This window comes from Alosa alosa, chromosome 3, assembly GCF_017589495.1.
Source record: "Alosa alosa isolate M-15738 ecotype Scorff River chromosome 3, AALO_Geno_1.1, whole genome shotgun sequence".
NCBI lineage: Eukaryota > Metazoa > Chordata > Actinopteri > Clupeiformes > Clupeidae > Alosa > Alosa alosa.
Genome location: NC_063191.1, coordinates 1306510 through 1368079, shown reverse-complemented (window position 1 = coordinate 1368079; position 61570 = coordinate 1306510). Strand labels below are relative to the sequence as shown.

The following is a 61570-nucleotide window of genomic DNA, read 5'->3' as shown; positions in this document are numbered from 1 at the left end:
TAGCAGCTAACAGGGGTGAGTGTAACTGGCTCCTTTGATTTTTGCCGATTCAATCATGTCAGCCATGGTAAGTTCTGTTCAAAAATCACTGCTAACAATGATAGCTATACATAGCCCCCAGCTTTTATAAGCTCAATCCTAGAGACACGCCAAGCAAAACACACCCACTAAGCAAAAGGGTTTATAGATAACCAGATGTCTGCATACAGACGCCACTACCATAAACAGGTCTTTACAATCTTATTAGCACTAGTGTACGTGAGGGTAGTAGGCAGACCCCCCACACGAAAGGGTCTCAAACAACACTCAGAGACATGCCCGACAAAACACCACCCCTACAAAGTAGGGATGCATTGCATACCATTGAAGCCCCTGCAGCCGAAATAGCTCAGTTGGGAGAGCTGCTAGATTGAAAATCTAAAGATCCCTTGGTTCAATCCGGGTTCCGCAACTCCATTTTTCTTTTTTTTTTGTATTTAGCCCATTTACCACTAAACATATACAACTCTTACAAAGTTTATCTGATACCCCCATTATCCACAAACACACACGGGGTTTGGGCCACATGGCCGCCCAGGGGTTTGACACCCAGTCACATGACTGTCACATGACACTACATCCAATATGGATGCCCAGGTTTGATTACCGTCACATGACTGTCACATGACTTTACATCCAATATGGCTGCCCAGGGGTTTGACACCAGTCACATGACTGTCACATGACTCACAAAAACAATAACAATAACAAACAACACGGGTGACAAACTAATGGCTAATTTGCATAAAAAGGAGGCGCATTATGACGTGATTTTATGACGTTTCAGGGGGCGGGGCTTATTTTGACAGAAAGTTCAGGATAAGGACTACTATCTTATCACAGCCGGTGGTTTTAGGTCTTCACCTTGTAAACACCCTTTGTAAAACCCTTGTGACATCAATATCATTAGCATATGCTTTTACTGAAATCAATTACGTGAATCAAGCTGTATTTTTAAAATATATATTTACAATATTTTATAGGCCTAACCTATTAGCCTGGGTTTTCCCATGCTGCCTTACGCGTGCGATTTTATTCACGCTGCTAGGCAACCTGGATTCCATGGACTTTGTTTTCACTTCAACGAAGGAACCAATCACAGAATGGAGGGGGGACGATCAAGACGATGACGACACAATCAAGCTGTTATGAGCTATGTAAGACGATTTGATAGACATTCAGAGTCTCTAATAAACGGCTCTGGGAATTCGTAAACCATGTTTCAAATACGAAAAAATGAATGTGTAGTTTCCAGACCCCAGACCTGGTTAGTTGGCCAGGCTACTAACCTATGCTATGTGGTGTACAATTTAGCATTCACAGCGCAAAAAAAGAAAGTGCGTCCAAATTCACCCATTCTTCTCAGCTGAACTACTTGGGAAGTAGCCTACTCATCACACAGACATCATATGTATCACATCACATGAAAGAGTTTTTTCTCAGCTTTTAAATGATGTTAGCCGCTAGTTGCTGTTGTAAACAGTTCACAAAAAAGCAACTTTAATTGAATCATATTATTCTACATTCTGCGCCCATCTCCCTACCGATTCATCTCGGTGGAATACTTTACGAACTCTTCCCTCAACACAAGACAAACCATATATCAGAATAAACAGCAGACTGAACACAAAAGCATTCCCCTTATGCATGTATATTGATAACCCAATGTAACTGCCATGTTAAGTTGGTGCATCTTCATTATGTAGTGAGCTACTTTTGCAGTGTTTGTGTAACTTACAGTAGCTTGCTACATTTAACTGGGTGGTAGCTTCTCCGTAGTGAAGCTTCATTTATGGCAGAGTAACTGGTAGCTTAGCTCATTACATTTTCCAAGTAGCTTGCCTAACACTGGCAGCTTCCAAAACTAGTACATCGTGCTTGCAGTGGGTGTGTGTGGGGGGTTAATAAGATGATGCCGGTGAACGTATGCAGCCTCGGCCTGTCAGGACCGCCCCGTCTGATGCACCACTTGATTCAAGACAAAACAACAGTTTTAGAGAAATGTATTTTATAAGGAAAATATGAAATCCAATTAAAAAACAGCATTTTTTGGTTTAGTGTCTTATTCCTGATCGACACAATAAATAGAACAATTGAACAGGTGTAAAACGATGTCTTCCCTGCTAAAAAAACCCCCGCTAGAAACCAGCTAGTGGTTTTTGCTGGTGTGGCTGGTTGGGACACCAGCTGGATATGCTGGCGTGAACATCTGAGGAAGCTGGTCGTGCAGCAGTGAGGGGTTGGGTGCCTTGCTTGAGGGCACTTCAGCCGTGCCTACTGGTCGGGGTTCGAATCAAATTTATTTTCTTAAATATATATACACAATATATACATATACACATTCTTTAAAAATATATACATCTACATATACACATTCTTTAAAAATATATACATATACACATTCTTTTAAAACAAGAACTTGGGGGAATCCACAGGGGATTCTTTGATGGCTGAATCTATGAAGTCTTCATAGGCCGTTGGTTCCATTGTTTGTCTGTTCATGATCTGAAGAAATAAACGAGCAGAACAGTTACATTTTTGCTACTGACAGAAATTAGAGGAAAATGTGAAATATGCAACAGGTGGAGTTCAGAAATGACCAAAATACCAATAAAATGTTTTATGTCAAAGAATAAAATGAAAGAAAGAATTTCATTAATATCAAACAAAATGGCAACACTACAATTCTCACATCTGTGACATCACCTCAGAAACCTCAATAAGATCACCTGTTTGATTCTTGAAATGTATTTTGTATTATTCTTCAAATTACAGGCTACTACACTAGGAACTGTATGCAGTTACCCAATCAAAATTAGCATTCTGTTTGTTGCTACATTTTAACACAAGGTGAATCATTTTACCTCGAGCAGTACCATACTTCCTGCATCACTGACACAAGCTGAGGGTTCAGATCATGATTTTTTACTGCATTAAAATAAAATATAAGTATAAGTATGTATACTCTTTTGATCCCGTGAGGGAAATTTGGTCTCTGCATTTATCCCAATCCGTGAATTAGTGAAACACACTCAGCACACAGTGAACACACAGTGAGGTGAAGCACACACACTAATCCGCGGCGCAGTGAGCTGCCTGCAACAACAGCAGCTCGGGGGAGCAGTGAAGGGTTAGGTGCCTTGCTCAAGGGCACTTCAGCCGTGCCTACTGGTCGGGGTTCGAACCGGCAACCCTCCGGTCACAAGTCCAAAGCGCTAACCAGTAGGCCACGGCTGCCCCCAAAGGCTGATGTGGTTGATGGGACTTGTTTGAAGAAGCATCCAGAATTTGAGAGCTCTCTTTTGCACGTTGATGGCCGACATGCATTGGTTGGTGTTTTCTTTTGATTTTTAAGATGAGTCGGCAGAATTTTACATGCAGGGTCTCTAAGTCTGACGTCACAGGTGTTTACTAGCACAATTAGCCAGTTTGCGCCACTTGTAAACCTTTAGATCAGATTCAACTTCTGTCATTGTTATTAACATGATGCTTGGATTGCTGCTGTCAAGTCAGATGGTTGGATACCAACAAGCAACTCAACAATTTGCAGCACCCATTTGTAATAGGGTTGTCATTACCTACACAGTAAAGCTTATTTTTATACAGTCCTCATATTGTAATCAAATAAAACTCGCCGATGCAGTCATAATCAAGCCAAGGTAAGGGTACTAAATCACATGCTCTAGGGCGGTGCTGCCTGTATTTCTGACACCTGAGGGGTATTTCACAAAGGCAGAATTAAGACATCCAAGATAAGTGATAAAGCGAGGTTTGACATAGCGTTGTCTGGTCATCCTAGCTCAACTCGTTTGACTAATGCCAATCCAGGATGAGTAGGAGCGACTATGTCAAGCCAGGTGTAAGTAATTCAGGATGTGTACGCGTTCTCGTTTCTGCTCCAAAGTGCCCACGGTTGGAATAAAAAAGACGCGGAAAATAGCGTCATTCACACAAAGTGAACAACGGCTTTTGACATAGACTAACAATTAAGTAAAGTTGTCCTTTTGAATGGGGAATCATGGCTATTTCTGTAAAACAGCAGGAGTAGGCGTAGACCAACTGAATGCAATTTACGATGCACCGCGAAAGTGCTTCCTTTGTCTCGAACGCAACGTCAATAAGAAAGCTTTGCCACTGCAAAGATGCACATATATGACATACCAATATTAATATTGTAGTTGAAAATACCTTCGAAAACTTGCCCCTCCACTTCCAATCAACTACAGTAGGCCCTATAGGCTGTTCATCAAACGTCTATCAATAAAATAAGCAAACAATGAGTACCTATAACCTATGTTAATAATTATAAGGCTATCACAATTAAAATAATAACCATATGGTAGTAGGCAGACAATCGGTTTTGTTTTGCGAGCAAATACATTTAGCAAATAGTTTATAAATGGAATAAAGCTCCTTAAAAAATAGCATGGAGGTCTGATGTGAATGACAGCTAGCTGAACCAATAAGACGACATAATTACCATTAGAATCAACTTGCTAATTAACCAGCTTGGCTGTTAGCCTGGTCGGGACCAGGCTAGGTGCAGAGAATAAATCCCCATGGTAACTTATGTGCCATCTCTTTGGTGAAACCAAGTCAAGGCTAAATTCATCCAGGATAACCTAAAAATCCCAGCTTAATCCCTTATCTAGGTTTTGTGAAATACCCCTCTGGGCTTATTTTGGAATATCATAATATTTGTCTTTTTTAGATCTACTTTCAGGATTCAGTATTGCTCTAGGTGCTGCTGTAGCCCCTATGCAGTGGGAGACATCAGCACCAGGGGCCTCATGTACAAAATTGTTGCGCAACAACTTTATCTACAACACAGTATTAGATTAGGTGACCGGAATTGGCTGATCTTCACGTATATAAGTATACGTATATTGATCCTGTGAGGGAAATTTGGACTCTGCATTTATCCCAATCCGTGAATTAGTGAAACACACTCAGCACACAGTGAACACAGTGAGGTGAACCACACACTAATCCCGACGCAGTGAGCTGCCTGCATCAACAGTGGCGCTCGGGGAGCAGTGAGGGGTTAGGTGCCTTGCTCAAGGGCACTTCAGCCGTGCCTACTGGTCGGGGTTCGAACCGGCAACCCTCCGGTTAGAAGTCCGAAGTGCTTAAACTTATACTTAGAACTTATACATGTATACTTTATATACACACCAATTCTGCATGGAAATATATTTGTATTAATGTATTTTGGCAAGTATATTTTAAACTACTACAACACAATTCCCTGATATCCCATGCCCCAAATATGATAAAATTCCCTGACTTTCCATATCTGGAATAGACTTAATCAAAATTATATGATATTCCTGAAATGCCATGACCCGTGGGAATCCTGTACAAATCTAGGCATGCACCCATCAACAAACCATAGTAAAAATTATTTTGAACTTGACACGTATAAGGTATTGATGAAACTTAGAGAATATTTAAAATCATGCCCCCAGAGTGCAGCACTGTAGCTGCCCCATGAACATGCCCCCAGAGTGTAGCACTGTAGCTGCCTGGCTGCTATACAGTAGCTGTTGGCTGCAGCAGCTCAAGCTAGGTGGCACAAAGAGTTTTAATGTTTTATTTCGTACAACAGTACTTGGTGGCACAAAGAGTTTTAATGTTTTATTTCGTACAACAGTACTTGGTGGTTTAACAAAAAAGAAAACCCACTTACTGCCCACTTCTGCCATGACGTTGCGTCTCAGTCTCACAGAGATTTCTCCCTCCTGCAGATCACTCACTGTGCCGCTCCTCTCGATCACATGACCATTCTTATACAGGTAGACGCGGGCTTCTTCATTGTTCCACTTGATCTTCATGTTATCAGCGCTCGTTTCAGGAAAGGGCTGAGAGAGTAGCTCTGTGAAAGTGATTATATATTTAGAGAGTATTTACTTTGCTGGAACTTAGATTTACCCACATATCCTGCATCATTCATAATGTGATTTCTGATGGACTCTGCATTGTTGTAGGTGATAAATGCCTTGTTAAGGCAATATTAACAGGTACAGTTAACTGCTGAAAACGTTTGGTTGAAAATGACCAATACCAGAGTCAGCAGGGTGAACCAGATAGATAGATACTGTATTGATCCCCAAGGGGAAATTGAAGGTCAACCAACGTCCCCTTGAGCACTCTTACAATCATCATTATAAAACTGAATAACACGCCATCACCCTCACTGACTGGGAATTTAAACAGTTTCTGTGGGTTCTCTTAGCTTCATCCCTTTCTGAAGATTCAGCCTAAAGTCAGTCAGCTACTCCATCTCCAGCTTACCTTGGGACATGCCAGATATCACACGGCTTTGACATCCTGTAAGAAAAGAGAATAAAGGGTTAACCCAAATGTAGAGATCATTTATAGATTGATGATGATATACACTCCACACTGTGCTGCCTTGTTTAGCTAATAATCATTTAGAGATTGATGATGATATACACTCCACACTGTGCTGCCTTGTTTAGCTAATAATCATTTAGAGATTGATGATGATATACACTCCACACTGTGCTGCCTTGTTTAGCTAATAATCATTTAGAGATTGATGATATACACTCCACACTGTGCTGCCTTGTTTAGCTAATAATCATTTAGAGATTGATGATGATATACACTCCACACTGTTCTGCCTTGTTTAGCTAATAATCATTTATAGATTGATGATGATATACACTCCACACTGTGCTGCCTTGTTTAGCTAATAATCATTTAGAGATTGATGATGATATACACTCCACACTGTGCTGCCTTGTTTAGCTAATAATCATTTAGAGATTGATGATGATATACACTCCACACTGTGCTGCCTTGTTTAGCTAATAATCATTTAGAGATTGATGATGATACACTCCACACTGTTCTGCCTTGTTTAGCTAATAATCATTTCACTTCTATGATGCCTGTGGAACTTGCAGCATATTGATCAATATTTTGAGGACATTCAGTTGCGCTGCGACATTAGCAGCTAAATCTCATCAAAGTTCCTTTATTAGCTCTCTCAAGGGAGAAATAAGTATCCTGTGAGGGAAATTAGGTCTCTGCATTTATCCCAATCTGTGAATTAGTGAAACACACTCAGCACACAGTGAACACACAGTGAGGTGAAGCACACACTAATCCCGGCGCAGTGAGCTACAACAGCGGCGCTCGGGGAGCAGTGAGGGGTTAGGTGCCTTGCTCAAGGGCACTTCAGCTGCGGCCCACTGGTCGGGGTTCAAACCGGCAACCCTCTGGTTACAAGTCCGAAGTCCTAACCAGTGGGCCACGGTGTGCACTCACACACTTCTTACATGCACAATAAATAGCACCCAGTCCCAGTCTGCAGTCAATAGTAGCTTTACATGCACAGTTCATCTATAATACTGAAAAAAAATGTAGGCATGTCAGAATTACAGTTATGTCGCTTACATAATGTAGCCTATAGTGATTTTTTGTCCCGCAGCTGACATCTTTGAATTTCCCCCAGGGATCTATCTATCTATCTATCTATCTATCTATCTATCTATCTATCTATCTGGAGCGTTATTAACCGGTTCGGGAACTTTATTGTTATGTTCTAACCGGTTTAGGAACGTCAATTTTAGGGTTGAACCGATAACCAGAAACGTTAATATACTGTTTCTGTTCAGAACGAACCAATTGGGAAATAAGTTCAAAGCCCTGTTCATTTTAAATGAATGGCAAATATTATGGATGAGTGTAGGAAACCGAAAGAAAATGGCGCAAATACAAACTTCAGATCCACTATGAAATCCATAAAGAGATGCTCCACATGTCTAATTCTAAAACATGCAAAGCAAGACAGTCTTTCTTCTCAAATATCATCAGTAGAAGTACAAATCACTTTTGTGTGCTATTTTCAACTGTGGAGAAGTTAACAAACCTCAGGCATGTTTTGTCTTAAAGTTTGAAATATATTTTTGAATTGCTCATCTTACCAACCCTTATCTGTCACTGACCCATACGGCTGTTCAATTGCAATAACAGCAGAATTCACCACCCCTCTTATTACGATTAAAATTCTAATCGGATCAGCAGTTTTATTCCGTTCAAGGTGTTTATATGTGTCATTTTTATTCCAATTCTAATGGGATTAAAAGTGGCCATGTTCCCACCTTGTGATTCTCACTACTTACCAATTATAATTAGTAGAATGAGTATTAACAGCCCAAATGGAGCCATTATCCAATAATAGTGCCTCGTATGATCAAACTGGGGTCCTGAAAAAACAAACACAAAATATGGCTTTTACCATTTGTTTCATTTTAAAAAGGTCAACCTGGGACTACGTACATTTACATTTACTTATTTGGCAGACACGTTTATCCAAAGCAACTTACAGCAATATTGGCCCGAATATAAGACAACCCTGAATATAAGACGACCCACCTTTTCAGCACAATTTTTTGTGAGGAAATTGGAGGAAATGGATAAAATAGCCTAAACAGAAACAGCTTTTTGTAGACCAAATGTTGTTTGATTTTTTAATGCTGGTGATGAAACAATGAATTCATTTATAGGCCGTTTAACACCATTTAAATTAAATCATGAGATCAATTTCATTCATGCATTGGTCAAATTTAAATGAAATAAACACATAACTACATTAATGAATGACTTGGTATTTTTATAATGCCATAAAGGTGCAATTGGTAGCATTTCTACCAATTATGAATGAAAAGAACCATAGCCTCAATAACTTTCAATAACTGCATCAACAAAAGGCCTAGACGTCTAACTGTACAGTCTTGAAACAAACGGTTTCAACAACACTGACAGATGTTGGTATCGCAAAAAAAAACGTTTGATCAGCATTGCCCATCAGACCCAGGGGGTGTGAATGAGTTTTACTTAAATTGATCACATAGCCAACCGCTGAAAAGCCAATTAGCTTCTCCAAGTCTGATGGGCACGACTTCTCCGACGCAATTACAGTCCACTAAACCAATGCCCTGTGAGGTAGGATTCAAAGCTGGAATGTGCTTTGCCTGAAATTGCCCATGTTTGAGAGTATGGATAGTAGGATTACATTACATTACATTACATTTGGCTGATGCTTTTTTAACCAAAGCGACTAACAACATGGTAAACAGTAAGTTTTAGAACAATTCTCACAATTTTAGGACAGTTTAAAAAAAACACATTAGAGTACAGTAAGAATAAGTGCGTCGGTGAGTGCTGTATTTTAACAGTTACTTTAACGGCTGGTGAGTGCTAGGATCAGTAAGACTTGTTGTAAGTGTTGCTATGAGAGTAGATGTTCTCTAAAGAGCTGGGTCTTCAGGAGTTTTTTGAAAGTGGAAAAGGATGTCCTCGCCCTTGTAGGAACTGGCAGTGTGTTCCACCAACGAGGAACAACAGATGAAAAAGTTTGGATTGGCTTGAGCGCATTACTGGTGGTAGAGCCTAGGCGTCGTTAGTCAGAGGGGCGCCAGCGGTCTGGAGGTAGTGTAAGTCTGTATGAGGGGCATTCAAGTAGGTGGGGAGCAGAACCGGAGACTACTTTGTGGGCAAGCGTTAGAGACTTGAATTTGATCTTGGGCAGCCATAGGTAGCCAGTGTAGCTGGATGAGCAGCGGGGTAACATGTGCCCCTTTTGGGTTGGTTGTAGACCAGGCGCCAGCTGGCGTTCTGGATCATCTGAAGTGGTTTCACTATGCGCAGGCTGGGGAGACCCGTCAGGGAGGGCATTACAGTAGTCAGTGTCGTGAGATGACTATTGCCTGAACCAGAAGTTGGGTAGCATCTTGAGTCAAGTAAGTCCTGATTTTCCGTATGTTGTAGAGTGCGAAACGGCATGACCGGGCAACTGAGGCAACATGATCTGAGAAGTTTAGTTGGTTGTCGAGAACAACTCCTAGATTTCTTACAGTCCTGAATAAGTTGAAACAGACAGGGAGTCAAATTTGATGTTGATGTCGTGGTGTATGGTAGGTTTAGCTGGGATGACCAGCAGTTCAGTCTTTGAGAGGTTCAGCTGGAGGTGGTGTGCCTTCATCCATGTAGCTATGTCTGAAAAGGCAATCTGAGATCCGTGCTGAAACCAGGGGTCGTCAGGTGGAAAGGACAGATAGAGCTGGGTGTCGTCTGCATAGCAGTGGTATGAGAAGCCGTGCGAACAGGATAATCTGTCCCAAGGAGGTGGTGTAGATAGCAAAGAGAAGGGGGCCCAGCACTGAGCCCTGGGGGACCCCTGTGGTGAGATGGTGAGGTGCAGATAGCTGACCAAGCCATGATACGTTAAACGAGCGTCCTGTGAGGTAGGATTCAAACCAGGAGAGAGCAGAACCGGAGATTCCCATGTCATCGAGTATAGAGAGAAGGATACGGTGATTAACCGTGTCAAAGGCAGCCGATAAGTCAAGCAGAATGAGTACTGATGACCGAGCGGTCGCCCTGGCTTCTTTTAAGGCTTCTGTTACAGACAGCAGAGCCGTTTCGGTAGAGTGGCCGCTTTTGAACCCAGACTGATTTGGATCCAGAAGGTTGTTCTGTGAAAGGAAGTCAGAGACCTGTTTGGAGACTGCTCGTTCAATGCCTTTGGATAGGAAAGGCAGTAGTGAGACAGGGCGGTAGTTCTCGACGAGCAGGGGTTGAGAGAAGTTTTCTTAAATAACGGTTGTTACCCGCCATTTGAACGCTGTTGGAAATGTGCCAGAGGTTAGCGAGGCATTGATCACATGTGTGATAGCTGGAGCGATGGTCGGGCTGATGGACTGAAGTAGGCTCGTAGGTATAGGGTCCAGTGAGCATGTGGTAGGACGGCTGCATGTCAGGAGTCTGGACACTTCACTCTCGGAGAGAGGCGTGAATGCTGAAAAAGATGTTCCAGCAGTCCCTAGAGGTTGTAGGAGTGCGGTATCTGAGTTAGATGTGTTGAGTGGGCATGCTGAGAATTGACTGCTGATTGCCGCCACTTTGTTTGTAAAAAAATGAGGCGAGGGTATCTGCAGTAAGGCTGGATGGAGGAGGAGAGGCAGCTGAGGTTGAAAAGTTTTCGAGTGTCTGTAGCATGTTGATTTTGTCATTGTAGAAAGCAGTCTTAGCAGCAGTGATGCTGGCTGAGAAGGAGGTCAGGAGTGTCTGGTAGTTTTTGGAGGTCGTCAGCTAGTTTGGATTTGTGCCATTTCCGAGTCAGTGGCTTCATTAACCTCCAGAGAGGAGAAGGTGTTGAGTGGAGGTAGACGGGAGGCAACCACAGAGGAGAAGTGCGTTGGAGACAGGTTCGGGATGCTGCGGCAGAAGCGTGACCATCGGCTGAGGAGCGGAGGCTGTTCTGTCAGGCTGATGTTGAACTGGATGAAGAAGTGGTCAGAAAGATGGAGAAGGCGTCCACCATGAGGGTGTCTGTGCTGCAGTTCAGTGAAAGATCAAGTCAAAATCTTTGCCAGCTTTGTGAGTCGGTGGGCTTTGAACCAGTTCGAGGTCAAAAGAGTGGACCAGGGCCAAAAGTCCGCTGAGCCTGGGGCATCTAAGTGGATGTTCATATCACCGAGAACAAGAAGCGGACAGTCATGCTCAGGGATGGAGGATAGCAGAGTGTCAAGTTCGTCAATAAAGTCGCCCTAGTTGGCCTGGAGGCGGTAGATGACCAGCACATAGAGTTTTGCTGGGGGCGTCACTGTGATGGCATGGAATTGAATGAGACATATTTGTTTGAAGGCAGTAGCGGGGTGAATTTCCATTTGTTGGAGATCAGCAGGCCCGTCCGCCTCCTCGTCCAGATAAGGCGAGGGGTGTGGGATAGTGTAAGGTTAGTGGAGAGTGCAGCCGGGGTGGCAGTGTTCTCTGGTTTGATCAAGTCTCAGTGTGAGCAAGGAGTTCAATGAAGGTGGTTGGCATAGCCAGCTATGAAGTCCGTTTTGTTGACTGCGGACAGTTCCACAAGCCATGGAGAAGGAGGTTTCTGTAGGTAAGGACAGTTTTAAGTTGCTGGAGGTGAAGGGGATTTCTGCCCCTTTGGCATGATGCGTTTTTCTGCGATGGCGGTGATAACAGATATGGTGGAGCGGCACATTTTGCCTTTAATGTCGGTGCCTGTGCTCGGTGAACTTGCACAGGTAAACTTGCTGTCTTGACCGCGTCCGTCTTAACTGAGGCTGGCTGAACCGAGGGGCACGCTTATGCTGGCAACTTCAGCAGCCGCCACTAATTTTATGCTGCTAGGAATTGCATGCAGCTGTCCTCCTGTCTCACTAATGATGCATCAGCGTAGGCCGCCCTCTGGCGTTCATACAGCTTAGATTGTTCAAAGGGTGTTAATTACTGTCAACTGAAAGTCCGCTCGCTCACACCGACCGAAACTCACAGTTTCAAGTAGCCTCCTCCCTCAGCTGTTCCCAAACGCCAAAAGGATGCAGTGAACTAAAATGGAACTTACGATCAGGCCAAAGGCAACTGCCACTGCTGCAATCAGCACAATAGCCCCATCTTGAGGTACCTTGAACTACGAAAAAAAACAAAAACAAATTTAGGCTATGTCCACTCTATAGTGTTTTTGTTTGAATCCTAACTTCTGTTACGATTCACCTGTCCACATTAGACCATTGTATCCGAGCTCCTGAAACAGAATGATTGTTCATTTTAAGCCGGAGCCAAGCGGTTTCGTATTAGTGTTGACGATTGAATCACGGAACCATCTGAAACCGATGACCCACAAGTCTGTGTTCGTTGATTTGTTGTGCTTATATCACGTGACAATGGCCATATGTTTCATAAGTAAACCTTCCTCTCCATGACTACAGTCACAGTCAGTGAATGGTAAGGAAACTTGCAACTTACTTCAAAGACATACTGTACCTGTATGTGACAAATAAATCCCTCTTGATCATTAGAAGCACTGTTCTAAAATGTCCACCAGTGTTTGTTCACTTAGCAGACAAAGCCTGCTAAAATGCTAATGGCAATTCCTATAGGTTAGGAGCTGTCTATTGCACCCAGGCAGTAACTTGGCAGACATTTCCCATTTTCTCCCAGTTTGCAGATTTTGTTTATATATATCCCGTGTTGTGATTTTCAAGAGAATTCTGAACTTTAATTTTGAAGATTTTATTATTTATCTTTAGCTGGAAAAGTTAACTGTGTTGATGAATGAATGTGTTGCCTCGATTTTTATACTTATTTTAAAGTCTTCCAGTTCCACTTCCACTTCCAGGCTCTCTTCCAAGGAACAGATAAGTTTCAAGTTTTTTATGGGGAGGTAAAACTTCAAAGCTATGTAAACATTTAATTGAAAAACCAAGACAGAGGGCCTTCCAAAATGTAATTATTTGTTATTGGGCTGCAAATTGTTTGCTAGTTTCAATCTCCTGAAACAGACTGTTGCTGTGCAGAGGCGTCACTTGCTGCACTGATTCAAAACTCCCCATCATGTATCTTCTCCAGCCCAGTAGTAAGTGCAACGCTTAGGATTTGGATACAATTTAGGCAAACGTTCCATTTCTCTGATCTTTCCAGTCAGTCCTGTTTGTACTAATCAACGTTTTCCGGCTGCTAAAAGAGATGACACTTTCAAACAGTGGGACATTACTACATGTTCACATTTTTTCATAAATAACGTCTTTCCCTGTTTCATCTTCAGGTTCATCATTTTATTCAAACACACGCATGGCTTTCTGATATTATGTTTCTAAAATACTCTTTTTAATTTTTTTTTTCTTGTTTGCCCCCCCCTCCCCTTTTTGTTTTGTTTCTTTGTTTCCTTTCCTTAGCACAAGGGTTTGAATAGTGGAATGGTGACACAAGACACCAATAGAATGGTGTCTTGTTATAAATCGACAATGTAATGCTGCATTGTATATTGTACATTCTTTAAAACAATACAAATATATATATATTTTTTAAAACTTGAATTTAGTTTATTGAATTAAATTTTAACTATACATCTACTGCAATGCTTAATATTATTCTAAATGTTGTAAATCACTTAAAAGAATTTGCTGAGTACCAGCATAACAGATACTCACGTGGGACTTCTACCCGCGTTTCTCTGGTCTGTCCTGGGCTTGTCACTCTGCAGAGGAAGTTGCTGCCGTCACTCTGCTCCACAGTGACTGAGCTCTTCACTCTGAGCCCCTCAGGGAACCTTTGGATACATGGGGGATCAACTGGGAGACTCCGGCCCTCACTGTCCACCCACTCCACCTGGGGCTCAGAAGACCAGCCTGAGGATTCACACTGCAGACGCGCACTGCCGTTCCCCAGACCCTCAGCAGAGATGACCGGAGTGGAGCCCACAGCTGGAGAAGAAACCATCAAATGAGTTGCAGTGAGTATAGAGGCCAAAATGAGTAGAAGGGACAGAGTGATTGATATGACTTTAAGACTCTTGTTGGGTTACGTCACTGATCAACATTTTTTAACCATTCTTTTTCATTTTATAGAAATTTAGTTTAGTTGCAAAAGTGCTAAATTTGTATGTAAACTAGAAATCTAGACGCACCCTAGCGGCAGCAAATGTAATTGGCTAGTCTAGCAACACTCCTTGTTGGCTTGCGAGCTGGAAAAATGAAACTTCGATTGGGCCAATCACATTGTGTATAGAGACGTTAGGTGGGCTTAACATAATGGTTGATGGCAGAGTTGCAACTGTTTGGCTTGAATTCCCTGCTACTTGAAAACAAGGAAGATGGATGTTGCTGTTGGCGAACAGCGTGGCACGAGTTAAGCTTTATTTTAAGTTGGCAAAAGTTTGAACTAGCCAACTAGCTCCGCTGGTGGTAAAACGCATGGGACTCATGAGTTGTTCTGCAAAGAAAATCATTGTATGGGAAAACTTGATTAAAAAAAAAGTGGAGATGATATTAACGCCTCAGTAAAATCGATCAAGCTCAGTGGAGATCATATCTTTGCTCTTCTGGAGGCAACAGTTCTAGAAACAAATTTGGTTTTGGGCATTTTCAGGGTTTTGTGTGATTTTACAAAGGGGGGAAACAATTTTGATCTTAACAATAAAAGTACTTTCAATGACCTATGTACATTTATGTCTATTTTCAAAAACTTTCTAGAAATTATTTTTTATTTTTTTTATCTTTTCCTTGAAATTATTTTTTCAAATTCACAAATTGTCAAGGATTTCAAAGACCTGTAGGAACCTAAAGAAACCATATTTACATGTGATCTGGCCCCAAGCTCATTTAAGATGGACCAAGCCAAAGTGGAAAACTGTCCCATTGGACCAATCAAAATTGTATTTCTGTTAGGAAATCATGGACTCATGGGCCGTACAATGTTGCCACTGGTCATAAAAATACTCTCTCTCACACTGGTGACCAAGCTGGTACCCCACACCCTGATGCATACTCTCTTCAGAAGAAATGAAGTCCTTAGGGCATTGCATGCCATTGACCCTAGGAGCACCACTTGAGCGGACAAGTTAGACCCTTTTCTCCTGAAGTTATCTGTTCCTCTCATAACAGAGCAACTAACCCATATTTTTAACCTTGCTATCACTTCTGGCACGATCCCTCAAGTCTGGAAAATGGCCTATGTAACCCCTTTACACAAAAGTGGTGACAAGGATAATTTAAATAATTAAATCGCCCAATTTACAAATTACCCTGGTTAGCAAAATAACTGGAATCCTTAGTAAACAGCCAACTGAAATCATTTCTTAGAAGACATTCACTATTAAATCCCTGCCAATCTGGCAAAGCAAAACACAACACAATCTCAACTGCTACCTTGGTCACAAATAATATAATATCTGCCCTTGACAGTAGTACAGTTTGTAGATTTGTCAAAAGCATTCAATACCGTCGGTCATACTTTATTTAGCATCTGGTTTCAAAACTATTTCTCAGATTTCAATGTGTTAAATCAGTGATGTAAAGTCTGACTTTCTATAAGAAAGGGTGTCCCTCAAGGCTCTGTTTTAGGTCCGGTCCTTTTTACCATTTACATTAATGAAATAGCTTCCTCTCTGAAAAGTTGTCATGTCCATCTCTATGCCGATGATACCATAATATACTGTATTGCTGACTCCATCTGTAAGGGTCCGGTGCCATGTGCTCCTTTGTTTGTTCCCCATGTGCTTTATGTTACCTACCTGTCACCTGTCTTTGTCTCCGCCCCATCTCCTTATTTGGTCTGTGCTTCCTGTCTTGTTAGTTTTCCCTCCGTTTCTGTTCCCACACCTGTTCCCCGTTATTGTCTTGTTGGTCTCGTCCAGTCCTCTGTCTTTCTGCTAATTAGTCGGTTAGTTTAATATTGGTTTCCACCGGTCTCTTGTTTTACCTTGATCATTGTCCACCTGTGCCCTGTTACCCATGTGTATGTAAACCCTCTGTCTCCTCTCCGTCTTTGTCGGTTATTAGTCTTATTGTGATGTTGTTTCGTGGTTTGCTGTAGTGTGCCTTCGTATTAAAGATTCCTGTTTTCACTAAGTGTACCTCGATCTCAACTTTCCCTGCGCCTCGTCCAGTTCTCCATACTGCAAACGTGACACCATCAAACTTGCCATGAAAAATCTGCAACAATCCTTTACTGCTCTACAGGAAGCCCTGACTGATTTTAAATTAGTTTTAAATGACAAAAATTGTTTTATGTTGTTCTCCAGAGCCAGAAGAACTGACCCAAATGACTTGCGTCTTTTTACTCTTAATGGTCATGATATTGAACAGGTCTCTGAATATAAGTATCTGGGAAGTTGTCTTTCCATATTAACTATCTCACTAAACAGCTGAGGCTAAAGATTGGTCTTCTGTACAGAAACAAATCAAGCCTCTCCATGTCTTGCAGAAAAAGGATTGTTGAAGCCGTTTTTATGCCCGTGCTGGATTATGGGGATGTAATCTATAGGAACGCTGCCCCATCCTCCCTTAAAGCTCTAGACACAGTCTATCACTCTGCTATCAGGTTTGTGGCGGGGGCCAAATTTAATACACACCACTGTATCTTTTATGACAGTATTGGTTGGGCATCTGTGGCCTACTGGTTAGCGCTTCGGACTTGTAACCGGAGAGTTGCCAGTTCGAACCCCCACTAGTAGGCACGGCTGAAGTGCCCTTGAGCAAGGCACCTAACCCTTCACTGCTCCCCGAGTGCCGCTGTTGTAGCAGGCAGCTCACTGCGCCAAATTTCCCTTACGGGATCAAAAGAGTATACTTATATCTATACTTAACAGAAAGACGGTCCAGACACTGGATACTGTTCATTTACAAATCCCTTATTGGGGAACTTTTACATATCTTCTCTGTTAAACTGGCACTCAGGTCCTCATCTGACTCGGTCCAATAACTATCTTCAGCTTAAAGTTCCCAGTGTTCATTCTGAGTTGGGAAAGTCAGCTTTTTGTTTTGATGCCCCCACCACTTGGAACTCAATTCAACACACATTTAAACTAAATCATTTAGCTTCTTATGGTCAATTCAAATAATTAGTAACAAGCCTCCCTGTCCCAGTCTGTAGCTGTTTTACCTGATTGTCTGTATTTTATTTGATCTATTCTTATTTTATTTGATCCATTTTAAGGCTGTGATCTCAGTGGTTGCTGTTATTATATTATTGTTTCATGTTGTATCTCGGCTACACTGAAAATGAGGGCTGCCCTCAATTGTAGACCCGAGAAGGAAAAAAAAGGCTTAAATGAATGAATAGCAGACAAAAATGGTTTATTTCACTTTCTATGGGAAAAGACGAACGACTGTGGGACCAGTTGATATAAAGAAAGAATTATCTGCACATTATAATAGGTTATTACACGGCTCATTATAATGCTGCATAATGTTCCATTTACTTAAATGGGCCTTCTTAGCCTGGAAAATCCAGACCCTGGTAATAAAGAAAGATTAAGGGTCTGGCCACGAATAATGAAAATGGCCCAACTTGAGGGACGGCACCAAGCATGCATTTGAAAATCTCACTGCATGCAATTGGATAACACTATGACCAATGTTTACTGACTGATTCGTTGCAGCGCTGTCATCATATGCTTAGCTCGCCTCATAGCCCGCCTATATCAGATACACCGATGTGATTGGTTCCTCGCGATGCAAGGGGTAAAAGTAACATGCATCATTACTCATTGCCAGAGTGTCTCGCAGAGACAATTCAAATTGTGCTTTTCGCGAGAACTCCAGGGTAGGGCCTCAGCCTCAACGTTCAGTGATCTGATATTTCTCGACAACAGACCATTGCTAAATATAACAGACCGCTGTCAAGGAAAACAGGTTTTGTGTTTCTTATTTACGTCCTTCATATCACTCCGCAAGTAGTCCGGTCACTTCTTGCGATGGAACTAAAAAGTGAAAGCTAGCGCTTCTTCTCTAATGTGTTCACCTGCCAGGCCTCACTTCCTGTCTCCATATATAGGAGTTCCTGGTGGTGTCATAAAGCCAGTAAAAGTGCCAGCAGGGGGAGATAAATTTCAATAAATTAAACTTAAGCTTAAATTGGCCCTAACATACCGGCCCCTAATTGTGAGCCAACATGGAGAACAATTATCAAAAGGAAGGAGCCAATTAAAGTTCAAAGTCTAATATCCAGATACATTAGTCTAAATTTAAGTAAAGTTATTTTGGTGCAAGTCTCAATAGACTCATTTTATTTGTGATCTTCTGCTTCCATAAGTAGGCATAGTTTGCTCACTGGCCTTTCAAGGATGTTCGCTTTGGTCTTCACTAAAACACTTCGCACTAGACCTTTTGATCCAGGTAGAGATTTGACCACTCTGCCCAGCTGCCAGGAGTTCCTAGGGGCAGTTTCATCCACAATCACAACCAGGTCTCCGGTGGTTTAGTTTCTCCTGGGTCTGTTCCATTTGATTCTCTCCTGCATGAGAGGTCAGTATTCCTTTACCCATCTCTGCCAGAAAAGGTCTGATATGTATTGAACTTGTCTCCATCTTCGCTGGGAGTACAAATCTCCTTTCTGGAAGAGTCCTGGTGGCATGACTGGTTTTGATTTCAACTGGAGAAGATGGTTCAGGGTAAGAGGTTCCAGATCGTTTGGGTCACTAGTCACTGTGGTGATGGGTCGGTCATTCATGATGGCCTCGACTTCACACAGTGCTGTTTGGAGAGCCTCGTCATCCAAGCGCTGCTCTTTCAGAATAGAATAAAGAATCTTTTTGACGAGACGAATCAACCTTTCCCATACTCCTCCATGATGTGCTCCTGAGGGGGGATTGAAAGTCCACTTCACTCCTTCCTTGAGTAGTGCATGTTGGATTTTGGAGTGATCAATTTCCTTCAAGGCCTCTTGTAACTCTCTGTTTGCACCAATGAAGTTATTGCCGCAATCGGATCTGATGCTTGACACAGGTCCTCTGCGGCAAATGAATCTGCGTAAAGCATTGATGCACGAGTCAGTGTTCAGGTAACTTGCCACTTCAAGGTGCACTGCACGGCAAACAAGACAGGTAAAGATCACCCCATAGCGTTTTACCTGCGACCGGCCCCGCTTTACCTCAATAGGCCCGAAGTAATCTACCCCCACATGGGTGAATGGTGGTTCATCTGGGGTTATGCGGTCCTGTGGCAAATCTGCCATCTTCTGCTGTTCCACCTTGGCTTGATATCTTCGGCAGAAGATGCACCCTTTTATGGTTTTCCTAGCCATGGCATGAGCCAAAATCTTTCTCGCAGTTTGGCTAGCATGCGACTTCGTCCTGAGTGGCCTACTTGCAGATGGATTTGCTGTAGGATCAGTCTCGAGATGTGAGTTCTTTGGAAGAATTACTGGGTTCTTCATTTCACTAGGTAAGGCTGTTTTTGTTGAGCCTACCTCAAGATACCCTGGTCCAGAGTTGGGTCCAGCTTGCGGAGAGTGCTTGTTTTGGCACATGGCTGCCCTCGCTTGAGTGAGTTAATCTCCTGCTGGAAAGCTTTTCTTTGTTCAAAGTGGATAATACAATCTTCCGCCTCCTGCAGGTCTTCTACAGTAAGTCCTACTTTTGCTTTGGACTTTAGGTCAGTCTGAGCGGTTCTAGTGACTATGTAGTTTCTGTTCTTGCAGAAGTGCCCAAAACTTCAGCATCCATGCTACAGCTCTTTTGAGTCTGTTCCAGTGCGAGTAGTACTCAATTAGCTTGCTTAGTGGGCTCTTCATTTCTACAAGCAGACTATTAACTATCATTTCTTTTTTCACCTCGGGATCAATCTTTTAGCGCATTTGGCCATTCAGTGTCTGGTTTAGCAAGAAACTCTGGTCCTTGGAAACATCTTTTGGACTTCAGGAAACCTTCAATGTTCAAACCACGTGAAACGTCATCAGCCGGATTTTCTTTAGAGACAATGTGCCACCACTGGTCTTTGTCTGAAAGTTCACAGATGTCTGAAATCCTACTGGCCACGAAGGTTTTGAATATTCTGTTCTCATTTCTTATGTATTTTAGCACAGATTCGCTGTCGGTCCAAAAGACTGAGGGCTCCAACTCCAATTCCAGTTCTGACCCCAGCAGTCGATCCATCTTGGCTGCAAGTGTTGCTGAGGCTAGCTCTAATCTTGGGATAGTTACTTGCTTCAGCGGTGTCACTCTGGATTTCCCCAGAACAAGTGTCACATGGATTTCACCTGCTCTGTTGGTCAGTTTTAGGTAGCTTACACTGCCGTAGCCATTTTCGCTTGCATCACAAAAGTGATGCATCTGCGCCTTTTCAACTTGGCCAAAGTTCTTGGGCTTTATGCATCTGTTGATTTGAACATTGGACAGTTGCTCCAGTTCAGCAAGCCACTTCTTCCAAGGTGTGAGGTAAGTCTCTGATATGCCATCATCCCATCCGCACTTCAGTTTGCAGAGGCCTTGGAGGATCTGCTTTGCTTTTAGGATGAATGGTGCCAGGAATCCTAAGGGATCATAAATAGAGCTGACGACTGATAGGATACCCCGACGTTTCAGGGGTCTGTCCTGGAGAGTGACACGAAAAATGAAGGTGTCCTTTTCAATATTCCATTGAACTCCTAGAGCTCTCTCTAGTGGCAGCTTCCCTCTGTCCAGATCCAGTTCTTTGATCTGCTTCGCCTTGTACTCATCGGGAATGGAAGCAAGCACAGAGCGGCTGTTGCAAATCCACGTGAGCTTGAATCAACCCCGCGAGCAGAGGTCTCTGAGGTCTTTGCAGAGGGAAATGGCCTGGTCTTCTGTTGCCACAGACTTAAGACAGTCATCGACATAAAAGTTGCGTTTGATGGTCCTGCTCACCTCTTCAGCATAGCCGTGACATTGGTCATCTGCAGTCTTGCGCAGTGCAAAGTTGGCACATGTTGGAGAGGATATTGCTCCGAATAGGTGGACGGTCATCCGATACTCCTCGAGGTTCCTTGATGTGTCGCCGTCTGGCCACCACAGGAATCTCAACAGGTCTCGGTCATCATCATGGACACAGACTTGGTGAAACATTCCTTCTATGTCTGCCATCATAGCAATGGGTTCTTGGCGGAACCTTAGCAGAACGGCGAGGAGAGGGTTAGCCAGGTCAGGTCCTTGAAGTAGTTTATCGTTGAGGGATGTTTGTTGGAATGTTGACGAACAAACGAATACCACTCTAAGGGTTTTCTTCCTTTTGTGATACACTGCATGATGTGGGATGTACCACACTTTTCCATTTTGCCTCTGAAGCCTGTCCTTTGGCACCATCTCGGCATAGCCTTTCCGGATGATGTCAGTCATGAAGTTCCTGTAATCCAGAGCATAAGTTGGATCTGATTTGAACTTTCTGATCAGGTTCAGGGCTCGTTGCTTGGCAACGTCATGGTTGTTCGGCATCATAATATCTCGGTCACGCAGTGGAAGTGACATATAGTAATGTCCGTTCTTGAGCATTACTAAGCTTTTGGCACTCTGCATGAACTTGAGGTCTTCAGCAGACATCTCTTTCTTTTCATCATATTTCCTCTCGGGAAAATCATGATTGTACTGCTGTACCAGTAGATCCTTCAACTCGCTCACAGAGATGTGGTTTGCAGTTAAAGTTGGCAATCTTGAAGACTCCTCAGCAGTGCAAGAGTTGAGTGGTCCATTGATCACCCATCCAAACACCGTCTTGACTGCATAAGGGCCACCGTCTTCGGCATTGATAATCTGCTATGGTTCAAGGGCTCTTGGGGTATTGGCTTCTATAAGATCAATGTCTGCATCAATCTGATTTAGCTTCACTTCTTTCAAGTATGGCCATATTGAGATGTCCTTCTGAGTTGCAGCGTTCTGTTTGGTCACTGGGATGGCATCTTGTGTGTAGACTTTAGGGAGTTCCAAAAAGGTGTTCCCATCCAGGTTGCCTACTTCCAGTCCAGAAAGCTCGTATCTTGAGACAGTCTTGATCTGCCCCATCGTCCGTAGGAGAATCTCAGTCTTACGGCCTCTAGCGTTTAACTGTCTTCTCAGTGTCTCCGTACAGAACGTCCCTGAACTTCCTGGATCCAGAAGTCAGCACAGCCTTGCTTCCCTTAGTGACTTTTACTTGCACCGGCACAATTGACCGAGCACAGTCTTTGCCTGCCCCGGTTACTTCACCAGCTTTGAGGGTGACATGACCGCTGTTGATGGAGGTCTCCTTCTGTTTTACTGGCTCAGTCGGCTTCACTTTGTCTAAATGCAAGATGGTGGGGTGCCTACCTTGACATTTCTCACAGGTCATCCTCCTCTTGCAGTCTTTACTCATGTGTACTCTCAGAAGACATCCAAAACAGAAGCCTTTGGTTTTCAGAAACTCTACTGTGGCCACATGTGGCTGTGTCTTCAACTTCTGGCAATCCTTCAGCTGATGTTTGCCTTCACAGAATGCACAGGAGTCAGAGATGTTTTGATATTTGAATGTTTGGTCTTTTGCACATGTTCTGATGTCGCAGTCATCAGTCAACACTGCTACTGTTGTAGCAAAGCTACTGCCCTTGCTCCTTATTGAGTTTGGCTGTTTGGAAATGGCTGCTGCTTGGTCTTGTTGAGGTCTTGAATGTCACCGAACAGAGGGTCCAGCAGGATCTTGGCCTGCTTCTCCATAAAGGCTACGAGGTTATGGAAACGGGCTCTGCGACCTGTTCTTTCCAGGATATCACATGCAGTCGATCTCCACTTCTCTCTCAGTTTGTAGGGCAGTTTGGTAATAATCAGTTTCATGTTGGAGGATAAATCCAGCTCTTCCATGATCTTTAGGTCTTGCATTGTGTTACAACAGCCTCTAAGATACAGTGCATATCTCTGTAGTTCCTTTCCATCGTCGGACTTGATATTTGTCCATTTCAGGGCCTTATCCATGTATGCCATTGTAACTTTCAGGTCATCTCCAAAGTTCTCCTGTAGGAGTCTTTTAGCTTCGCGGTATCCTCTTGATGGATCTACATGGAAGCAGCTTGACTCTGGATTTAATGCACCCTCTTGCTGCTCTGATACAGTCACTGGTTCAACAGACTCCTGATCTTCTGCAAGAAATTCCTGTTCATCTGAGTCATCTTGCTCTGCCATTAATTCCTCCCAATCCTGTACCTCTTCCAAGAAAATCTTCAAATGGTTTATACCATTCAACTTTGTCTATTTGTTTTTCCTGTTCAGGTAATACATTTTGCACAGCATCATGGGCATTCTTAAATTCTTCACAAACTGATTGGAAAATGAGAAAATGTTTCACAGCATCAATATCCTTTTCTTGCATTGTCCTTTTAATGTCATTCATTTTGCGTGTACATTTTGCTAATTTGCCTTTTCTGACTTTTTTCAGTTCCTTAATATGCTTGTCCATTTCAGCAGAATGAGTATCATCCATAGTGGCCATTAACATTTTTAGGCTTGAAGGACACGTTCAATAGGCCTTTAAATGCAGCGTGATTCACGCAATTTAAACAAACAATCAAAAGTTCCACTAATGAAACCCAAAACCGTATGCTATCAAATCAATTATTTCTAAATCAATGAACACTTATGTTTCATTCACGCTGGCATGCGTGAGCTTCAAAGTTTATATTTTAAAGTACAGCCAAGCACTTCACATGTAGCAGACGAGGTGACTAAAACACAATGTTACAACGTTGCAGTCTCAACGTTGAAATGTTTCAATTCAAAGCACGCTACACTGTATCAAACTTTCCCGACGTTTATCAAGCACTCAATCAAAGAGTCAACGTTATGCTTGTCCACATAAAACAATCACAGTTCGGGTGGTTTATCGCGTTACTCACGACCCGACGAAAGTTTTCACCATCAGCAGCTTTCTCCAATGCAGCAGGTGTCCTGATAACAGCGTTGAATGCGCGTGGTTTATCCTCCGGTGTCGGTAATCCAAGACGGAATGCTTTCCTAATCCTTGACGAAGTTTTTTGGGGGCCAAGCAGCGAAGCTGCGAAGGCCCCCATTGTGTTTCTATGATTTCTTATTGGGGGCCAAGCAGCGAAGCTGCGAAGGCACCCATTGTGTTTCTACCTTTTCTTATTGGGGCCAAGCAGCGAAGCTGCAAAGCACCATTGTGTTTCTACTGTTTCTTATTATTATTCCTCTGCCATTTGAAGTCTATGGCGGCCCATAGAACCGTCTGGTGAAAAGTTGTGAAATTTGGCACACTAATTGGGCTGAGTCCATGATTAATGTCACCCAGTTTCATGTCGGCAACTTAAAGCTCTAGCACCACCAACAGGCCAAAGTTGGGCGTCGTTCCGCGCCGCGTAACTTTTGACCTGTTGGTCCATTTTGAAAATGAGTACCGTTGGAATCCTTTTTGACCAAGCCGGGATTCAACGCACCCTATGACGTCATTTTCCGCCATGATGGATTTTCCGCCATTTTGGATTTCATCAAAATCACTTAAAGCGTATCCAGAGGTCACACATTTTGTCCGGGATCGACACAAACTTGACAGATATCATCTACAGACCATGCCTCATTAATGCATTGCTTTTGTCTTCAGAACTAAAACCGTTCGGCGTAACAGTTAATCGAAATTTTGCGGCGAATCCGCCAAACAGGAAGTGAGCTCATATCTCTGCAACCCATTCATCTATCATAACCAAACTTAGTCCATGGACTCAGGACCCAATCAGGGGGGAGCTCAAGAAATCTGGTGACCTCCTCTAGGGGCTGTAATTAAGAAACATGCCTTTTGGCCTGTAGCAGCAGTTGTGCTTTAAATTACAACACACTAGTGCTGTCTGATAATACTGTTGGAGTCCTTAGGGCCGACCCAAGCCGTTTTGTGATGTCATAAGTGAATTGATTGACGCCATATTGGATTTAATCAAAAACACATAAGTTTTTCCCATGAGGTCACAAATTTCATCTGTTCCTCACCAAAATTGGTAGAGACCATCTTCAGACCATGCCTGATGAGTGCATTGCTTTCTGGAACAATTGACAGAAGCTTTGGCCTGTACCAGCCAATCAAAATTTTAATTGAGGCCCATAAAAGGAAGTTATTTCATATCTCAACAAGCGGCTTTCATGTATCAAAACCAAATTTAGGTACATGTACCTCAGACCCCCATCGGAGGGCGTCAAGAAATTTGGTGACATTTGACCTCTTAGGGGGCACCGTAATTGACAAAAAATGCATTTTGGCCAGTAGTTGCTGATGCACGGTATTTTGCAATGGAAGTCAATGGCAGCCCATAGAACCGTCTGGTAAAAAAAAATTTCATACAATTTTGCACACTAATTGGGGACAGTCAATAATTCATTTCACCAAGTTTTCATGCGGCACCTCAAAGCGGCTCTAAGCGCCGCAACAGGCAAGTTGGACTTGTGTTTCTGGGCGTAACTTTTGACCTGTTGACCTGAATGTGAAAATGAGTATCATTGGAATCCTTGGGCCAAGCCGAGGTTCAACGCACACCCTATGGCGTCAATTGTTGACGGCCTCTATGTTTAAATCACAACAAGTGTGATCATATCTCAGTCAATCTTTTATTTTTGATGTGAAACTGATGACAGTGAGTTCCATCCAGTTAATTCCTATGCGTGCAGGCAAGGGTAGGGTAGGATGGGCAGGGAAGCGGGTTCTTGTGGGCTGGCTGGGGGGGAGGGCGACCTCAAGCCCTGGTTCAGCCCCTACAAAATCCAGTTATGTTTTTGATGTGAAACTTGACCTTGTAACTCAGCCAATCTTGGAGTTTGTATGGCATGGAACTTGCTGTGACTGCTTAAGAGCTGTTGTCTGATGCAACAACATTGACTTACATGGCAAAATCTGGCCTGCTGATCTCTCTTGGCCCCCTCATTGCTGCTTGCAGCTATATTTTATTAATGCGCTTCCGCCAATGGAAGTCAATGGCAGCCCATAGAACCTTCGTCTGGTGAAAAAAAAAGTTGTGAAATTTGGCACACTAATTAGGGACAGTCCCATGATTAATGTCACCCAGTTTCATGATGGCACCTCAAGCACTCTAGCGCCACCAATAGGTCCAAAATTGGGCGTCGTTCCGCATGCGTAACTTTTGACCTGTTGGTCCGATTATCAAAATGAGGTATCGTTGGAATCCTTGGACCAAGCCGAGTTCAACGCACCCTATGACGTCATTTTCCCGCCATGATGGATTTTCCGCCATTTTGGATTTCATCAAAAAAATCACTTAAAATGTATCAGAGGTCACATATTTTCTCTGATTCCCACCAAACTTGACACATATCATCTACAGACCATGCCTCATTAATGCATTGCTTTTTGTCTTCAGAACTAAAACCGTTCTCCCATAACAGCCAATCGAAATTTGCGTGAATCCGCCAAACAGGAAGTGAGCTCATATCTCTGCAACCCATTCATCTATCAAAACCAAACTTGGTCCATGGACTCATGACCCCCATCAGGGGAAAACTCAAGAAATTTGGTGACCTTTGACCTCTAGGGGCGCTGTAATTAAGAAACATGCTTTTTGGCCTGTAGCTGCAGTTGTGCTTAGAATTACAACACACTAGTGCTGTCTGATAATACTGTTGGAGGTCCTTAGGCCGACCCAAGCCAACTTGTGATGTCATCGTAATTGATTAGGCCGCCATATTGGATTTAATCAAAAACACATAAAGTTTTAAAGCGGGTCACAAATTTCATCTGTTCCTCACCAAAATTGGCAGAGACCATCTTCAGACCATGCCTGATGAGTGCATTGCTTTCTGGAACAATTGACGAAGCTTTGGCCTGTACCAACCAATCAAAATTTCTTGGCCGAAGCGCAAACAAGGAAGTTATTTCATATCTCAGCAGCGGCTTTCATGTATCAAAACCAAATTTAGTACATGTACCTCAGACCCCATCGGGAGGGCGCTCAAGAAATTTGGTGACATTTGACCTCTAGGGGGCACCGTGGTGATTGACAAAAATGCATTTTGGCCAGTAGTTGCTGATGCACATTATTTTGCAATGGAAGTCAATGGCAGCCCATAGAACCGTCTGGTAAAAGTTATACAATTTTGCACTAATTGGGGACAGTCCAATAATTCATTTCACCAAGTTTCATGCCCGGCACCTCAAAGCTCTAAGCGCCACCAACAGAGCCAAAGTTGGACTTGTGTTTAATGGGCGTAACTTTTGACCTGTTGACCTGAATGGCAAAATGAGGTATCATTGGAATCCTTGGGCCAAGCCGAGTTCAACACACCCTATGGCGTCAATTGTTGACCTCTATGTTTAAATCACAGCAAATGTGATCATATCTCAGTCAATCTTTTATTTTTGATGTGAAACTGATGACAGTGAGTTCCATCAGTTAATTCTAATGCGTTAGTGCAAAGGGTAGGGCGGGTGGGATGGGCAGGGGTTCGGGGCGTGGGCTGGCTGGGGGAGAGGGGCGACACTCAGCCCTGGTTCCAGCCCCCACAAAAATCAGTTATGTTTTGATGTGAAACTTGACCTTGTAACTCAGCCAATCTTGGGTTGTATGGCATGGAACTTGCTGTGACTGCTTAAGGCTATTTGTCTGATGCAACAACATTGACTTATGGCAAATCTGGCCTGCTGATCTCTCTGCTTGGCCCCTCATTGCTGCTTGCAGCTATATTTATTATTACGCTTCCGCCAATGGAAGTCAATGGCAGCCCATAGAACCTTCTGGTGAAAAGTTGTGAAATTTGGCACACTGATTAGGGACAGTCCCATGATTAATGTCACCAAGTTTCATGATGGCACCTCAAGCACTCTAAGCGCCACCAATAGGTCAAAATTGGGCGGCGCGTTCCGCATCGTAACTAATCAACCCGTATGGCCGATTATCAAAATTAAGTATCGTTGGAATCCTTGGATCAAGCCGAAGTTCAACGCCCCTATGACGTAATTTTCGCCATGATGGATTTTCCGCCATTTTGGATTTCATCAAAAACACTTAAAATGTATCAGGGGTCACATATTTTCTCTGATTCCCACCAAATTTGACACAGATCATCCTCAGACCAAGCCTCATTCAGCTCGTGCTTTTCGTCTTCGGAATTATTACCGTTCTCCCATAACAGCCTATCCCGAAATTTTGCGTGAAAGCCAAAACAGGAAGTGAACTCATATCTCAGCAACCCTTGCAGTTATCAAAACCAAACTTGGTAGGTAGACTTATGACCCCATCAGGAGAAAACTTAAGAAATTTGGTGACCTTTGACCTCTAGGGGCGCTGTAATTAAGAAACATGCTTTTTTGGCCTGTAGCTGCAGTTGTGCTTAGGAATTAAAGCGACTAGTGGTGTCTGGTAATACTGTTGGAGGTCCTTAGGCGACCCAAATAACTTGTGATGTCATCGTGGTTGATTCGGCCGCCATATTGGATTTAATCAAAAACACGTTACAAGTTTTCGCGGGTCACAAATTTCATCTGTTCTTCACCAAAATTGGCGAGACCATCTTCAGACCATGCCTGATGAGTGCATTGCTTTCTGGAACAATTGACAGAAGCATTGACCTGTACCAATAATCAAAATTTGGTGGCTTAAAACAAACAGGAAGTGATTTCATATCTCAGCAAGCGGCTTTCATGTATCAAAACCAAATTTAGTACATGTGTACCTCAGACCCCATCGGGAGGCTCAAGAAATTTGGTGACATTTGACCTCTAGGGGGCACCGTGAATTGACAAAAAATGCATTTTGGCCAGTAGTTGCTGATCGCATTATTTTGCAATGGAAGTCAATGGCAGCCCATAGAACCCGTCTGGTAAAAGTTATACAATTTTGCACACTAATTGGGGACAGTCCACTAATTCATTTCACCAAGTTTCATGTCGGGCACCTCAAAGCTCTAAGCGCCACCAACAGGCCAAAGTTGGACTTGTGTTCACGGGCGTAACTTTTGACCTGTTGACCCGAATGGCAAAATGAGGTATCATTGGAATCCTTGGGCCAAGCTGAGTTCAACACACCCTATGGCGTCAATTCTTGACCTCTATGTTTTAAATCACAGCAAGTGTGATCATATCTCAGTCAATCTTTTATTTTTTTTGTGAAACTGATGACAGCAAGTTTCATTTAGTTCATTCTAATGTGTGCGTGCAAGGGTGGGGCCCGGGTGGGATGGGCAGGGGCGATTCTTGTGGGTGGGCTGGCTGGGGGGGGCTGGCGACACTCAGCCCTGGTTCAGCCCACAAAATCAGTTATGTTTTTGATGTGAAACTTGACCTTGTAACTCAGCCAATCTTGGGTTGTATGCAGGCTTGGAATTTCACCATTCTGGGGGTAAGGCCACTTGGCCTTCAGTTGGGCATATTTGGTGGGGGCACAAAGGCCACACATGTCAGGGCACCAAGGCCAAAGTATCTATACTACAGCATATAAAAATGATCAAAAGTTGTATTTAGCCTATTCACTGCAGTAGACCTGCATCACTGTATGAAACATGACAAAAACATGAAAAATTACATATTACATAGAACTGTAAATCTTCTGATCATCTAATAATTACAGATATCTAGGCTACATATAACAGTTATTTTATATTTTGGCCTGCTATGAAACCATGTATTGAACAATTTAAGCACAGCTCAGCTTTAAAAACTCAAATAGCCTAGATGCATGCTTAGCATTTTGTGATCATTAAGGCTACTTTCACAAACTGTTAGTCAGCTGTCCTCTGATTTACCAATATCTAAGGCGATATTTGTAACATTTATTTTGTATTTGGCCCATTATGAAATCATGTGGAACAATTTAAACACATTGTAAAACTTAAAGCCCAAATTTGGAGACATCCATGCATGTGAAATTTACTGCAAATTTCGAACTGGATTACTCTGGAACAGCTAACTGTACAGGGGACTGTTTTACACCTTTGTGTTGGTGGAAGTCTGCTGTTTATTCTTATATATGGTTTGTCATGTGTTAAAAGAAGGGTTAAGTGAAGTATTCCACCGATATGAATGGGTAGGGAGATCATGGGCGCAAAACCTTCAGTAGAATGTATGATTAAATTGAATTATATTATTTACTTTTATCGCGAACCGTTCAACACAGCAATTATCGGCTAACATCGTTTAAAAGCTGAGAAAAAGCTCTTTCATGTGATACTTGTAATGTCTGTGTGATGATGAGTAGGCTACCCCAGTAGTTAAACTGAGAAGAATGGGTGAATTTGGGCCTTTTCTTTCTTGCACTGTCACTTTCTCCACTCGTAAAAGACTAAATTAATTTAAACTGTGAATGCTAAGATTATTTTGACAGGCCACAGGCTAAATAAAAATCGCTATTAGTAGGACGCAAAGCAGAATATTGAAAGAAGGGGGCACCAAGGCCACCGTGGCCTGTAAACCTCTGATTTTCAAAGGGCATCATGACCAGCGCCAAAGGGCGTGAAATTCCTACCCTGGTTGTATGGCATGGAACTTGCTGTGACTGCTTAGCGCTATATGTCTGATACAACGGCATTGACTTACATGGCAAATCTTGCCTGCTGAACTCTCTGCTTGGCCCCCTCATTGCTGCTTGCAGCTATATTTGACTTTATTTTGGCAACTTGTCTCACCTTCTTATCAAAGCCATGAAGCCAGGCGGGGGATTTCGGGGCCGCGTTCAAACAAACTTAAATATTCAAATTCCAACAAAAATAGGATCTTCTATCCTTCTAAATACAACCTAAATATATTCCAAAGATGTATGCGTGTATCAATGTAAATGTAAACGTGTAAAAGCTTCAATGTTGTTTTGTATGTGTAGTTCGTGAATTTGTGTGTTCGTGGTCAAAAAACTATATCGCTCCCCACTGTGGCTAGCGCTTCTTCTCTAATGCGTTCCTGTCTCCATATATAGGAGTTCCTGGTGGTGTTATAAAGCAAGTAAAAGTGCCAGCAGGGGGAGGTAAATTTCAATAAAATAAACTTAAGCTTAAATTGGCCCTAACACAGACGGTTGATCAGTTGTGCTCTAAATAATGTTTTTTTTATTTTTTATTTAAGTTCAGCCTGTGTTGTGAACTATTTGTTTCTCAGCAAAAGCCATGATGAAACGGTAGCAAATAAATGTAAAGAGTCATATCATGTGGAGTTAATTTTTCCGTTCTGGTGCGTCAGGGTCCTGTTCGCCCTCTCGGGACCTTTCTGATAATGACCGGCGTTTTATACATTATTCCATTGTTGGATAGTTCTGATGTTGCAAGTCAGTTCATATAAAGAAACTAATGCTATTCAGTAATCAAGTAACCTTGGATAAACTCTAAGCTCAGACCAAATTATTTTGTGTAAAAGTTAAAATACTAGTTATAACCAGCAGGGGGCACAACAATCTTTCTATTTACTTTGATGAATATTTGAACACTTAATTTTTTAGCAGATTTTCAAGAAGCTACACCACAGTATGTCTAGAGCAGAGATGGGCAACTTTGATGACAGAGAGGGCCACAGAATTTTCTTGTCGCTGTCAGAGGGCCAGATGTGATCAGGAGTATTAAAAATATATACAGTAGCTTGTCTGCTGTATGTCTGCACGGTTTATTAAACCAACATCCATTAATTTAATATTTTCTATACTCAAATGCATTTTTAATATTGCTTCTATTCACCAATGAACTTGAAATAAACTAAAAAATATTACACCTTCACAATAAACCTTTTTCCCAGTGCAATGGGTAATAGTGACTCTTGTAAAAAGGCTCTGTTGTTAGTGTATCTTCTTAACCAGGGTTCCTACTCCAAGTCAAATGTAAAACTCCATGACTTCCCTGACAAAAATCCTGAATTTCAATGACCAATCCGGAAATTAAAAAATGGCCATTGAAAAAAACAGGTGGGGGTAACTACAACCACTCATGGAAAAAGCTACTGTAATAACTCAATAAACACCAATGCTGAATATAAATTAGGCCTAATGTATTTTGGCAAGACAATTTTAAACTCCTACACCAAAATTCCCTGATATTTCATGACTTTGCCCCCCAAAGATATAATTCTCTGACATTCCATGTCTGGAATAGACTTTATTAAAATGTTGATGGTATTTTTGAAATTCCATGACCTGTGCTTTGAGGTCGGCTACGACAGCGGCTCAAGCAGCTCCGGTGTAGCCTACTTTTAGTTATCTTGAGTGTTACGACTGATTTCGTTTCTAAGCATAGCTTTCTAAACACATAAGTTGACTGTGAATTGTTGAATTATGTGTTAAGATCAGCTGTTCCCCACCTTGTCTACGATTCTGAGTTTTCTGTTTAAACCATTCTCTGTATCTCTTCCTCGCTCGCTGGCTGTAGTGAAGAAAGCTCGACTCCGCTGGATTTTTTATATAGGAAGCGCCCCTATCGGTGGACCATATCATTACAATAAGGATCCTGATCAGATGTGGTAAAAACACGTGAAACGAACATTTTAATGACATTTCAAAATTGATCCGAGGGCCGCACTGAGTGAGGAGGAGGGCCGCATGTGGCCCGCGGGCAGCCAGTTGCCCATCCCTGGTCTAGAGTCATGGAACAGAAAGTGAGATTCACATCAGTACTTACTCTCCACTGTGACAGACACTGTCACCTCAGCAGGCATAGTGTCAGTTGCGATGTAACACCGGTATGTGTTTGCGTCTGAGAGTGTGACATTTCTGATCTTCAGTGAGAGGTTTCCTCTCTGCAGTTCCTCTGTGAACAGACTGGTCCTCCCTCTGTAGGCTGGGAGCTGCTGGTCAGTAAAGTCCTGGCGATTTTTGTGATGATGCACAATTTTAGTCCCAATCAGCCACGTCACCTCATCATCCGCTGCACTGGTGCTGGAATTTAGGGAGCAAGGCAGGATCAGGTCTTCACCAACCACAGCGACTACAGGACCATCAGGACCCACCACCTCCACACCTACAGGACAGAAACAACACACCAGGACAACACATCAGGACAACACATCAGGACCAACCCACCTCCAAACCTACAGGACAGAAACAACACACCATGACAACACACCAGGGGCCTGTTGCACAAAAGCAGAATTAAGACATCCGGGATAAGTTACTGAGCTGCGCTCAATGAATCCAAAACAAAAGGCGTTACAGGCTTAATTGGTTGCACAACGAGCAAGCCAGGATGAGCAGAACACGGATTCATCAAGCCAGGTGAAACCTATCCTGGATAAGTCTTGGCGCTCACGGCTCCCTCAAATAGACCCCACCACCGATCACAGATTTACTGATTCACCATGGCAACTAGACATAACTAGAGCGGCTTCATTGCTTCTTCTACGGTGTGAAGTAGGTAGATAGCCTTCTCACAACAGCAACACCTCTGTTAAGGAGAATATTGCAGCTAGTGCCGTGACCACCACGCGTGAAATGGTTAGGCACTCCCATGACGTCACGTTGTCGCATGACCGGTCGGGAATGGCGAGTATGTAAAAGTTATTTAATGATCACAAACATTTAAATAATGACAGTGGGTCTAGGTATATGTGATGATAATGTGTAGTGGGCAGTGGAATAACTATTGGTTTCCGTTTGTGGTGACTGCTGACTGAGATAAGGGATGAGATTAAATAGATCCTAGAATTTAGCCTGGTCTGGAGCAGGCTAGCTCCACAGAATAAATCGTCATGGTGATTTATACCATAACATATCCTGCTGCCCCCTATCCTGCTTTTATGCAACTGGATCACGAATAAATTGAGCCAGGATATCCAAGATATCCCGGCTTAATCCCTTATCCTAGTTTTGTGCAATAGGCCCCAGGACAACACACCATGACAACACATCAGGACAACACACACACACACGTTCTCTGTACCTGCTGCGGTCGATATGATGCAGAGAACCAAGAGACTCCAGTATAAATCCTTCATGTTGGCAAGATGGCAGACAACCCAACGACCTGAAAAGCAAACACACACAGTACCTTCCATGAATATTACCATGTACTAGATCTGCAAATTACAAAATGCAGCAGTTATTACATAATGTGGTGTTGTTCCCTGATGCAGTGTAACAAGGTTCAATCATCTTTTCCAGTGTCATGTGAACACATTCCTAACTTTGGGGCCTTGCCCAACAACTCATATGGGAAAAGATAATGGAAAGGTGTTTACATGTGTGGTTTCAAATTTGCAAACAAGAAAATCATGGAAGCCTGGAAATCTTAACATGATCCATCTATCTGTTGGCCCTTTTCTACATAATGTCTTCATGTAACTTCACACTGACCACATAGTGGGCTACCCTACACTACACTAGCGTCTCATCTACACACTACACTCCACTACACTACACTACACCAGTGGTGGAATGTAGCGAAATTACAAATGCCGTTACTGTATAAAGTAAATATTCTCGTGTTTGTACTTTACTTAAGTAGAATTTATAGTGCATACTTTTGACTTTTTATACGTTACGTTTTACAGCAATTATCTGTACTTTTACTCCACTACATTTTTACAACACCATCGTTCCTTTTTACGATACATGTTATGATCAGATTTTTTTTCTCTCTGACAAACACGTTTGTTTTACCAGGGGGCGGGGTTGCTACCACAGGTTCTGGGCTTCGTGCCCAGCTTCTAAATCTTTGAAACATAAGCTTCTAGTCTAGACCAGGCAAAGCGTGAGCTTGTAGCCATCTGCATTCGGTGGGCTATATTCACCAGACCCATGGCTACACTGGACATGCAACTGTGTTCTGTGCCTTTCTCTGTCTGTTATCTGCAGCGTTAGGGCCTCCTCTCGATGAGATTGCTCTCCAGCGGATCAGCGAAGTTACAGGCTATGCCCATGCTTCTGTCACCACCGCCTGATCATTTCGCGGCACAAATGAATGGTAGACTATTATAGAACCGCTGGCGGAAAAAAAGCGTAGCATTTTCCAGATTAGAAAATATTGTCTTAATTGTGTGTGATCAAATAAAGATGCATAGCCTACAATTGGGGGTAGAAATGTGAGCTCATTCAATGTCTATGTCGTCTGCGCAAGTGAAACTGAACCTAATCATAAAGACACCCTTCTCAGCAACTTTTCTGTTCAATCAGCAGAATTGGCATTACGATCCACCCGGCGTTTCCCTGGTCTACCCGTTAAACTTCAGGCTCTTTGTTTTGCTGAATGATATACTCAGCAGATCACCAGAATTACAGTCTCTAGAATTGTAGGTCAGAATGTAAACTGGGCCACAGATGGTAAGCACAATTGCATTAGTTTAAAACTATCTGTCGAATATAGCCTAACCTAAAACTAGCTTAATTAAAATGCCACAGCCCATACTATTTTTTTTTTTAGAATATAGATATTAAGAGAATAAATCATTATGCAAATACTTTTACTTTTAATACTTAAAGTACATTTAAAAAGCAGGTACTTTTACTTTTACTTAAGTAGGGTTGTCATTGTGGTACTTTTACTTTTACTAAAGTAAATATTTCTCTGTGTATTTGTACTTTTACTTAAGTACTGAGATTCAGTACTTCCTCCACCACTGCACTACACTAGCATCTGACTAACACATTGACCACACAGTGGGCTACCCTACACTACACTACACTAGCGTCTGACTAACACACTGACCACATAGTGGGCTACCCTACACTAGCGTCTCATCAACACACTACACTACACTACACTAGCGTCTGACTAACACACTGACCACACAGTGGGCTACCCTACACTACACTACCGTCTGACTAACACACTGACCACAGTGGGCTACCCTACACTACACTAGTGTCTCATCAACATACTACACTACACTCGCGTCTGACTAACACACTGACCACACAGTGGGCTACCCTACACTACACTACACTAGCGTCTGACTAAACCACTGACCACATAGTGGGCTACCCTACACTACACTAGCGTCTCATCAACACACTACACTACACTACACTACACTACACTAGCGTCTGACTAACACACTGACCACACAGTGGGCTACCCTACACTACACTACACTCCACTCCACTCCACTACACTACACTAGCGTCTGACTAACACACTGACCACATAGTGGGCTACCCTACACTACACTACCCTACACTAGCGTCTGAATCTAACACACTGACCACATAATGAAGCTGAAGTTGGCGGTGGAGTTGAGTTTAGATTCCACCTTAAACATTGTAGTTTTCTACCACCAGGGGGCAGTGTTTACCACATTTCCGAGAGGACACAGTAGCAGGCACTCTTCACAGACTTACAGTATCATTTCTCCTTTGATAAATCATGTCTTTTAGTCAATAAATCAGTAGATATCGCACATGTCTTTTATTCAATAAATCAGTAGATATCTTATTAAATAAATCAGTAGATATCGCACTTGTCTTTTATTAAATAAATCAGTTTTTATTAAATAAATCAGTAGATATCGCACTTTTATTAAATAAATCAGTAGATATCGCACTAGGACTACGAGTGCTGCTCGCTCTCTCCTGTTAGGCCGGGAGCCAGGTCCACTCCTCAGAATGTTTTTTTTTCTACCTTTTTTTTCACTATTTTTTCCTATTATCTTATACCTTGGGCCATCACAAGTTGATAATGACCACCCACAACTCGGCCCCGTTTGGTCTCAGGGTCCAAAAAACACCCTTTTTGTGAAAAGCTTTTGGCGGAATGATGTAAGGTACTACAGCTACATATACAGTCGTATGCAAAAGTTTGGGCACCCCTTACGAAAACCACTGCATCAGTTTGTCACTTGCTGAGCTTTTGAAGCAGCAACTTCATTTTAACATTATGTTATACCTTAAGGTAACAGAAACATCTCAGTAGTAAAATAACTTTTATTGGTCCAACAGAAACATATTTATGTGCATTTAAAGAAAAATAGGCATGTGCGTAAATTTGGGCACCCCTAAGAAATAATTCCATTAATATTTAGTATTGCCTCCTTTTGCTGCAATAACGGCCTGTAGACGCCTCCTGTAGCCAAGGACAAGTCCCTTAAGTCTGGCAGGTGGTATTTTGGCCCATTCCTCCACACAAAACGCCTCCAGTTCAGTCAGGTTTCTTGGCCTCCGTGCGTGGACAGCCTTCTTCAAATACATCCATACATTTTCAATCTTGTTAAGGTCTGGGGACTGGGATGGCCATTCCAGAACATTGAACTTGTGCTTCTGCAGGAATTCCTTGGTGGATTTTGAACGGTGCTTAGGATCATTGTCCTGCTGAAAGATCCAACCCGGTAAGCTTCAACTTTGTGACTGACTCTTGAACATTCTTGTCAAGAATCTCCTGATACTGTAACGAATTCATGTGGCCCTCAACTTTAACAAGTTTTCCAGTACCTGTGCTAGCCACACAGCCCCATAACATGATGGATCCTCCACCAAACTTTACAGCGGGCAACAAGTTATTTTCATGGAATGCAGTGTGTTTTTTCCGCCATGCATACCTGTTCGTGTTATGACCAAATAACTCAATCTTGGTCTCATCTGACCACAGTATTTTGTTCCAAAATGCTTCTGGCTTGTCCAGATGTGCTTTGCATACCTCATCGCGACTCTTCTTGTGACGAACACTCAGGAAAGGCTTTTTACATCACCCTTCCAATTAGCTCTTCCTGGTGCAAAGTGCACGCTGGATTGTGGAGCGGTGAACAACTACACCATCAGCAGCCAGATGTTGTTGTAGTTCTCTGGAGGTGGTCTGTGGTTTCTCTGTGACTATTTTAACCATCCTTAGCCTGTGCCTTTCCCCTATTTTTTTCTCGGCCTACCACATCTTTCCTTCACCGGACTGTTCCTGTGGCCTTCCATTTCACAACTACATTTCTGACTGTGGAGACAGACAGTCTAAACCTGTCAGATAATTTTTTGTACCCTTCTCCTAATTACAGTGCATGAAAATGCACTGTACTGTTCTTCCTAGGCAACTTCTTCTTATTATTATTATTCCGCTTACCACTTTTTCCGTACGCTATTTCTCTTGAACAGTTTAACTTAGAAACTTCATTCAAACTTTGTTACGTAGGTCTTCAAACAGATCGGGTTGGTATGACTTTGAAACTTTGAAACTTTTATACTTTTTAAACTATTAAAGAAATACTTTTTAAAAATCCCCATAGACTTAACATTGCCGATTGTGACATCATAATACGGCCGTTAAGCAATTAGAATCATATGGCAGGTGTTCAGGCCACCTGCAGCCTCAGGCTTTAAGCATACAATCTGGGTCAATTAAGACTACACATCCTATTCAACTGTTTCCTCTGCCCAAAACTGTTTCAAAATAAAAGTCCTCACTACAATAATCCACTGTTAAACAATGTAACCCATTAAATAACTGAACTTTTTACATTCAACTTTTAAATGGTCTACTTTTAAACTATCATTAAACTATCTATCTATTAAACTAGCTGTCTATCAACAACTTTTAAACTATCTACATTCAACTTTTAAACTATATACATTCACTAGCTGTCTATCAACAACTTTTAACTTGTCATCAACTATGTCAACACTTTTCATCAACTATGACTCCTACCCACTGTAGCTAGTTAGCATGGTTAACAAAGTTAGCATGTTAGCATTGCTAACATTTTTAACAAAACTGCTAAAAATGATTAGCTAGGTTAGCTAAAGTAACATGGTTAACATAGTTAACATGCTAGCATGTTAGCATGCTAGTTAGCATAACTGCTAAAAATAATTAGCTAAGTAACATGGTTAACATAATTAACATGCTAACATGTTAGTTAGCATTTTTAACAAAACTGCTAAAAATGATTAGCTCGGTTAGCTAAGTAACATGGTTAACATAATTAACATGCTAGCATTGTTAGCATGCTAATTAACATAGTTAGCATAGCTACTAAAATGATAAGCTTAGTTAGCTAAGTCACATGGTTAACATAGTTAGCATGTTAGCATTGCTAGCATGTTTAGCAAAACTGCTAGAAAATGTTATTTAAGTTAGCTAAGTAGCATGGTTAGCATGTTAGCATTGCTAGCACTGCTATAAAACATTAGCTAAGTAACATGGTTAACAGAATTAAAAATCTTAGCATAACTGCTAGTAAACATTAGAGCCATTCCAACTTTCAGTTATCACCATTAAATTATTTGAATATCAACATTCATTAAACTGCTAGAAAACGTTAGCTAAGTAACATGGTTAACAGGTTAGCATTGCTAGCACTGCTATAAAACATTAGCTAAATAACATGGTTTAGCATAGTTAAAAATCTTAGCATAACTGCTAGCAAACATTAGAGCCATTCCAACTTTCAGTTATCACAAATATCTACCTATACACAGCCATTAAACTATTTGAATATCAACATTCATGCAACTTCCAGTCTGTCAACAACTTTTAAACTATTTACCTTCAACTTTTAAACGGTCTACTTTTAAACTATCATTAAACTATCTATTAAACTAGCTGTCTATCAACAACTTTTAAACTATCTACTGTCTATCAACAACTTTTAAACTATCTACATTCAGCTTTTAAACAGTCTACTTTTAAACTATCAACTTTATTAAGCTATGCAACCACCATGTCTATCCTAGCATCACCGTAGTAACCATCTCTGTATTATCTGTTTTAACTATACATGATATTTTACATCACAACTTTAGCATTTTCATGCACTGGTAATTCCTTGGAATTGCATTTCTAGTTCATAATGTTGGATTATCTTAGCTTTCAGGTCAGTGGCGAGTTGTTTTGCGGTCCCCATGTTGCCACTCTCTAAGAAAGAACCTAGGACAAGCACAGCCAGCTATTACCTATGTTAAATAGCCTTTTTCCACCTGTCTTTGTAATTGAAGGTCTAACGAGCTAATCAAAGCAGTTTTGTGCTGCAACCTCTCAGCTATAAATCCGTACAGGTCTTGAAATGAATGCTATTAAAAGGGTGCCCAAACTTTTGCACATCCCATTTTTTGCATTTTATTTTATTATAATAAAACTATGTAATGCTACTCTAAGAATTTTGGTCTGGAAAACACTCAAACGTCTACATCTTTGTAGGAAAACAAATCTTGTTGCTGTGATCTTCTATTATAAAGGAAAGAGCAAATTGTCATGAAATCTCAGAGGGGTGCCCAAACTTTTGCATACGACTGTATGGTCATATAACCCTAAAATTGTGCATGGTGTATCCTGACACATAGGGGGAAACTGGCAGAAAAGATTCTGGGGATTGCTGCCTTTTTGCTGTTGTTTGCACCCTCAACATACCCCAAAAGACAAAAAAATGTCTGTCCGCCTGACAAATTGTCATCAAAAGTGATCACTTTCAAGCATTTTATTGTATGCATCACTGCCTCAAAGGCACATGAAAAACTTCCCAAGTTTATAAGCTTCAATTTAAGTCCAAGATGACCTTTCTATCTAGAGGATTACAGCTGGTATAACCAAAGTTCTCCACTGTACCTCAAATCGGAGAAAACAGAATTTCCAAGTCTATAGAGGAGCCCTGTGGTCAGAAGGCAGCCTGGACATTTTCTGGAGTGAAACGCTTGGGGTGGAGAGAGTGGTGAGGGTGGGTGTCTGCATGCTGCCCAGGGCCTACAGTATGAGATATCTACAGGGCGGCCCTGTGGTCAGAAGGCAGCCTGGTCATATGTTAGGCCTGCTCGATTATGGCAAAAATCACAATCACGATTATTTTGGACAAAACTGTAATCACAAAATCGTAATGATTAACGAGTATTCATGGGGTTGGGGAGGGATACCTTAGCCTTATCTGTTATTTCCACCACCCCAGAAAAATATCTAATAGGCTATAATAAGGAAAATACGGTCGGAAACCAAGTGAAATTAAATAAAATAAGTCTTCTAGATGAGAGAAATCTAAAGGTCACCAAGCCCAGTCGCAGACAAGGCCCCACAAACTACCATTCACTCTGCTGCCAGGAAAGACACCCACCCCCTCACATTCCAGAAGGTCTCTAGGGCCTGTGCACTAGGGGCTGACTACCATTAAGACATCCTCACCGAGCTTGTCATAAAGCTCGTTTAAATGGTCATAAGACACCTCCTTGCCAGTTTGTTTGGTCTGTGCATAGTCAATGGTAGAGTAGGCTGCAGGGTGACTCCCTTGGCCTGTGCACTATGGCGCAGCTCTTGGCACTGTGGATTACCACATATTTAAACTTTCTGAGAGCAGAACAGAGCCCCAATGTTTACACAAAGCCTGGAAAAATACACAAAAATCAAGCCCAAACATAGTTGGGGTAAAGACAGTTCGAAATCTATTAAAGGTCAATGGGTCATCCAGAAAATAATCACTCCTGAACTCATTTGTATCTACAAACAACCCTCATGATAATGACGGCATTAGCTTGGCCATACCTATCTACATAATTTCCTGTGCTCTTTTCCTGATTTTTTTCTGCATTCAGAATCAGTCCAATGGTCTGATTTACTTTTGTTTTCAATTGTGGGTGACTTAAAAATCTAAGCCACATGGTGGAATGTACTGTATTGTGAAGCTAAGTCCGCTCTCGCCCGAGTTCTGTTCCTTGATTTTAGTTCAACGTTTAACATGATCACTCCTCCCAGGCTGTACAACTAACTTCGTATTGGCTATGGTGGCTAATGTTTTACTGTGTCAATGGATCTCCAACTTCCTATAGGAAACGTTGTTAAAAGCTGTAATCGTGTCTCATTATGGATCTCCAACTTCCTATAGGAAACGCTTGTTAAAAATCTGTAATCACGCCTCATTGAATGGCTTTTGTGGTGCAGACGGACCATTAGCATCTCAGCCTGCTAGCATCACGCTTAAAAGTGACTTGAGATTTTTCGTAATTTTCCTATTTAAAACTTGTCTCCTCTCAAGCTAGAAAGTGTAATATAGAGGGAGAGCAGATAGCTAACAAACGCTCAGAAAAAGTCCTGTTGGCAAATTTGAGGAAAAGTCGGTATAGGGGCTATTTCACACAATTTGAGGGTGCTGAATTCAAATATTCTGTTTACCAAGCTCAATTTTGAGTTTTAAGATGGCTAATTAGCATAATTCACATACTTTTGGTTTTGCCATCAGATATCATAGGAATTGCAAAAAAAATAAGGCATTAATATACTCTTTTATGTGTCAGATATGTTGTTGGAGAAGACAGGAATTACCCTAATGACCCTCAAGTAGCAAATGAAAATAAGCCAAAATTAAAATATAAATTGAAATAATAGCTAAAATTCTGTATGACGCTTTAGAAACTAAATAGATTCCTTTGATAATAAATTTATAGAATAGTAGGTGACTGCTCATTTTTCTGTAGAAAGTCTTTTGTCACTATTATGAACAGTTGTCAGTCTTTACAGAGGATTTACACTGTATTTTTTTTTTTACTGTAATGGCGACTGTGCTTGCCTAGTTAAAACATCTCACTGGTGCTCTTTCCTATCATTCAAATTCCAGCCATGCAGAAACATGGAAGAGTGTGCATGTTTTAGGAGTGCTGCGAGTGCTATGGAGATTGCATCATTTGCAAAAAATGTAGACAATATATCCTTTATAGTGCAACAAAAAGAAACATTTTCCAGTGCATCATTACTGCATATGATGCTGAAAGGGAAGTGGACCTATGACAAATCCTCAGCTAATAACTGATTAGTCAAGTCAAGTCAAGTTTATTTATACATTTCATACACAGAGGTCATTCAATGTGCTTTACATAAACAAAACCAAATAAAAGCATAGAGGGGCAATATAGTCAAAGAATAGTTAAAAGGTAAAGATCATAATAAAAAGAAAACATAAAACACAAGGTAAAATCATTTAAAAATAAAGAATAATTAATAAGCAAAAACAAAGGCAAAAGTTGTAAAAAAAGTAATAAAAGACAAAGTAGAATAATTATCAAGGCAGATTCAGAATTTGTAACTCGGCACAGTTAGCAGAAAGCATCTGAGAACAGTTTGGTCTTATGTCTAGATTTAAAACTGGCTACAGTTGGGGCCTTTTTAATGTCATCCGAAAGTTGGTTCCACAGCTGAGCCGCATAGCAGCTAAAAGCTGCTTCACCATGTTTAGTTCTAACTGTAGGTTTTACTAGCAGGTTTTTCACCTGGGACCTGAGAGGACGAGAAGGTGTGTACTGCTGAAGCATGTCTGACAAGTATTTAGGTCCTGCTCCATTTACTGATTTATAAACAAGCAATAGTGCTTTAAAGTCAATTCTGTGACTTACTGGAAGCCAGTGCAAGGACTTAAGAATTGGAGTAATGTGGTCAGTTCTTTTAGTTTTTGTTAGAGTCCTAGCTGCTGCATTTTGTATCACCTGAAGCATTGCAGTAATCAACCCTGCTGGAGATAAATGCATGAATGAGTTTTTCTAAGTCATGTTCATGGTTCATGGTTCACATCAGCCCTCTGAGTTTGGCAATATTTTTGAGGTGGTAAAAAGCTGATTTATTTATCGCTTTCTCGCTGTACTGTAGCTATTGCAGATAGCTATAGTTATTGTTGAAGTGGAAATAAGTCTATCCTCACTCAAGTGCTGTCTAGCAATGTGGAATGTCCAGTAGTGATCACTGCAAAAACTGCTCATTCAACACTGGTAAAATAGATGCTCAAGATCTAGTTATGTCTTTAGGACACCCATCTGACTGCAGCACATTTAAGAAGCATGCAGGGAAGTTTGTAAGACACTTTAGTATTGTTATTTGATATTTGTTATGTGGTAGCAAATGATGTTAACTATCAAAGAAATAGACCTAATGTAGGAATGCACACAGATATTGCAACAGATAATGGACCTGAGTGGTTGAAACATACTTATTAAATTACACTGGGAAGAAGTAGTGTAGAAGACTATCTTCAATTTTTTCCCTTTGCAACTGTCAAAGAAATCCCATAAACACAGGAAGGCCTAGGGTAGCCTACATCAGATGGCCTAAATATTAGGCTCTTCTGCATAGCATTAAGTGATTTGCATGCAGTAATTTGAACACTGACCTTGATCTAGTCTACTTTGGCTATTTAAAGGTAATTTATTGCCAAAACACCACACAATATAAATGAGCTATAACAAACAATAAAGGACTTATCACACACAAACTACTATTTTACTGATTACAAAAATAATAATTATGTAGGATGTTTAGAAGTTTAAAACCCAGAATTGACCAAAAGTGCACCAAATTCAACACAAATGTCTCAATACACTTGGAGTAGGCCTGCGTCCTTTCTTTTCCAGATATTTTTGAGGATTTGGATATCGCTTCAGTATCAAGTATCAAGATATTTATGGCAGGTATTGTATCGAAGTCATCATTTTGGTATGGTGACAACACTATGCCAGAGCCACTGTTTTCTAGATGTCGAGGATCGGAGGCTCGACCACCAACAAGTGATGCTGCTCAATGGCATATTAGAAGAGCACATTATCAAGCTCTAGTATGGAGGCAAGCACACATAGCAAATCCAGTGTTACTAGAAGTAAAATGTTTTTTCTTGTCGGTTGTTGCTGACGGTAGATGCATTTCTGCATTAGGCTTATGCCCGCTTTGGTACTGTAGGACATATTCTGAGTTGAAGGTTATCTGTGTAACTTGTTATTGTGATGAAATGCATTAAACACCACATGAGTGACTCACTATGTTAGCAATAAAAATACGGTTGTGTTTTAATTAGAATTTCCGAAGTTTATTACATGTTAACTGTAATCATGTTCCCATTGTTATGTTAATAAACTATAGTATGACTTATTTAATGCTTAAACATGTATTTAGCGAACACTTTTATTTGGTTTTAGTGATTACTTTTGAAATCAACCCAATTTAGGGAAAAATAAGCCAAAAATTTTTTTTAAAATAATTAGCTATTTCATGTTAAAATGCTGATTATGCGGCTTAGAACTTAGAATGGGCTACTCGCACGAAAGGCTCTAATGCTTTCGTTTTTTTCCGTGAAGCCAGGTGTGTTGGAACCTGCCGCTATTGTTAATGTAATTAGTGTCTCTACACGGACCCCATTGGATGTTGCACCTAGTAAATCAGCATGTTACGATAAAGAAGGATTTATGCAAGTTAAAATTTGTATTATTGGGTACACAAGATATTCAGTGTCGCAGTGAAGATGTAAGGAGCAGAATATAACAGAACATGCCGATACAACACAGTTAACGCCCACCGAAACAAAGCGTCGTCATTAACAGCCTTTTTGGTAAGTAGCCCATTGAACTTGGTAAACAAAATATTCAGAATCAGCACCCTCAAATTAGGTAAGGAGGGTGGTTTTACCAACTTTTCCTCAAATTTGCCGTGGAGGGTGGTTTACCAACTTTTCCTCAAATTTGCCAGTCAGAAGTTCTTTCTGTGAAGCTGCTCTCCCTCTAATAAGACCTACGAATATCAAATGTAGATGGACATGGAACCATATACTCATTCAGGCGCTATAATCTTCACTAACCAATTCGTCTGATGCAGCTCAACCTTATTGCTGGAAGTTAGCCTACAGGGACTATTTTCAGGTGCTGCATGATATTGCGCTGCTGTGCTCATGGTGTTCCTAGATTATAACGCTGGAATGAGAGTATAGTTCCATGTCAAATCAGCCTAGAAAATAGCTGTTTCATTTTCCGTTCCGGCTGAGTGCTGTAGAGGAGCTGAGGACAGAGAGGACTATGAGTGCTGTAGAGGAGCTGCAGCAGGACAGAGAGGGCTATGAGTGCTGTAGAGGAGCTGAGGACAGAGAGGGCTATGAGTGCTGTAGAGGAGCTGCAGCAGGACAGAGAGGGCTATGAGTGCTGTAGAGGAGCTGCAGCAGGACAGAGAGGGCTATGAGTGCTGTAACAGTAGATTAGAGTGTGACATGGATGCAGATTCCCTAAGAATAAATGGGCCAGAGGGAAGCAGGTTGGTCTTTTGGTATGTGTGTGTGTGGGTTGTGAGTTGTGCAGGTCAGTAAAGCACTGCATTATGATGACCTCAATGACAAGTATGCTGCATTATGATGACCTCAATGACAAGTATGCTGCATTATGATGACCTCAATGACAAGTATGCCGATCCAGCCACAAGTGACCTACTAGACATGGCCACATTTGTGGACCCACGTTTCAAGGATGTATGTTCAAAGAGACAGGGTTGTGGGGACACCCACACACACACACTCACACCCACTCATACACACACACACACACACACACACACACACTTTACAGGGTTGCCTTGAAACAGAGAGTTGTGGCTGAGGCAAAGGCCCTCTTGCCTGATGAGAGCCGTGAGCTCCAGCTTTGCTGCCAGCAGACCAAGGGGCAACAATGGGTCCACCAACAGCAAAGAAGAGGCACCACTGTAAGTGTTATAGGGCATCCCTGAACCCTGAAACAGTGGTATGCTCATTTTCCTGGCACGGAACTTGTAAGAAATGTGCAAGTTTAGGTATATAGCATACTTCGTCAAGCCTACTTCATTATTGTGACATTATGCAGGCATTATTTTTGCTTTCGGTATTCTAGGTAAATTATTTTCTATACATTTTATTACACTCCTTGTGCAGTTTAATATTTACAAACAGGTCAGGTATGTACTGTGTAGCCTAGTGTTCTATCCGCACAATTCTCTCTGTATTGACCAATTGGTTTATTATATTGGCTATTAACAGTAGCCTATGTTTTGTGTTACCTTTATTGTTCTCTTGTTGTAAATCTGTAGGCCTGTGTTGTCAGTCAGGGTCGACCCACTGTATTGGTCTACTGTGAACGCTACTGGACATAAGACACGCCTCTTCCACCCTACCTTCCCATCTGACCTCACCATGCCATCAAAACATTCTCCATGCCATCAAAACATTCACCATGCCATCAAAACATTCTCCATGCCATCAAAACATTCTGACTGTCAGCTACTGGCTATTCCTTGAAACGAGCTAACATCACAGACCACTCAAACGGTGTACCATGTTGCTTACATCACAGACCACTCAAACATCACAGACCACTCAAACGGTGTACCATGTTGCTTACATCACAGACCACTCAAACATCACAGACCACTCAAACGGTGTACCATGCTGCTTACATCACAGACTACTCAAACATCACAGACCATTCAAACAGTGTACCATGTTGCTTATGTGGGGTAACCCATGCAGATCAGGTACCCACACTTACATCACAGACCACTCAAACGGTGTACCAAATTCTATATAGCAAGTTATCAATGTAAATTGTAACTTTGTGGAATGAAAGATGACTTACAAATTGACTGACAAGGTTTGGTTGATTTGACCACCAGAGGCCTTAACTGATTTACCTATTAGTACAACAGGAGCGTACTAATTATTGATTGACCTTGGGATCAGCCTCCCAGCATCATCCAACACCACTTTACATCCCCAGTGCTAGCATGCTAGTGCTAGCATGGATGGTACTAAGGCTACATTCATTCAGAGGGCTGTGTTGTTTGAAGACATGCCAAGTGCAGTATTTACTCACAGGTCAGGAAGATCTTTCTTCTGTGCATCTTGAACTTAACGTTAAGAAGTCCGAATGGCTGTGTATGTAACCTAACGTTGTGTCGGTCGCAAAACTTTCGACAGGGAGTTAAGCATAGACAGTAGCTACTGAAACTTAGTAGTGTGAAACTTAGTAGTGTGAAACTAGCGACAGTAAAGAAAATTCCAATATGGCCGCCATTCGCGAATCATTCAAAATAAAAGTCAGAACATAGTCATTACTTTTTCAATGAAAAAGTAATGAATATGTTTAACAATTATTAATTTAAAACTGTATTGTGTTACCAAAGGGAAAGTAAATTTAGAAAATAATTAAATAAGACATTTAAATCGAAAATACACATTAGAATGCTATATTTTTTCAACGTCAATATAATTAAACTGTGTGGATGTGAAAACAATAAGTTGTGCATATGTACAAGGGGGGTGAAATGGAATCCTTATAACATGTACTTTCAGAATATATATAGATATTTATACCAAGTTCGCCTTTGTAGGTTACAGGCCATACTAAGTGTGTACCGAGTCATATACTATATCTGCCATTGACATACACTGTTGAACTTCAAATTGTGTGGCTGTGAAAACAATACGTTGTGCATATGTAAAAGTGGGGTCAAATGAAATCATTATAACATGTACTTTCAGAATATATATAGATATTTATACCAAGTTCGCCTTTGTAGGTTACAGGCCATACTAAGTGTGTACCGAAATATATACTATATCTGCCATTGACATACACTGTTGAACTTCAAATTGTGTGGCTGTGAAAACAATAAGTTGTGCATATGTAAAAGTGGGGTCAAATGAAATCATTATAACATGTACTTTCAGAATATATATAGATATTTATACCAAGTTCGCCTTTGTAGGTACCAGGCCATACAAACTCTGTACCGAGTCATATACTATGTCTACCATTGACATACACTGTTGAACTTCAAATTGTGTGGCTGTGAAAACAATAAGTTGTGCATATGTAAAAGTGGGGTCAAATGAAATCATTATAACATGTACTTTCAGAATATATATAGATATTTATACCAAGTTCGCCTTTGTGAGTGCCAGGCCATACTAAGTGTGTACCGAGTCATATACTATAGGCCTGTCATTGGCCCACTGTTGATCTTCAAATTGTGTGGCTGTGAAAACAATAAGTTGTGCATATGTAAAAGTGGGGTGAAATGGAATCCTTATAACATGTACTTTCAGAATATATATAGATATTTATACCAAGTTCGCCTTTGTGAGTGCCAGCCCATACTAAGTGTGTACCGAGTCAAATACTATGTCTGCCATTGACATACACTGTTGAACTTCAAATTGTGTGGCTGTGAAAACAATAAGTTGTGCATATGTAAAAGGGGGGTGAAATGAAATCATTATAACATGTACTTTCAGAATATATATATAGATGTTTATACCAAATTCGCCTTTGTAGGTACCAGGCCATACTAAGTGTGTACCGAGTCATATACTATAGGCCTGTCATCGGCACACTGTTGAACTTCAAATTGTGTGGCTGTGAAAACAATAAGTTGTGCATATCTATAAGTGGGGTGAAATGGAATCCTTATAACATGTACTTTCAGAATATATATAGATGTTTATACCAAATTCGCTGCTGCAATGCAAAACATTCCAGCTTATAAATTATATAATAACCTTTTGGCAGAGGCAAATATGAAATCACTGGCGGCACAAAATAGGAGTGGAATAGGAACAGACTCTTCAATTTTAAGGAAAATTAAATCAGAACAACATTTACAAAGTTACATGGATATAGATGAAATTAAATCCCTGCAGCTTCTAAAAGATAAAATGGAGGTAGATGACGTGTCCAATGAAAAGATTAAAGGGTTCATTCAAAGCATTCAACTTTATCCATTTAGGGTCATCTGTTTTACTGAAGGTGGCATAAGACTCTGGCACGAGATAACAGAGTCGTCCCCAGCATTCTGGGATGCCACAGGGAGCATGATTAACTCAGAAATAAATAAAAGCATTTTATATTAATGAAATAACCATTAGTTCGTCATCAACTCCTCATGCGTCTGCTCCAATTGCCTTTATGATAACAGATGACCATACGCAGAGTTCAGCAGAACAACTTTTAAACACAGTTAGACATTTTGAGATGAAGTTGTTTGGTTGTAATAATACACCGATTCAAATCAATAGCGACAGGTCACTGGTACTTTTGCAAGCTGCTATGAATGTATTTAATAAGGACACAATGTCAACATATTTAAATCGCTGCTGGCACATTCTTAACGGAACCCAAAAGGAAATTGATTTAGATTTTTGCGTCATACGGTCTTGTAAAAGTCATTTAATGCGTCAAGCCAGTGAGATCTGCAAAAAGCAATATAATGGGAAAGACAAAATATATAGGATTGGTATGTATATGTTTAGTCTTTTAATAAATGCTAAATCGCTTGCTGAAGCAAAAAACTTAATTTTTGATATCTGTATGGTCTTGGAGAGCAGAGTGTACTCAGACGTGCTAGAGAATAGTACAGCCAATTTAGAGGATAAAGTTAAGAGCTTAGGGTCTGAAGATTTTGAGGGAAAAGATGACAGCCTATCAGGGGACATTTTTGAGATAGTCACACATCAATCCCCATTTCTTCGTTATTTTAATCAAATAACAATCGAAGCGGCCGAAACAGCCGACCTCTATAAAAAAAAAGCACAGAAAAAAACCTTACTTTGGCCCTATGTTACTTTCGAGAAATTATTTAATCATTTTCTACCGTAATTCCAATTTGGTCAGATATGGTTCAGGTTAATTTATCAAAGATGGAAAGGTTCCACAATAAAAATCTAGATAAAACCACTTCGATTTCAGAAGTCACATTTAAAAAATACTAAAAACATTGTTTTGAATAACAAAAACTTAGAACTGATGAATGCATCCAGGAACTATATAAATTATATAAAGCACGTGAGAGAGACTTCTGCGAAAAAATTAAACTGAAAAGGATGAAAAGATTAAGAGACATACAGGAGGAATCATGGAACAAGAAAAAAGGTGATTCCAAGTGTGGCGCACCCAAATAGGTGACCACAAGTGTTTATTAACTGCATTTGTATTTTTATATGATTCATCTAGAACGGCACTATGCCTAGTAGGACTTTTATTTGTCAATATTAGATTATTACTGTATTTTTATATTATTACTCTAGAACGCCTAGTGCCTAGTAGGAACATAAGCGCCATGGACACAGGAGGTGCAGTTATGCCTGGGTTGCTATGGGAGCTGACCACCGCTCTGCCCACAGATGCACTTTGGATGAAAAACTGACAAGAAGCAGCCTGTGTCATCTCCTTGTTTTTCCACCTGTTTCACAGGTTAGTACTGTATAAACGCCATCCGTTTCATGATGTCTGCAACTCATGACTGATGTCTATTTGATAACTTGTTTTTGTGTTATTGTGAACTTTTAAATTTAAATGTTATATTAGGTTTGCCATCGTATGAAGCAGCTAGCTGAGGTTAACGCCAGCAGCCGCCTCGCTGAAAGCTGTCTGTGGCGCAAACTGATGTGCTTCAGACGGTTAGCTGTCGCCTGTTAGCTAGCTGATCCTTTGAGATCCTGTTGACTTCCACATAGCTAACTGCTAACTTAGCGCCGTGGAACTCCCCGCACACCGTTTTTAGACACGGTTATTTCACAAAGTTTGATGAGTAGAAATACGCTTCACCCACTGCTTTTATAAAACGGATATTTTATGATGTTTGAACATAAATAAGTTAAGACACACCGGTTATAAGATATAGAATTTAACAAAGTTTTGAGAGTATAAATAGATAAATACACACTGGTCATAAGACATGATTATTCTGATAAGGAATAATGAAGTATACAGTAAATAAATAGATAAGTTGATACAAGGAATAGTATTTCTCGTGAAAGTATGAAGACGATGTTAAAAAAAAAACACAGTTTTGATATAACAGTTATCTTGAAGTAATGAATGTAAATATACTAAGCCATGACACTGGAATGAATGTTTGTTATCTGAATCATATTGAGTATACATAATGTAACTAGTGCCTTTAATATTGCTGTTTTGTATGTACTGTATATTTAAACGGGTTAAGGTTTTATAATATTGAACTGAATCTTTATGTGCTATTCTCTGACTTTTGCTACGTTAGAATTCTATTCGTATTGAATGGTTAGTCAGGGTGGTTTCCTACAGGTAGCCTGTACTTAAATACAATGGTATGTCCATGTTATTGCACTATTCAGCCATAGTGGCCTATTTTCACGGGTGTGAAAAATGTGAATGTATGAATGTGTTTTGGGATACATGAGTATGTGATGAATGTATTGAGATACATAAATGTAATGTTAAAGAACATGTTACTGTTGAAACAGACTTATTGCACAGACTTTGACATGATTGCTAGTAAATAAAAGATGCACTTTGATGAAAAACTGACAAGAAGCAGCCTGTGTCATCTCCTTGTTTTTTCCACCTGTTTCACAGGTTAGTACTGTATAAACGCCATCCGCTTTCATGATGTCTGCAACTCATGACTGATGTCTATTTGATAACTTGTTTTGTGTTATTGTGAACTTTTAAATTTAAATGTTATATTAGGTTTGCCATCATCATGGAAGCAGCTAGCTGAGGTTAACGCTAGCAGCCGCCTCGCGAGCTGTCTGTGGCGGCAAACTGATGTGCTTCAGACGGTTAGCTGCCGCCTGTTAGCTAGCTGGATCCTTTGAGATCCTGTTGACATCCACATAGCTAACTGCTAACTTAGCGTCAGAACTCCCGCACACTGTTTTAGACACGGGTTATTTCACAAAGTTTGATGAGTAGAAATCGCTCACCCACTGCTTTTATAAACGGATATTTTATGATGTTTGAACATAAATAAGTTAAGACACACCGGTTATAAGATATAGAATTTAACAAAGTTTTGAGAGTATAAATAGATAAATACACACTGGTCATAAGACATGATTATTCTGATAAGGAATACGAAAGTATACAGTAAATAAATAGATAAGTTGATACAAGGAATAGTATTTCAGAAAGTATGAAGATCGTGATGTTAAAAAAAAAACACAGTTTTGATATAACAGTTATCTTGAAGTAATGAATGTAAATATACTAAGCCATGACACTGGAATGAATGTTTGTTATCTGAATCATATTGAGTATACATAATGTAACTAGTGCCTTTAATATTGCTGTTTTGTATGTACTGTATATTTAAACGGGTTAAGGTTTTATAATATTGAACTGAATCTTTATGTGCTATTCTCTGACTTTTGCTACGTTAGAATTCTATTCGGTATTGAATGGTTAGTCAGGTGGTTTCCTACAGGTAGCCTGTACTTAAATACAATGGTATGTCCATGTTATTGCACTATTCAGCCATAGTGGCCTATTTTCACGGGTGTGAAAATGTGAATGTATGAATGTGTTTTGGGATACATGAGTATGTGATGAATGTATTGAGATACATAAATGTAATGTTAAAGAACATGTTACTGTTGAAACAGACTTATTGCACAGACTTTGACATGATTGCTAGTAAATAAAAGATGCACTTTGATGAAAAACTGACAAGAAGCAGCCTGTGTCATCTCCTTGTTTTTCCACCTGTTTCACAGGATCTACTTATCTTTGTTACGGCCAGTCCCACACTTAAACCTGTAACAAATTTTGGGGCTCGTCAGGGATCGTCTTCCGTCACCACCATATGGGGAAGTTGATCCAGTGATAACAGAACCACGAGGCCACAGCAAGGCGACGCGGACGCTACTACAGCCGAGACGACAGCTGGTGGGTATCCACAGAGGGCGCTTTGTGTCTTCATTCTGCCAGAGGGAACCGCACTGCTGCCTCATCAGAGTACGCCATGAGTACCGCGACGCAAAAGAACTCGCCTGGAGCATCAAAAAAAGAACTTGTACAAACTCTCAGGTACTGAAGCCTACCATCTCGCAAAAGACATCGCAACGGCCAGACAAGGTACCAACACACTGGAGCCTTCTGATGAAGAGGGATGTGTAGATTATATTCTTAGTTATATGAAGTCTGATAGCTTGTCAAGTTCTGAAGATGAGGGTATGAGTCAACTGCTAATGTTAAATGACCTTGTATGTTTTGCTATTGAAAATCGTATTCCAGCTGTCATCACAAAGGGTGTAGAAAAGGTTAAAGACATACCCACTGCCCCATCACCAGCAGTAGGCTACACACACACTACACCTGACCTGCCATCTCCCAGCAGCACACACACACACTACACAACTCTTCCATCGGCTACCACCACAGTGCATACTACACAACAGCACATTGGTCTCAACACAGACACTAACATTACGAGTCAGCATGTCAGTCAGCCTCATGTTAGTGTACCGGACAGGACACAACACTTCAGAAATATGACTAGCACTGACTGTGGTATACTTTATAATACAGGGGCACCAACACTACTCCCACCACCACATCATACTCAGGCACAGACTGCGTTAGGGGCACAGTTTCTTTAAAGGGACCTGTCTTATCTCCAGCGTAGAGAATTTAAGGTACATGGGGACAGATTGGGGACCACAGCTCTGACATCACATTCAATAGTATTTGTAAACAGATTGATGAGGGAGTCAGGAGGGGTCCACTTGAGACAGAGGTGGTCAGAGGGGTGCTGAAGATAGTCAAGCCAGGTGTTTTCAAGGACATGCTCATCAACAAGGATGAGATCACCACCAATGAAATCAAGGGCTTCCTCAGGTCTCATCTGTGTGAGAAGGCTAGCACAGAACTGTTCCAGGAGTTAATGTGTGCAAAGCAGAACGACCAAGAGTCCCCTCAGCAGTTTCTTTACCGCATGATTGGGCTCAAACAGAAAATCCTCTTTCAGTCAAGGCAGGCAAGTGCGGACATTCGTTATGATCCCAAAACCATTCAGGAAGTTTTCCTTCACACCATCTATCAGGGCCTAGGATCAAAACACACAGATATCAGGCAGCGACTCAGAGTATTCCTTTCAACTGGCCATGTCACTGATGAGGAAATTCTTAGCCAGGTTATGAAGATAATCAGTGATGAGAATGAACACCAAGCGCAGACTTCGGTCAGGTTCAGCCAGAGAAGACAGCTCATACACACAGTGTCCAGATGGATGGAGAACACCAGTCTATGGACAAAAAAGAGACAGTGAGTCCATACAACAGCTGAATGCAAAAAGTGGAGGCTCTAACTAACATGGTGGCAGCCTTGATGGATCAACAGATAGCTGTCATGCATGCGCCCCCACTCCAAGGACTGTCACTGGTCAAACTCCAGTTCGCCATCAGACACACCATGCCTCCACGACACCTCCCACTCAATTACCCCTTCTTCAACAAACCAGTCCGCCACAAATAGAGAGGTAGAACATCCAGCTGCACCGACTGTACACAACAAGGTTTACAGAACTGTAATCACTGTTTTGTGTGCGGGGATCCAGGGGCATCGGGCCATCGGCTGTTTGAAGAGAAGCCAGCAGCAGGGAAATGGGAATCGGTCTCTGTTGAGGGACAATCAGAGGCCATTTCACAGTTCCAGTCCCAGCCACTAACATCAACGCGCCAGCAAAAGAGAGTCCAAGGGCGGAAGGTGATCAAAGAGCTACACACGTTCACTCTCTGAGGACACAGACAGTTCCCAAATGTACAGTTCACACAGTGCCATTGATTGGTAGAAAGAGCCTGCTAAACTGCTTCATCAGTGGTTATGCTGTAACAGTTCTATTTGACTCTGGGTCACAAGTAAGCATCATTGACAGATCCTGGAAAGAGACATTCATTCCCAATCATCCAGTAAGACACTTACAAGAGCTCCTTGACCCAGGGAAAGCTTGAATTTATGTGCTGCAAACGGACAGGCCATTCCCTATGGCTGATGGGTGGAGCTAACAGTCAACCTCCCAGGAAATGACAACCCCAGCCTCACCATGCAGGTTCCTTTTCTGGTCAGCCAACTTCCCCTCCCCCAGCCCCTACTTGGAGCTAATGTTCTGCAGGAGATGGTCAACAGTCAGGCATGTATACAGATGCACAAGCCATTGTCATCAGCCTTCTGCGTAAAGCTCTTGGCGTGGGAGAAGAACAAGCCAGCCCATGGTGAACTTCATACAAGCCAAAGAACGAATCGAGCTGCAGTACTGCCACCATAAGAGTGTGTAGAGACAATGTTACCATCCCACCTGGGAGGACAACACATGTGCAATGCAGAGTTCCACCTACCTTGACATGACTAACTGCCTTGTTCTGTATGAGCCAGCAGAGGAGAGTGCCATCCTAGAACAGCTCAGTGTTGGTGAGAGAGTGCTAGAGATCAGTCAGGGCAGATGGCCGCCTGTTAGTGTGCCCGTCGCAAACTACACTAAGCATGAGATCGTATTACCCAAGAGAACTCTGTTAGGCTCCATCCAACAGGTTGCAAAAAAGTCCTTGAAATAGGCAAGCAAGAGACACTGTCAGCTGAACCAACACCTACTAGAACAGTAAGGGCTGAAGTTAATAATGTCACCAGCACCTAACACTACTCCTTCCACTTTGTGGCACCCACCTGTTGACCCCAGCCACCTCAGTCCAGAACAGCAAGGGAGTGCTTGGGAAAATGTTGTATGAGGAGTCTGCTGCATTCGCCAAGACAACACTGACATTGGGTGTATCCCCTCGCCCAGATGTCCATCAGACTCAGAGATGATATCCCTGTTCAAAGGGCTTATGCATCAGTCCCAAAGCCGTTGTACCGGGAAGTCAAAGAGTATGTCCAAGACCTATTGGTGAAAGGATGGGATTTGTAAAAGTCTCAGTCACCCCATGCCGCACCTATCGAGTGTGAGAAAAAAAGATGGATCACTACACGCTGTGTATCGACTACCGCTCCTCAACAAAAAAAAGACTGTGCCAGACCGACACCCACTCCCACGATACAGGACCTGCTTGACTCGCTTGGAGGTTATAGTTGGGTTTTCCATCTTAGACCAAGGCAAAGCCTACCACCAAGGTTTCATTGCTGAGGGATCCAGGCATCTGACTGCTTTCACAACTCCATGGGGGGTTTTATGAGTGGGTCAGGATACCTTTGATTGTCAAATGCACCAGCAGCCTTCCAACGGAGCATGGAGAATATGCTTGACACCCTTAGAGATGACTGTTGCATACCTTACCTGGACGATGTCCTCTGTTTCTCCAAGTCTTTAAAGAGCATGTTGAAGTGTTGCCCATGTACTCCAAGCCCTGCAGCCCCGGGTTAAACTGAGGCCAGAAAATGAGTTGTTTCCTGCAAAAGAGGTCAGGCACGGGTCGGTTGGTGTCTGCAAACGGTGTGAGGGTGGATCCCAAAAGACCTTGAAGCGGGAAGTAGTGTTGAAGAGAAAACACCACAAACAGTTGGGGATGTCCGAGGTTACTTGGCTTCTGAGCTACCACCGGCATATGTACAGGACTTTTCTCAATAGCAAGGTCAGCCAGTTGCTCCAGGTGAAGCACGGGTACAACCACCCGAGCCCACAAAAGGGAAAGACAAAGGGGCCCCAACTTCCTTCCCTCACAGATGCCTGTTGAGAGTGGAAGGGTGAGCACCAGCAGATCCTTGAGCACCTAATAGAGATTCTGACACACCCTCCAGTGCTGGCTTACCTGAAACTTTGACCATCCCTTCCATACTCCACACTGATGCTTCCACAAGAGGGCCCTGGGAGCCGTTCTTACCAAAAGCAAGAAGGAAAAATGAGAGTAGGATTGGCTATGGGTCACGTGACGCTAACATCAGCAGAACGGAATTATCACCTCCACAGTGGAAAACTTGAGTTTCTGGCCTTGAAGGGGCAGGTGTGACAAATTTCAGGACTACCTGTACCTATGCCCTCATTTCACTATCTACACTGATAACAACCCCTGACCTATGTTATGAGTACTGCTAAACTGAATGCAGGGGTTACCGCGGGTAGGGGAGCTGTCAGACTTCCACTTTGAGATCAGATACCCCAGGCAAGTTAAATATTGATGCAGACACTCTTTCTCGTTGTCCCTGACATTGATGCTTTCATTAACCAGTGCTCAGAAAGACTGACAGAAGAGGCAGTGTGTGCTACCTGGGATGGGAGCAGAATGGCCAAACAGGGTGATGTAGCATGGGTGGCAGCCCTCAGTATAACATCAGAACAGCAGACTCAATCAGTGCCCTTTCCAGTGATCAGCCCTTATTGAGCTGGCAAGTGAGCAGCGTAAAGATCCTGTCATTGGAAAAATCCTTGATTTAAAAGAAAGAACAGCAGAATTGACTGAGACAATAATGCGAGGGACGCCGACAGGCCCACCAGAAAACTGTCAATGGAATGGAGCAGGCTGCATGTGAAGGATGGCCTCCCTACAGAACAGCACTGGGTCAGCCAACAGTTGGTTCTGCCTGCCATCTATAGACAGACAGTTCTCACACACCTGCACGACAACATGGGACATGTGGGTGTAGAAAGAGTTCTGAGCCTTGCCAGAGAACGCTTCTATTGGCCTTTCATGAAAAGGGAGAGACTGAAGAGTACATCACCAGGAAGTGTCGCTGCATCAAACAGAAGAAACCCACTACAAATGACCGAGCACCCATGGGTTGTGTAACATCAAGCTCACCCCTTGAACTCGCCTGTATTGACTTCCTCCACCTTGAGTCAAGTCGCGGGTGGGTAAAGTACATCCTGGTGGTAGCTGACCATTTCACCCAGGTTTGCACAAGCCTATGCCACAAAAAAAAAAAAAAAAACAAGACTGGCAAGACAGCTGCTGACAAGATCTTCAATGATTTCATCCCTCGGTTTGGATATCCAAGTAAGCTGCACCATGACCAAAGGGCGGAGTTTGAAAAAATGAACTGTTCAGGACCCTCAGACAGCTGTCTGGTGTGAGCCATTCCAGAACTTCCCCATACCATCCACAAGGCAATCCCAAGAGAGGTTCAATCGACCTTCTACAAATGTTCAACACTTGAGAGAAGGAGAAAGAAAGCTGGAAAGATCATCTGTCCCATGTCATCCATGCATACAACTGCACCAAGCATGAGGCTTACTGGCTACTCTCCATATTACCTGTTATATGGCTACCATCCACGCTTCTTTCCTGTCGACCTTCTCTTTGGGTTGGTAGCCGAGGAAGAAACAAACACGCCGAGAGGATATGCAGAGAAATGGAAAGAGAAAATGATTGAAGCATACAGAATAGCTGGCGACAACAGCCAACAGTCAAGTGCAAAAGGCAAACACTATTATGACAAGCTAAAACAAAGGTGTGACCCTTCAACCTGGAGACAGAGTCCTTGTCCAGAACCTTGGTGTAAGAGGAGGACCCTGTAAACTGAAATCCTATTGGGAACAGACGTCTCCATAGTCTCAAAAAGAGCAGTTTGGAGATAACCCAGTCTACAAAGTTAGCCCTGAGACTGGAGGTCGCCCCATCCGCACCCTTCATCGGAACTTGTTGTTCCAAGTAAACGACTTACCTGTTGAGCTTCCAGTCAACTGCCTACACCTACTGAGTCACTAAAGGAAAGAGAAAGTCTAATAATAAACCACTAAGAACTGTTGCACAGCCACAGAGTGACACGAAAGGATTCAGAGGGCAGATGGAGAAGCGCTTTGTTACTGGCTGCGGATACCAAGGGAAGTGCAGCGAAGTTGAGACTGTCACACCCCACCAGAGTGCTACCTGTGATACACAGATCAGCCATGAGCAGAGTGGAGCTCACCAGGGGCCTTTCGAGCATGACAGGCCTGAACCTGAAAGAGGATGTGGAGCGAAGACGTGCAAGAAGGACCAGATGAGGTTGCACTACCATGGGAAAACCCTGTCTTGGCGAGGAGCAGGAGCGACCTCAGCCTAGAGACTCAGGTGAAGGTGTGCAGGCGCCTCAGTCTGAATGTCCAGCCAAAACTGAGGAGGTCTACCAGAGATAGGCACCCCCAGATGCTGACCTACACCTCTCTTGGGCAACCTACATATCAGCTACACACTAGTGTCAGTGCTATAGATGCTCAGACAACATTTTACACACACCCACACTCACAGTCTGCTGTCTACTCTGCTCAACCTACACTTTGCTCTCTCCAGCCTACACCTCACTCTCTTCAGGCTACATTCCACCCTATCCCACCTACACCTCACTCTCTCCAGCGTACACCTTACTCTGTCCAGCCTACACCTTATGCTATGCAACCCACGCCTTATGCTGTTCAGCCCACTTCTTATGCTGTTCAGCCCACACCTTATTCAGCCCATCCCACACACACAATTCCCTTTACTTACCTGCCACCCCTTACCTCATCCACTGCTATTGAACACTACATCTCTTTTACACTGATCTTGAGGTTTCATGTTTAAGAGCAAGTGTCGGGAGCCACTTTTGTAGTTGGGGAGCGTGTGGCGCACCCAAATAGGTGACCACAAGTGTTTATTAACTGCATTTGTATTTTTATATGATTCATCTAGAACGGCACTATGCCTAGTAGGACTTTTTATTTGTCAATATTAGATTATTACTGTATTTTTATATTATTACTCTAGAACGCCTAGTGCCTAGTAGGAACATAAGCTGCGACACAGGAGGTGCAGTTGCCTGGTTGCTATGGGAGCGACCACCGCTCTGCCCACAGATGCACTTTGATGAAAAAACTGACAAGAAGCAGCCTGTGTCATCTCCTTGTTTTTCCACCTGTTTCACAGGTTAGTACTGTATAAACGCCATCCGCTTTCATGATGTCTGCAACTCATGACTGATGTCTATTTGATAACTTGTTTTTGTGTTATTGTGAACTTTTAAATTTAAATGTTATATTAGGTTTGCCATCGTGATGAAGCAGCTAGCTGAGGTTAACGCCAGCAGCCGCCTCGCGAGCTGTCTGTGGCGGCAAACTGATGTGCTTCAGACGGTTAGCTGCCGCCTGTTAGCTAGCTGGATCCTTTGAGATCCTGTTGACATCCACATAGCTAACTGCTAACTTAGCCGTGAACTCCCCATACACTGTTTTTAGACACGGTTATTTCACAAAGTTTGATGAGTAGAAATACGCTCACCCACTGCTTTTATAAAACGGATATTTTATGATGTTTGAACATAAATAAGTTAAGACACACCGGTTATAAGATATAGAATTTAACAAAGTTTTGAGAGTATAAATAGATAAATACACACTGGTCATAAGACATGATTATTCTGATAAGGAATACGAGTATACAGTAAATAAATAGATAAGTTGATACAAGGAATAGTATTTCTCAGAAGTATGAAGACGATGTTAAAAAAACACAGTTTTGATATAACAGTTATCTTGAAGTAATGAATGTAAATATACTAAGCCATGACACTGGAATGAATGTTTGTTATCTGAATCATATTGAGTATACATAATGTAACTAGTGCCTTTAATATTGCTGTTTTGTATGTACTGTATATTTAAACGGGTTAAGGTTTTATAATATTGAACTGAATCTTTATGTGCTATTCTCTGACTTTTGCTACGCTAGAATTCTATTCGGCATTGAATGGTTAGTCAGGGTGGTTTCCTACAGGTAGCCTGTACTTAAATACAATGGTATGTCCATGTTATTGCACTATTCAGCCATAGTGGCCTATTTTCACGGGTGTGAAAATGTGAATGTATGAATGTGTTTTTGGGATACATGAGTATGTGATGAATGTATTGAGATACATAAATGTAATGTTAAAGAACATGTTACTGTTGAAACAGACTTATTGCACAGACTTTGACATGATTGCTAGTAAATAAAAGATGCACTTTGATGAAAAACTGACAAGAAGCAGCCTG

General features: G+C 41.8%; 1 protein-coding gene across 1 annotated transcript; it reads right to left on the bottom strand.

Annotated features, from left to right (window-relative positions):
- Positions 1-2415: 2415 nt before the first annotated feature.
- On the bottom strand, positions 2416-47722 carry LOC125292222 (butyrophilin-like protein 2). The gene is made up of 9 exons (XM_048239428.1): positions 47713-47722; positions 34124-34207; positions 32867-33205; positions 14022-14294; positions 12437-12502; positions 8193-8276; positions 6334-6369; positions 5729-5914; positions 2416-2544 (listed from the first exon to the last, which is right to left on the bottom strand). Exons 2-9 carry the CDS (start codon positions 34176-34178, stop codon positions 2507-2509), a joined length of 1077 nt encoding a protein of 358 aa, XP_048095385.1. The 5' UTR covers positions 34179-34207; positions 47713-47722; the 3' UTR covers positions 2416-2506.
- Positions 47723-61570: the final 13848 nt, after the last annotated feature.

Excerpts from the sequence above, each read along its gene's own strand:
- LOC125292222 (XM_048239428.1), bottom strand. The coding sequence starts at position 34,178 with ATGAAGGATTTATACTGGAGTCTCTTGGTTCTCTGCATCATATCGACC. Across the intron at positions 14,295-32,866 it reads AGTGTCTGTCACAGTGGAGA|CTGTGGGCTCCACTCCGGTC; the intron begins GTAAGTACTGAT and ends TTTCTTCTCCAG. Across the intron at positions 5,915-6,333 it reads GATATCTGGCATGTCCCAAG|AGCTACTCTCTCAGCCCTTT; the intron begins GTAAGCTGGAGA and ends TCACTTTCACAG.